Raw genomic sequence first — 72,089 nt, 5'->3', positions numbered from 1 at the left:
CAAAGGGTGGAGGTGCACATGAAATGAGTGTTCTGTGATCCAGTCATAGCATACAATGTCACTTATATTCCAACATTTCCAAATTTTACATGATTACTTTAAGGAGGCTTTCTTCAGACAACAAGTCCAAGTACCTCTCATCTAAGAGCTTAAAAATGCTGACATATTCTCTGAATTACTGTTGTTGATTTTCAGGTTTTGATCATCAGAGGAGCTTAAGAACCTGGCAGGAAAAATTATGCTGATATATAAGGGAGATAAAAACCTACAAAAGCTGCTCTAGTTACTTAAGTGATGTGACCTAGTGAATTCTGTATTGTGTGCATTGACCCTCTGCAATTTTATATTAAAATTCATAACTAAGAAGAATATAGAAAAGAGTTACATAACTAATGATATACAGGTTGTATGAAGCAAAAACTGAAGAAGACTAATTACACATATGGAGGGAGCAGATGAGACAGCTGTACACCCAGAGGACTCTAGCCAGTTGGGAAATTGAATGCAGTCAAGAAAAGATTCCTTTTTCTGAGAAGAATATGTGAAATTTTATGCATGTATAGGAAGAATAAAGGAAATTTTTAGTTAAAAGGAGGCCTCTACATTGGCAACATTACATATTTTGAGTAATGTTTACTGATTATTTAAATATAAATCATCAGTGTGAAGTTGTTGCTGAAAAAGGGATATTTGATACACACAGGGAAAATAATGAGTAGAGACAGAGAACTTCTGCTCCCTTTATTACTTCTGAACAATAATTAGTACTGCAAAATTGTTTTTGAAACAGAAAATATCTCTGAGGAAGGAGAAGAATGTTTATAGGTTGAGGAAACCCGCCTTGTAGAGAAAGACACAGAAACATACTAAGTGAAGAAGAAAAACATATGGAAGCCTAAATCTCAGTAAATGGAACACAGATTTGACGGTGTGACACTGCAGCCTAGCACGGACAAAAGCCATGTGGGTGGATGCTTGTCAAGTTCAGATTTTAATTTCTTTTTTTTTCCAGAAATCTAATGACCGAGGACAGCAACCTACTGTGGTCTGTTCTGTGTCACCCATCAGTCAACATTTAAAATAAATATTAGGCTTTTTTTCTAAAATATATGCCATGGCTAAAAAATAAATTAAAGCTGTAATGATGCAATCATTTGCATCAAGCTATCTAATCCAATGTATCCTGTTATTTTGCAGTGAGAATGTATTTCTGCAACATTTTTATCATTGTCACCTGAATATATCTACAGAAAATGCATCCACTGCAGCCAGAGGGACATATACAAGGATCTTCACATAACATATTTCTGCATCTTAACAAGGCTTTGTTCCAAATGACCCCAAATGCTCGGAACAAAGCTAAGGTTTAGGCTAATGAGGAGAAACTGGTCTTGTGTCAGGAAGGGTCTGTAGTGCCACTCACTTTACTGAACAGAAACTATCCTACAAGATAGTTGTAGGATTCATCCACCTTGGTGAATGAAGGTAGATTTCTGAACCTATATGATTAACACCTGTCATTTCCATCACTGACATCAAAGTACTTGTTGATGAAATATCTTCCTACTAGATTATAGGATCACTCAACAAATGTAGATAGATTATGGCAGAACCATGGACAGCATATCTCAAGAGTTTAGTGAACATGAAGGTTTTGCCTCTGAAATGTCTTGCTGTCTGCATTTTAAAACTTTTGTGCCATTCTCTCAGCTTGATTGAAAACTGAATGGTTTCTATAGCATGACCCTTTCTGATTAATCACTCAATCCCATTTTCCTCTTCTGAATTGCAGTAGCTTGTCAGAGAGATTCATTTTAGCTTCCTTTCCAGCTTGAGGACTAGCTGTCATTAGTTTTGAAGTGTTTTTTTCCTGAAGTTGCTTGGTTTTCTCTTTTTTGTTGTTTTTTGGTTTTTTGTTTTTTTAATTATCAACTCATTTACCTCAAAAGCAATCAAATGAACATTCACAATATTAATTGGACTATAGAGGCATTCAGGCATTGTTTATTCCTGGTAGTAATATTTTCCCATTTTATTTTACCCATTTAAACAAAAGTGGCATCCTGCAGTACAATTATTGAGAGCTAGAATTCTACAGAAGCACCATTTCATGCTTTTTTGTTTGCATACTGGAGAACAATGCCTTTGATCATGTTGAAGAATCACAGAATGACTGAGGTTGGAAGGGACCTCAGACGTCACCTAGTCCCAGTACCCCTGATCAACCGGGGTCTCTGAGACCCAATTGCAAAGGACCATGACTTGATGGCTTTTTAATATCTCAAGGGAGGGACACTCAAACACCTCTCTCAGCAACCTGTGACAGTTTTTGGTTACCCTCAGAATGAAAAAGTGTTTCTTGATGTTCAGATGGAACCTCCTATGTTTCAGTTCATTATTGCCTCTGGGGAACCACTGGAAAGGGCCCAGCTCTCCTTTGCACCCTCCATTCATGTATCTATAGTCATTGATGAGATCCCCTAGAGCCTTCTCTTCTCCAGGCTGAGCAGTCCCAGTTCTCTCAGCCTTTCCTTATCCAAAAGATGCTCCTGTCCCTTTATCCCCTTCATGACACTTCACTAGACTCTCTCCAGCATGTCCAGGTCTCTCTTGTACTTCTTGTACTCTCTTGACTCTCTTGTGCTCCTGTACCTCAGAACAGGTCATAACACTCCAGGTGTGGCCTCATCCAAGTAGAGGGGAAGGATTACTTCCCTAAACCTGCTGGAAATACTTTGCTTAATGCAGCCCAGGATACCAGCAGTCTTCATTGTGGCAAGGGCACATTTCTTGCATATGGTCAACTTGGTCTTTGCAAGGCCTCCCAGGCCCTGTTCTGCCACACTCCTTTCCAGGTGGATGGGTCCTAGTGCTTGGAGTAGTTGCTTTCATATAGCAGTACTTTACACTTCTCCTTGTTGAATTTCTTGAGGTTTTTGTCAGACCATTTCTGTAGCACACTGAGGTCATTCCAAATGGCAGCATGACCCTCTGGTGTATCAGCCACCCCTCCAAGTTGTGTGTTAGCAGCAAAATCCCTGGCTTACTTTCGTCACCTATGTACTTAGAGAAGCCCTTTTTGTTGTCTTCGATGTATCTCACCAGATTAAGTCCCAGTAGGGATTTAGCTTTGCTAATCATATCTCTGCATGCTTGTATAGTGTCTCTGTATTCCTTCTAAGTTACCTGTCCCACTTTTACCCTTTGTATGCTTCCATTTTTGTGTTTAAGTTTGGCCAGGATCTTCTTGTTCATCCACATAGACTTCCCACTATTTGCACCTGACCTTCTACTCACTAGGATGGACTTCTCTGTAAGTTTGGAGAAGGTGATCCCTTGGGCCATTTTTCTCTCCAGTGCATCATCCCATGAGACTCTTCTAAGCAGACATTTGAAGAGGTCAAAATCTGCTCTCCTGAAGTCTAGCACTGTGCCTTTGCTTTCTGCCCTATTCCCTGCCTACAGAATCCTGAACTTCACTATTTCATAGTTTCAAGTTTCTTATCATCCTGAACAAAATCCTCCTTGTTATTGAGTATAAGGTCAGGCAACACCCTCTCCTCATTGGCTCCTCTTTCACATGAGCCACCTCTCATCAGTCCTTTCCAAGACCAAACACTTCTGGCCTTCTGTGCTCTCCCCTCAACAGATATTGGTGTGTTTTAAATCCCCTCTAAGAAGAGAATGGAAAGCTGCATCTGGTTCTCTGTTGGAGACTTCTTTCTGATGTCTTAGGTTATAATATAAAAATGTATTCTATTCACATCCTCAAGACCCGCTGAAGAAACCAGGAGGGGCATCTTTTTTTTCCTTATCTCCTGTTAACGAGCCTGTCAACGTCTTGCCTCCTGACTCAGAGATAACTCCCTCCAGGAGCCATTTCTGTTTAACAGGTAATCAAGGACCCACAGCATGACTCAGAACAATTTCAGCCCATTGTGAGATGCTCCACCCAGGGGGGAGGAGCTAAGCATCCCCAGATGGATATAATCTGGGTTTTGGGACACCACAAGCAGTCTTTCTGCTGGATTCCCAGAGGAATAGCCACCCTTATCCACTTGTTTCCAGAGGACAAGAGTTACCAGATCATTTCTACAGGACCACCACTTCAACAAGAGCATTTCATCTGGATTGCTACCACCAACCTGACTAGCAGGATGTCAGGTTGTATTCTGGCTGTCAGTGGTTTTTCTTTTGTATTATTGCATGTATTTGGGTTTTTTTCTCTTTTCCTAATATCTTGTATTTCTGACTTGGAGTCCCTCACTGGTTTTGCTTTCAAACCAGAACACTTGGTCAGGCAGCTCATAGCAGACATCCACTACATCACGTCCACTGGTCTGCTCCTTCTCCCTTTCTCATATGCTCTCAGGTGGGTCATCACCTATTGCCAGGCAGAGCTCTGTGTGCTCCAGTTTCTCTCTCACATAAAGGCAAATTTGCATCCCTCACTTTCTCAGGCTGTCTTTCTAAATAGTCTGCATTGCCCCCATGCAGGCATGTGACAGCAGGAAGGAAGCGCTGAGCTATTCTCTGCTCCCAAGAGAGCTATAAACTGGGTATCTCAGAGGTAATGACACCTCTTGGCAAGACTGGGGAAAGCTGCAGAGCAGATGCTGGCTCTCAGGCATCTGTATCAAACCTCTTTTCTCTGAGGCTGGATGATTGATTTCAATAATCAGAGCTACCCAGAGACAGCAATCTCTGAAAAAGTAATGTTTACACTCACTGCAAAACCTAATTTTGCTCCTTCAGTAACTTAAGCCATCCTGACCTTAATGGTGATAACACTCAGCTTTGCCAGCTGAAGCTTTACCAGTCAGAACCTTGAATCAAATCTATAACTGACTGAAGCCTCATGTCTCTGACCACATTATTCACTGTATCATTTGTGTTCTTTTGTTCTCCTAATCCACTGATTGAAAAAAAACTTTTTTGAACAAGCTATAAAAATGCTATTGAAGGTGCCCTTATGCCTGATACCATAACTGTCATTAGAGAAGGCTGGAAGCTATCTCCTAAAGCAAGTCAAAAAGAAAACTAAGACAAAGCAATCAAAGCAAGCTGGTACAGTACAGCATGGAATTCAGTAGAGAAAAAAAGAAAAGGCTCACACAAAAGTGGCAGGACAGGAGACGTAAAGTGTACAGTAGGGAAACTACTTTTATTTGGTAAGAGTTGAATAATCTCTACCAGTAATGCAATGAAAAAAAAAATCTGTTATTCTACATAAAAACATTAATTAGGAATATTACAGTTTTGCTAAATAAGTTTTCTCTGTTTTGACATTACCTCAGAAGAAAACATTTCTGAAAAACACCAGCTTTAGTCATGAGTAAAACCAGTGAATGCAAGACATAAATTGCTGCAGCCGTATGTGTGGTAAGAGCTTCCAAATGCTGTGCTTCCTTTTGGAACTGAAGGTTTCAAGAACCATGGAGAGATGTGGACTATTGGGTGTGATTGGATATACTCAAGTAGGCAGCAAAATTAGGTTTTGTTTAGTTTAATTAGAGTTAATTAGAATACACGACTGATGTGTATGTTGGCTTGCTCTTCCAGAACAGAAGGAGTGTAAGAAATGTCTATCAACATTATATTGCTGCTATCACCAGGGTTCCAAAGTCTCCATCAAGACAATAGTTTTCTAAGGTATTGAATATATTCACAACTGAGTAACTGAGGTCTAAAAGATTTATTCCAAATTGTCCAGGTATTTGTGGTGCAGCAGACATGTTTCTAACAGTCCAGGTTACTGTAACAACTACTAATGTTTTCCTTCTTTTCTGTAATTGCATATTCCATTATTGTTACTCAGATCAGTTCTCCAATCATCAACCTTTCATTTTGATACGGTCAGAGGAAACGTGCATGATAGAATACTGCTGGGCCTTTCTGAATTATGGAAATTCCATCCAAATACACCTAATAATAGCTAAAATGCTTCTTTTCACTTACAATAAAAAGACCTGTTGCTCACAACTGAAAGAGAAGCAGAAAAAAACAGTAGTCCTATTCCAGAGGCATTACAAGCAGATGTAAATTTTTCTACTCTCCTCCCCTCCACAAATTGATTTTAGAGATTGTCTAGAAAGGAAGCAGCTCTTGGATAAATTTCTTTTCCAACATCTTTTCATACAATTGCATAAATATACACAATACAAACAAGCTTATCATCTGCTATTTTTACGTGATAATTTTAAGGAAAGTTTGTCACATGAAAGCAGAATTTAAAGATTCTTTCTATAACTTCAAGTGCTTTTTCCTTATGATCTCTCTTACTTAAGTTTTTCTGCTTTATGACCACTCTGGCCATGCTGTACTCTCCTGATGAAACCTGATCCACCCTCAAGCCTGTAGGGTTTGTGAAATTATTAGGTACTATGCAGAGTTATACTTTTTTGGACATGTAGCAGGTCTGATTACATGCCTACTGGTCTGCAGTGGAACTAACATACAGATAATTCATGCAGATCATTCTTTCATTTCTAACCCACCTAATAAGTCAGCCTTTGTGGATACATATGCAAACAGTAAGAAAATATACCACACCCTTTTAAGGGATCCCTTTTGGGAAACAAAAGTTTTCTCTGCTCAAGACAACCCTTTTAATATGACTAGGTTCACACAATCCTACTGGAAATGTCTAAGAAAACCGGCCAGTTAGTTCAGGAAATGTTAAAACTGAAACCAGCAGTATTGACCCTGTCTTCAATCTTTCCTCATTTTGATTTAAAGAAGGGAGTTGCAAGTGCAATGCTTTAATTCCCAGAAGTTTCTAGGGAGCCAGGCAAATGAAAAGGGAAGTACACACAATAGAGTATTTTTTTGCTGTTAAAGTCTTGCTTTGTCAGGCACATCTCAAGAAGAAACAAAAAAACCTAATATGATTTCCAGTTCACCTTGTTTTGCCTGTTACTTTTTTTTTTTGTCCATTCATATATGAATAACACTCTTTATACAGGATTAATAGCATTTTTTGATCTACATTCTAATCATTAAAAAGTTAATGCTGTTCTATGCAGTTACCACAGAAGCAGTTCTCAGTGTCTCATTTGGAAAGATTTTGCAGAACTCTGGTAAGTCATACACTTATCTCAGGAGTCTTACACGCCTCCCCAAGGTGCCTGGAATCAGTCTACTGCAAATACCTTTTACAGTAATTTTCATTGGACAGGATGCTGGGCCATTTTGTCTAGACCATGCTTTTGCGAACAAAGGTTGGACCTGACGATCCTTGACATCCTCCTCCAATCTGGTATTCTATGAAATATGGTACAAAAATTAGTTCAATCACATGAATTTGGCAGCTACAAATGTCATCCAATATTTAAATCCTCCAGAGTGTGATACAGAGCCACTTCCTCCCAAAGCCTGTGACTACTATTAATGGCTCATCCTCACTTCTTGAGGAAAGAAATAAAATTTTAGTCGTTGATGGCATGTAACACAGGGATTTTACACTCTTCTTTGCAAAGTAAATTGGTAGTGTCAGCTGAGATGTCTTCACAAAGTCAGAGGTATCTTACCACCTTTTCAGAACAAGGACTGATAACTATGGTGGGACTTTGTCTTGCCCATGGGTAACATGCCTTTCTAAAGGCATACCTCTCTGTGTGTGTGTGTAAAGAGTTTCAGGCTCCATGCACAGAAATGTGTTCAGTAAACATAGAGCTGGACGTATTCCTGGAACATAGAAGAAAGTGGGGAATGTTGTTGCTTCTTACACAGGCTAGAAGGGAGGTACCAAAGGAACCTGTCAACTGGAGGCTAAAGAAAGGAAGACCTGAGGACCTGTGGGAAGAACACAAAGTGAGGAACTTTGAGAAGGGACATAGAGAAAGTGATCTGACAGCTTGGGAAAGAAGAAAAGTGAAAACCTAACAGCAATGCTCCCACCCTCCCTCATATCTTGCCTTTCCAAACCACACAATTTTGCATAGCATAGCTTTCTTGTTCCCTCTCTTTCTATCCACTCCTTGCAGTTTTACCCCCAGTGCTTCCCATATATCTTTTCATTCTAGCCCTCTTTAACATTGCTTACCTGCTTCACACCTTTTAATTTGCTTCCCGCAAATATTCATCCTTTCAGATTTACCAATGACTCTGCAGAACCGGAGGACTGTGAATTGACCTTGATTTGGGTAGCCTCACACCCTCTGGAGTAGTCTGCCTGCAAGCAAGAGTAACCTTCCATGTGTCTGTCCTTGTTTTGATTGAGGTAGTGTTAATTTTGTTCTTAGTAGCTGCTACAGGGCTGTGCTTTGGATTCAATGCAAGACTGATGTTGATAACACACGGATGGCTCAGTTCTTGCTTAGCAGTGTTTACCCTGAACCAAGGACATTTCAGGTCCCTGTGCTCTGCCAGTGAGGAGCTGCACAAGAACCTGGTAAGGGAGCATGGCCAGGATATTCCAGATCACAGAACATTATATACAGTAATTAAACTGGGGGAGTTGGCTGAGTGGGGCTGATTACTACTGCAGGACAAGCTGAGTATCAGTCAGTGTGTGGTGAGCAGCTTGATTGTACATCACTTATTTCTCTAGGGTTTTATTTCTCTTTTTCTCTCCTTTTCATTATTATTATTATTATTATTATTATTATTATTATTATTATTATTGCCATTAGTATTATTAGTGCTATTATTATGTTTTATTTTGTTTCAATTATTTAACTGTTCTTAGCTCAGTGCATGAGGTGTAGCCTTTTTCCCTTCAATTTTCCTCCCTGCCAGGGCGGGGAGTGAGCATGCTTCTGCATAGTACTTAATTGTCAGCTGGAGTGAAAAAATGACTGAGCCTTATGCAGTGAACCATAGGCTTTTCTGCCCTGGCTTTCCCAAGTCATTCCCACAGGTTCACTTACAAACATTTCTTAACTCATGGTTTCTATTTCCCCAGTTCCCTAGTTCCTTTCTTCCTCCTTTCAGAGAGTTTTTTGTCAAATTTACTCCAAAAAAGTATGTTAAGACCTTTAATCCTGGATGTATTTGTACTGCCAGTGTTTCCTTATTGGTCCTGCAGCTGAAAATCTGGACTTGCAAGCACACATGCTGCTTAGGTCTTATTATACACAAACCTCAGTGAGGCTGGTCCCACCATACTGACCCTGCAAGGAGCTTTCTGTCACCCCTATAAAACATGTGCATTGCATTCAAAGTCTGACTGTGTGATTGTTTGTCCGCTACAAACAGGAGGTACTGTCTCCTTTCTAAATTAAAAAGGCTTTTCTTTGAAAGCATCTTACCTAAAGGGATTTCACCAGCTTTAAAAGAGCCATTTTTAAAAGAAATGTTTTTATGTGACAACAGCCCATTCTGTGCCTTATAAAAGCATTTGCAGGGTTGCAGACCCCACGTTTTAAACTACCACATGGAAAACCTTAGAAGATGTGATTTTAAAATAGAGTTTAGCTGACATTCTGTAGTTACATTCTCATTTGCCTGAATTTTTACTCATAGGCTAGAGTAAGACCAGAAAGGCTTTTTCTGTGGAACAGCAGCACCAGTTAGAAACAGTTAGTTTTTTAATTTCTAGAGACTATTAGGTTCTCTTACATTCATATAAGATTGGTAGATCTTTAAGTTAGGTGTATTAAAAATAACAAAAACTGGAAATTCTATCCTTTTGCTGGGCATGTTTTGCCTCTCTCCTCTTTTATGTGAAGAACCCAATAAACTAAGAGGTGACTTCCACCACACTAGGGAAGACATTCTCTTGGGTATTTTTAATCAGCTTGAATGCACAAGGAATCCCCTCCCACCTTGAAGACCACAGTCTTACTCTGTCGCTCCTTCCTCTAGTTCTCATGAAAACAACCCCAGAGCCTTCTTAAAATTTATTTGTTCTCAATTCTACTCCTTTCTTCTTTTTACCCCTGTCAGACCTACACTTCACAAAGGAAGACCAGAACTTCTTGTTTTCAGCCAATTCTTTTTACACAGTCATTTAAAAATAGCACCTCAAATGTGCTAATATGAACTTTTAGAAACCAGAAGTCCTGAAATAATACTATAATTCTGAAAGCCCTTAACTATGGGGTACCATTTTGGAATTCTCATATGACAAAACAATCAACAGCAATGTCATCACACATACGAGCTAATCATCAACATATGAGCTAATTTCAAACAAAAACTTCTGCTTAGGAATTCATTTTCATTTTGGAGCAAGAAAAATATGTCAAGAAAAGTTTCCAGAAGAAAAATCCTTCATATGGCTAGCAATACTTGAATCATTCTATTCTCATTTTTCCTTATTTTACATGATGTTGTAATCTGTAAAAGTGTGAAAGTAATTTCAGTACAAAAAGAAAAAATTATTTTGATATAGCTGAAAGGTGGGCTTTTTCCCTAAATATAATGTTGTCACGTTGATATGGAAAATTTATTTTAGAGGAGCAGTAGAATAATTTGTAGAAAAACTGTCCGTCAGAAATATTTTGACTGCTGCAGAACTCCACCAAACAAGCGCACCCTTGCCAGAGTCTCTGGGAATGGTGAGTTAGGTACTGTATTGTCTGGCTCATTTGGAACACAGGATGGAAACACCCATACTTCAACTAACAATGAAAAACTGCTAATGAGCAGAAAAGCACCATGTTTCTCCTTACAGAAACTGCACAGAACTGAGGTAATTTTTCAAATTAAAAAAAGCAGGAAGCAAATAATTGAATACAATAAAGGTGCCCAGTACATGGAAGTTTGTCAAGGACGGAAGCCTACAGAAAAGAAATTACTTAAAGAAAAGTATTTGCACATTTGTTCTGTTATTTGCAAAAACATGTCCACCTGGACTACAAAAGTCCTTAGTGAATTCCACCCCCAAGCTTTCAGATAAGTGTGTTCCTAATTTTTCATGGAAATGCAGATTTTCCAGGATATAATTCAAATAAATTTATTTGACCACTTATTTCATTGTTTAGAGGACTAAAGCCCAAGTTTGTGATTTTTTGTGAACCCAAGGGATTTGTTAGCTCAAACCCTATTTATGGCTTTGTTATCTTTTAAAAAGTTCATCCTAAGTATATACTTAAATTAAAACTCAAGTTCTTTTTGAACCTGAGTTCTAAGTAGGAAGTGTGAGAGGCTGAGGCGTTCCCATACTTTGTTGAAACCTCAAAATCAGACAGCTAAACTCTGTTTCCAGAAATAATGGAAGAATCAGTCTTCCCGTGAGAGCTTTTCACTTGGGAACAGAACCAGGAAATGCCAAAGTGGAGGTTGGGAACGACTCAGAAGTGATGCCTGATTTGATCCCATACTCTCTCCAAAAGCATCATGTATTTGGTCACTTCATCTGGGTTTATTATCTGCCATCACACCTAAATGCACTTCCTTCATATGCAGGACAGTATTCCCTCTATGTATGTATCCATGCCATTTAAAACATTTTCTTGATACAAACAATTACAAAAATCAGAGGACTTGCTAATCTGATTCTACAGTTTGCCAAATATCTACTCAGCTGCCTACTGTGGCTTTTCTCCAAAATTTTGCAAAACCAAACCAAAGAAACCATCCCCAATAACAAAAAACCTCCACCAGAAACAAGAAACCCCACGTACCAAAAAAACCCAACAAAAAGCCACAAACAAACAAAAATCCCCCACCACATCAGAGTAATCCTTAATTGCTTTCATTATCGTAACTTTCCTGGCCACAGCCTCTGGTGTCTCCTGCAATGGGTTTTTGCTGTAGTTCCAGAGGACATAATAGGTCTCAGCTGAAACCTTGAACAAGCTATGTCCAGCCACCTGCAACAGCATATATATATTTGAATAAATATTTTGCTCTGACAGAAAAACATTTTCATTAATGAGCCCCCACTGGAATTTCCCCTCTGTCACTTCACTGTTGTGATAAAACAAAATTAATTTTACAAAGCATCCCATCTGGCAACCACACCATTTTAAATTATTTTATTACTATAACACTGAACACTTTAATACCTTCAAACTTTGCTTGTGAAAAGTTTAATATAACACACAGTATCTGGAAGATAAATAGGGAGGCTGCCAGGAGGTAGCAGCTCCTGTGTGCCAACAGCCAGGTCTGCCAAGGGTACTCAGCCAGCACTTCAGGATGCTAAGACAACATCTGTGCTGTTGTTTGGAGTTATGTGGGAAAAAAGGTGTTTGATTAAGCAAGCTTTTATCTACACATACCAGAGATGAGGAGTAATACAGAAATATTTATTTAATTTATTTCTGTCCTGAGTTGAAGCCAGTCTTAAAGAACTGCTGAGGTAAATGACACTTTAATTGCATTTGCCCAGTTCTAACTGGGAAGAATCTAGAAGCAGCCAGAAAACTGAAGAAATGCATGAACTTTTCAGTCAGCTACAGCTATAAAGCTATTTCCTGATGCATTTTAAGTGTGAGCACAGAAGCTGATAGAGATATCAAGTGACGTTTCTGATTGATTTTGTATATGGAGAAAATCAAAGAAATTGTCCTGGAACTGTGTAGTTAGGGAGGCAATTTGCAGTTTGTGTCAACAGTACAGTATAGAAAGTAATAAACAGTGGGAATAGAAAACCCATGGGAAGGGATGGGAAGAAGGGAAGAAACACACCTGACAACATTTGAAAGGGTGTGTCCAAAATGGAATTCCTACAGGGGCCAACCTGCCAGCCAGAACTTTTTCACATCAAGTGGTTTTATAAAGTCTTCTGTATGCCTGGGTCTAAGCTGCCAGGCTGAACAGCATTAGAGGGATAGGGGCTTGATTTCTGCAACTAAGTGAGAGTGTTGTTCAACAGAAATCATTATCTGCTTGCAATACCCATACCTCAAGGAAACTTTCAATTTTATCTGACTCAGTGTTAGTTCTGGTCTTCTGTCTACACCTAAATTCCCTTTACTAACTTCTTCAAAGAACAAGTTATCATTTTTTCCAGACTATGAGAAATAACAGGCTTAATGGTTAAGTCTGAAAGGCCAACATTCTTTGACAAAGTAACCCCTTAAATCTACAACATGCTTGTTAAGTGAAGCAGCTACTGATATTCCTGATAGAGCTAGCTAGAAAATATCTTTTTGCTGGATATTCATTACATACTTCCATCTGCTTTTGCTTTTCTGCCAAAATACTTCTAAAATAGGCTGGGATGGAGAGTTAAGCAATCAATTTTCCATTCAGATATACTCAAGTTTCTATCTTTTTAGAGGAAAAAAGGCCAGATAGTTCTCCCATTTGTCCCACTGGATAGTGCTGCTCAGTCATTGCCACCCAGGTATGATGGTTCATGCACCTCCTCTGGGAGGTCATGGCCCAAGATGACTCAAATGTGCTAGGCCTTTGCTGTTTCTATTCAAATGCATCATTACTGAGGCTCTGTAGTTGATTGACAAAACCTGCCCTGCTATTAGGCAGGGAACCAAGTTTGCTAGGGAACTCAGGAACCACAAATCAGTTTATAACAGCCTTACAGCAGTTTTAGATCTCTTTTTTCAGGTCCATATGTTCCAGTGTTTAATTTTACATACTTCAGTTGGGTTTGTCACACACACACACCCACACATCCCCCACAAAAAAAAAAAAAAAAAACCAACAAAAACTATTGGAGGAAAAAGAGGCTTTGTTTCCTTAATTTCATGGGAAACCCCACAGCTTCCAGTTCCCAAAATACAGTGTAGGCACAACATTGCCTTTATTGTGTGTTAGTATTCTTACTGGAGTGTAAATCCCAAGGGAGTGAATTCCCCTATTGCAGGGGAACCTGGAAAAGCAGCAGAAATTTCAGGTTTTTTCTCACTTCTTTCACAAGTCTGTCCATACTTTGATGTTGTAGTAAAAATGATGAAGCCCCTTTTGTCAGTATTAAGTACCCTCCCTTATGATGAGGGGGCAATAAGACACCATTGTTTACAACATCAAAAGGTAAATCAGTGTTCTCAAAGCTGTAGCTTTGTATTCTTATGCCTGTATCCACAGAAACAAAACAAGTAGCTCATGAGACTGGCTTCCAAGCAACAAATATTTGAGGGAATTTGTTTCCCATTGTGACTGGTCCATACAAGATGGCAACATTCAACTTGAGTTGTCAGATCTGGGGAGAGGCTTTCTTAGTTTAAGGACCTGGCTTTTCTGTTCATAGTCTTTGTTGTAACTTTTCTTGATGACTTAGATGATGTCCATTTTTTGGTGAAACCTGCACGCAATTTTAAGGGACACATGTAAGGATCACTTGGCTGTAATTTGCTCACTTGCATATCAAAAAGTTTGTAAGTGACTTGGCTGTACTTTTAAGCAACATTGAGTTTAAAGAAGACAGAGTTTCATTATTAAGAATCTAAAAAGGTCATAATACTCAATCTGTAGAAGCAGCAATCAAATAATATCATCAATGGGCTACATCAATAAACCACTTAGTTTAGATTAAGTTCTCTTCCCCAAATTCGACATTTAAAAAGACCAAAACAATCTCATTCTTAAGGCTTATGCTAAATGTTTGATTTTCAGGTAATTGAACTAATCATTCATTGGTTTAGAAAACTATTTTTCAGCCTGGGAATAATGATTTTCTAAACCAGAACACTAACATGATTAGCCAAACAACTTCTGTGTAAAAACACAGCAAGTTTACTCTTCCCAATAAGCACATACACTGAGATTATATTTATACATTTTGAAATAGTTCTATTCAAGCCAGCAGAGTGGTAGCAACATAAAACTAATGCAATTCAAAGCACTCAGACCTTAGCTGCGTTCTAAAAATTGATGTGGATTTCTCCCTATCCTCACCCTGCTCCTGCAACCTTTTCTTTGGATAGGTACAGTGTTGGTCACAGGGGAGGCTACTGAGAACCTCACTCCCTGACTGACTGACTGACACCATCTCAATGGTAACTTTAGCTACACTTCTAGTGCTGGGGCACCTGTGTGTTAAGAACATTGGATGTTTTCTATCAGCTTTAACACATCTAGAAAAACTCCTCATCTTCTTAAGTTAAAATCAAAGAAAGAATTTATTTGCACCACTCATCTTCTAAGTATTTTTAATAAAAATCTGTTTGGGACATTCCATTACTTCATTTGGAAACCACAAAAGCTTTGCTGGTCTTTAATTTCCAGGTACTTCTGTGTAGATGCTGAGATGAAACTAATTCTAGTTCTCTGAAAATTCCCCAACATATCAAGTCATCGGAGGGAAAGGTACAATTTAGGTCCTTCATGAGGAACTTCATTGATATTTAGATCTGTCCATATACTTCCTGCACACATGGCATCAGTCAAAGAGGTATAGGGATACGTACAATTCACTCACCTAGGGCAATGAGATGCTTCTCTCCCAGAAAGGCTCTCAAGAGGGAACCTACACTTTATGCAGATCTTCTGCTCAGATATAAACCTCCAGCTACACCAATAAGGATGAAATGTGACTTTCCTGACACTACTTTGGAATTCTATGTCTCAGAGGAAGTGTCACATAACTGCTTCGTTCTACCCACAAAAGGGACCATTATTGATTGCTTGCAGTGCAATAGCCTAGATAGCACCTACCTGTGTCAGCTTCAGAAAAAAGGTGGTATCTGGCTAGAACAGCTTTGCAAATATACTCATATATTTTAAAGTAGAAAGAGAAAAGTCAGATATGTATAAGAAAAATGGTAAGAGGGATAAAATGACTTCATATGAGGAGAGACTAAAGGCTCTAATAGAGACTAGGGTTTTAGGATGAGATAAATAAGAACAGACAGAGCATATATAGTAGCTAGTATTGGGATGGTAAAGTATTTACTGAGGACTACTCTCTCATATGCAGTTCAGAGCCAAGACACTTACAGTAGAAGTCAACATGTAAGGAGAAGGCACTGCACTCTACATGTTAATTAAGTGAAATTTATTGCCTCAAAATATCACTGCATCTACATTTTGGGAAAGCTTATAAAAAAAGATTAACATTTGGGTAAGTCTTGTTTAGGTAAATGATGTCAGCATTTGTATTTAGATTTATGTATTTATGTATTTAGATATGTGTTATTAAAAAGACAATAAATCTTTCTTTTCAAAGTCATAAATTAAGCTAACTTCTTCTGTGCTGGTTTTTCCCTAACACTGCATATTTCCCTCCAACTAATGTGATGTGTAAACATAATTTACTTCTAAACTCTATACACAGGAAAGCACTTCCATGTTCCCAGAATTCAAACTGGTCAAACTATTTAAAAAAAACATTTATTTGAAGGTGCAATCAGTTCTTGTTCCAATCCATTTTCAAGTAAAATTCTGTAATTGGCTGTACAATCACAAACCTTAGACATTTAAGAAGTCTTGTTTTACAGCTCAGTTTCATATGGCTTTCTGTGGTTATTCAGAGAGATATGCTAAGTTCTAACTAAATTGAATGTTAATACCCAAAACTTACCTAACATCAAATTTAGATTTGTTTCCTAGTTCTAAGTGTCTGCCTTTGATCAATCATGAAGAGAGTCCTAGGGTTTTTTTCCAGCTGTCTTGTATATAAGTAGTTTCAAACAGTTGAAAACAGGTTTCTGCCTGGTTTTAGCACACCTTGTTCAAAGCTTCCCAAAGCAATTAATTACTAGTCTTTGATATTTAAAAAGTTCCTCATACAGGATGTGTCATACCTCGCCTCCATAATGTGCTTTCATCCAGGATATGTGATGGATTTTACAATGTCTGAATCTTCATGCCAGAAGCTGGAAACTATTTTTATCCTCCTTTTCCTCATATTTCATCTAGTTTTGACCAACATTTTACTAGAAATGCAAAAGGAAATTTGGCAGACATTTTTCTTTTATCAATCTGAGACATATAAATGGAATACATCTAAAGAATATGGATGCAAAAGAATAAAGGTATTGAAGGCAGAAAATTATACAATTAGTAGTGCTACTTAGGCTACTTGTGAAGCTGGGATTTCTAAGTGCAAGTTTCTTTTAATTTGACTAGCACTGAGCCACAGAAGATGAAATATTTTTTTTAAAGTTCTTACACAGGATCCACCAAACAAATGCAGTACTCAGTGATACCACCTACTTCTGAAAATCCTAGGTGTTAATTGCTGCAGTGTTGATGTGGTGATTTCAGTTTGTTCCCATGTCAGCTTTGAATATGCTTTTTTCATAACAAGAGTCTTATTTTTGAATGCCACATGTTTATTTGCTGGGGGATGGAGGACAATTTTCAGCGTTCACGCTTCAAATCTATGCAAGGTCTATGGATGGAACATCAAGATTATTACAAACTGTGGTTATCATTAACTTATTCTCAGTTGAGAATATGGAATAGAAACCAAAAGTTCAGAAATTAATGGCCAATATTTGCCATCTGAGAACAAGTAATTCTGTGAACTAAGTATCTGATATCCGAAGTAGGAAAACACCATGACTAATGAATGTACCTGATGAAGCTATGTTTAAAGTTATAAACATACCATATGTTTATAGCATAGCATATATAATATGCCACAAATTGGGACTGTCACACTAAGACGACATTAGTCCACATTGAACTGTTGATTCTTCCACTCTAATCCTCTTCTGATTCTAAAAGACATGCAGATGAAAAAGATGGAAGAAAACGAGTTCTTGCTGAAATTCATATGAAGGGCTACACAGAATCCACTAGTGTAGGAGGCAGGTAGGAGATAAGACAAACTGGGAGTGAGGGTCCGTAGTGACACAGGGTCCGTAGTGACACAGAGTCCCCAGGCAGGTGCAAAGGAGAGCTCCTTTATTGCAAAAACCAGGCTTTTGAAGCACTCAGGCCTTTATCGGTTACATAGCTTTAAATCATAACAAACATAATTCAACCAACCACCATACACTACGCTGTGAACATGCAATGGTTATAGAACTTGTTGATCTATCTCTAATTCAGCTGCCTCGCCTTCCCATAGTCCTTTTCTACTGAGACAAAGTAACGGGACTCAGCCGTGGTTTTACAAGGCCTTCCTTTTGTAAGGTATTACCCATATGCAACAGCAAACAATGAACTAAACCATCATAAATAGTAGATTGTTTTATAAAGGAGAAGCTGTGGAGCAGAATAACTGACACAAAACTGCTCAATGTATGAAAAAAATTAATTATCTCTTGGCATTGAGGAATATATCATCAGCAAGGTTTTATTCTTCCCCACAAGAAAAACACAGGAAAACTCTTTTGTAATCATCAGCTACTCATGTATGTGGCATAGCTATAATTTTTCAGGATTTATAATGTCTTAATTTAGTCATTAACCATTTAATAACTTTACTGTTGGTACTTACCAAAAAAAATAGTCATCAGATTTTTATCCTACGGAATTAAAAAACAACCTAATCCCACACTGAACCTATGCTGGCAATCAATAACCATGGTTATCAGCAAGTCTAAATTGCAGAAGTCTTTACCTAGTTACATAAATTTAAAAAATTAAATATAAATTAAATACAAATGCAAGTGTATTAATAACTTGTTCATGCCAAATGCCAACCCTCTCCATCCACTAAAAAAGTAACACAAATATTAGGAAAACTACATATCTGAAGGTTACAAAGTGTCAAAGAGCAGAAGAAATGTACCAAATATTGAAGTCCCGAAACGCAGATTGTACAGACCAGTGTATCACCAATAAATAGTTGTGCATGTAAACAGAGAATGCTATGAGAAAATGTTAATGAGAAAATACTAATGGTAACAAAGAAAGGATACAATGTATATATGCTGGTTTTGTCAGTTGCTCTACAGGCTTGAAGAAAATGAAACTTAAAGAAATGACCAAAGGGGTAGAAGATTATGTTTCAAGAAATTTGTTACAAAACTGCAACAGCCACAACTTAATTTACTTATAAGAGTTCTGGCACATTTTAGGGGCCACTTACATGAGTGTCGCATGAAAGTAATTTCAAAAACATGGAGCACATTCATCCACAGACAAGATGGCATATGGATTGTATCTTAGAAAAATCTGAAGCCCAGATAGAGGAGCCATGGAATCACAGAATGATTTGGGTTGGAAGGGGCTTAAAGATCATCTCATTCCAACCTCCCTGCCATGGGCAGGGATACCAGGCACTAGACAAGGCTGCTCAGAGTCCCATCCAGCCTGGCCTGGGATGGGTCACCCACAACTTCTCTGGGCAACCTGTGCCTCACCATCCTCCCACTTACAGTTTTTTCCTAATATCTGATCTCAACCTACTCTCTTTTAGCTTCAAGCCATACCTTTTTGTCCTGTCTACTACATAGTCTTGTAGTCTTTCTACATCTTTCTTGTTGGCTCCCTTTGGGTACTGGAAACTCACAGATTGTTTATCACTTCTGTCCTTTCTTTTCTAAAAGTACTAAATGTCAGAGGTTACCTAGTAGCTCAGTGAATCAGAGAGCAGCACAGAGTACAAACTGTTCTGAAGAGTTACATAATGGATATATTTGGTCTCCGTGTATTCACTTCAGTGATTAAAATATTATGTACCGCAGACAAGAAGAAAAAAAACTATGAGAAATTATAACTCCTGGTAAAGGGATGAACTGATGTACTTTGCATAGGTAATAAAGAGGTACATGCAAATACACTAGCTAAGTCGCCAGCTGTGGAACTTGTTCCTTTCTGTAAGCCTCTAGCAACTTGATTTTATCAGATACGGAAAGTCTCATCACATTGCAAGTCTGGATCAGAGGATCTAGTTTTTCAAATTCTGTTCAGTGGAAAAGGGACAGAGAGAGAGATCATTTCCCTCTTTTGCTATTTCAAAGTCAGTTTACTATATGCATAACTTTGAGTCAATATCATGTAAACACAGTCAGCTGAACAAAGAGAATCCTTCAAATTCCAAGCAGGCAACAAAATGGAAACAGATGAAATAGGAAAGGTGTAACATTGGAAAGGTACAAGACACTTGAGACCCACCAACACCCTCAATCCCTCATCATTAGCAAATTACTCCTTATGAACTTTGCAAACATTCCTGAGACTACATTACAGAGAAGAAAGAAGAGCTCCCATATATGTAAGCAACAGACAGCACAAAACCCCCAGGTTATTAATTTGTTAATCAGTTCAGCACTGATACTGTAATGCAGTGCTATTTCCTTAGCATATTTTCGATACATCCATTATTCACTTTTTAAGTATATAAGGTCCCATGTTAAACTGCTATTCTTTTTATAATAAGAATAATGAACAGTGAAAACTTTTTTGGAAAGGGTGTCCGACATTGATGAGGGAAAGTCTTACTTCTTAACTAACAGATATATAATGTTTCCTCCTCAGCGTGCTCCAAAACAATTCTGAAAAAGGCATCTCTACAAGGAGCAGTAGATATGAGGTAAAACATCATGCTTTGCTTTGGGATTTGCTAGGCTTCATATTTTTGAGCTTTTATTTTTATTGTTGTCTGAGAATTGCTTGGAAGGAAGCATGGATTGCAAGTGTTTTGAGTTACATAAAACCAAATATGTAAATACACAATTCTAATATAGCCTGAAGATTACGAAGATGTTCTCCAGTTTGGTCTCTCTTGTTATGACTGCAATCTCTTATACACCTAATTAACAAAAATTTTGTAAGAATATTTTTTAGCTTTTTATCTATCAAGGTAAAAAAATCTAAGACTTTCAGTGTTAGGTGGAAAAGCCACTATAATCTACTGTAGGCAATTCAGCACGCTCAGACAAAGCACTAGCCAAAACAAGGGGTGTTCAAAAGTCAGCATCACGATTTGGGACAGGTCATCAGCAGCTGTAAATCCTTGTAAATAATTTTAATCAGCTAAGATCTGCATTGGAAACATTGTCAGTTCATGCTTAAAACATTTCCCTCTGTCTTTGAGTTATGAAGCAAAGCACAAACTAAGCAGCAAAGCAAAATTATGATCAGCAAAGTACCTGTTCTTCACTTTATCAGCTACTGATATCAATGGCTTCCATTGGTTTTCATCCAGAAATAAAGCTCAGGATGTGTTCATATAAAACATATCCTCTCATTTGTCAGTCACAATTCCAATGCTCAGGACTACTAGGAATGAAAGGTACACAAGGTACACAGTCTATGGGCAGAAAACTGAGAATTTGCAAACAAGATGCATGTTGAAATTTTCATTTGGACATAGTTGTAGACTTAGAAATAAATTGCACTTTCTGAAAAAAGATTCTCTTCATAAGTTGCTTAATGTCTGTAGAACAATATGAGGTGATAAGACTGCAATTTTTGCAAAAAAATAAAAGCTCTTTCTATTTTCATCATTACTATGAACTTTCCTTCTGAGGCTATTTGTGTCCTTTAACTGTCTTTGTCTCTCACTGGTTTTGCCTACTTAAGATTGTAACATCTTCAAGACAGGAACCAGTACTTAACATTCTGCAGCATCATAGCTTAATACTCTGTGGTCCTAACAGCTACCTAGAATCTCAAAGGTTACAGATATTCTATGATGTCAAGATTAATTCTCCTAGTTTCTGTTTAAAATAGATGCAAACATTATTTTTCAGCTAATATAAAATACTTGCTGGTCTCAATCACAGATACAGAAACAAAATATTTTGCATTAATCTGTAATTGTAAAACAAATTTTATCTGATGAGTATAACTTACATTTGTCTCAGGGCTCATATTCAGGTAAATTGCTATTAAGTACAGCTAGAGAGACAGGTAACTTCTATATATGGTGGGGAAAATCGCAGTGTGGCTCTTCTGCTCATTTTGCCATTTACAAATCTCCAAAAGAATGTGCATATTTAAGAGAACAGGTACTTTGGACTTAAGTGCTTCCTACTCCAAGACAAGTGGTTACTTCTCCGCACCAAATTTTTCTCCCCATAGTAGTGAGAACATTGCATTCAGCTCTTCAGGACATTTGGACAGGTTTCGATTTCAGCTCTGGCCTTTCCCTTATGTGTATCACAGCACCCATGTCCCAGTCTCATAGTAATCCAACAGTCTTTGCTCTGAAATATTTGTCTTTGCTAGCACTGCAGACAAATTTTGGCCAGCCTTGCAACTCCTTAGTTTTCTTCCACTGCAGGGACTATGAGGTGCCTTTGAAATAGGTCTCCCCATCTTGAGGACTTGTTGACCATGACTGAACATGATTTTATGAGGACTCTAACTGTGAATACCTCCTGAAAGCATTAAAATTGAAATAATCTTTCCCTTTCATGTTTTGAAGTTTTACCTTTTGGCAGTTTAAGTATTTGAACCAAGCCAGATGTTAAATATTCTCAAAGGGAAATAACCACATTACCTTTGCATCTGGATTTTCTGAGAGAAAACATTTTACTGGACCAAGAGCATAAAGAGGGAGTTAAAGCTGAACTTCAAACATGAAATATGCAGTACAGATGCAAATGGTCCTCTAATTCTCAGACAGACTTTGTAACTGTATTAATGATTCAGCTGCATTCTTCTAACAAGACTGGTTCTGGGTTTGCAAGGCATATTTCACTCAATTCTAACACTTCCTAGATAAGAGAAAATTACAGAAATTCTGGTCTTTATTAAATTGTTCCTTGAATAACTTACATAGATGTGACTGAGGAGGAAGATATTAGTGAAAGGTCTTCTTACTAGAGGAAAGAAGGTAATTTCTACAAAGTAACAGAAGAGTCAAGCATCTGAAAAAAATTCTCAGATGTACAACATACCTATTTTAGAGGTAGGTAAAGGTATAATGTGACCGCACTACGCATGAACTAGTTTCATAGGTATTCTATACCAACACAAATTTCTTCAATTATATTTAAGAAGTTTAAGTTTTCTTTTCCTAAATAATCCTTCCTTCGTACATTGTTGATGATTTTTCTTTTTTGTAGCTCTATAAACAAAGCCTGAAGAAAGATAAAATTAACCAATTTATTTAATTCCAGATTTTTCCTAAAAAAATCCAATTAGGAGATAGCCACACCATTTTCATATATCTGAATTTAAGTGAAAGCTTACACTTAAAATGAGTAGAAGCAAAAAATCATCACCATGGTTGGAAGGTACCTCTGGATACTCTCTGGTCCAAACTTTTGGTTCAAAACTTGATCAACCTGTTACTGAGGACCAAGTACATAATCAGATTGTTTGATAACTGTTTAGTTGTAGTTACTTGAAAGTCTTGGTTAACAACAGAACAGAATTTACAGCTATAAAGCTGAGCTTTTTTAAAAAGTAAAATCCTGAAATTAAAACATGGACACTGAAAATAGGAATTTGTTTTACTTTTAATAGTCACCATAGCTCTTAAATGGAATACATGAATGTTCAAGAAGTACTAACTGGAAAGCACAAAGTAAATAGTCGAGATTCCTTGCATTTTAAAATTGCATTTCCATATTAAAAACAGCTTTTAATGTGGCTATGATTTTGTTTTACCAAACACATGAGCCAAGCTTCAAGCTGCAAACAGGAGAGAATCTGTATTTATTTTCATTGCCGGATTAGACTCATGCCCGTATATTTGCTGACAATCACAGTAACAGGTAATTCTCACCAGAGAGAATTAAGGCTAAATTAAGGCTAAATTAAGGCATCCATAGGCTAAATCAATCTATTAATTCACAACATATTGCTCTTTAATTGGATCCCATTTATACACATTTTCTATGTCAAAAGAAATGTCAAAAAATGTGTCATTAATACACATTTTCTATGTCAAAAAGAAAAAAACACATTTTATTGTGTTTTGTAACACATATACCCAGGCTATGACAATAGCAGGAGTGCTGTACTTGTGCACAGAGCTTCCAATAAGCACTCTTAATGCACTACTGAAAGAGTAAGCATTACTTACAGCAGCAGTTCAATACAGCCATGGAGGAGCAAGAAGACTGTTTCTAATTTTAAAGACGAAATTTGGAGCTATAAACAATAAATGCAACAAATCTAGCCAACTCCTTGATTAGGAGAGACTATGTAATTTAGACAGAACACACACTTGGATCAGTTGCTACTCAGGAAAAGAGGAGTCATCCTATTCCAATTTATTTCTGTACTAATCTTAAGTAATAACAGCCATCTAAGATCAGGATATATAATCTTCCATTCTCTCCAGTGAACAATGTATGTAGATTCTAAATAATAAGGCCTCAAAATAGCCTTGTTTTGAATGTGCTATATGTTTTGATACAAGGACCTGACACCATATACTGCTAAAAGAAGGCTAATCTGATTTCCAGCACAGCACAAAAGTTCTATCAGGTTGGAGCCACTACAGACTCTAATGATATTCTGGAACCTCCACATTTCCTGTAAAATCTGTTTTCACCTACAGCAAAATAATTTTATGCTGTCACAATTCTATTTGAAAAAGGAAAAAAACCATAAAGGACTGCAAGCGCAGCCATATTAAATCATGCTACTTAGGAAGAAACAGGATGGAAACCTCTAGAGATGTAGCTGGATGTGTAGGAGTTTGTACTGTAAGAAAGTGAATTGAATCTTCTTATACAGCCTGCTCTTCACCTAACTCAGAATAAGTCAGCTTGTTATGAGGGTCTGGACCAAATTATCAAAATGAAATTTGGTCTTTTGTATACTGTTCTTTGATGATCACCTCCTATATATAAAGTGATCAGCACTTTTCCTTCAGTAAAAAGAAAACACCCTCTTGCCTACAAGTATTTTCTTTCACTAGTTCTCCCATTCACATTTCACCTCCTGTTTTGCAAGGAGATTGTGTATTTAGAGAAAAAGAGAGACACATAATACATATGTGTGTGGCATTGCTTTGCTTCCAGCAGTAAAAGCAATAACCATAATTCTCTGTAACACATTACAACAGGAGTGTAGTCATTACATCATTACATTATTCCATATCCAGTGGTGTCTGATAAAGAATGATTTTATACAGTCTATGATTTAAATATTGATTTAGTTCAGAAGAATTTGTTCTTGTTTGCATGCTTGTTTAAACAGAAAAACAGCATGACAATTGTTTATCTTTGCAACATTTGTTCAGAAGAACAATGGTCTTGGAGGTACTGCACCCTCTATCTAACTTGGTTATACTGGAGGGACCACTAAAAAAGAAAGTAGTTGTTTGAGTCTGATGAAGGAGATAACATATTGATATAAAGTTTCTTTTGCTTCCTTACTTCCCTGCTAATTCAATTAGAATGTAAACCTTCCCTAGTAATAAACTAGCATTGGCTCCAGTGCCAACAGCAAGTCTGGCTTTTTGAAGATAGCCGGTTATCAGACATACAGAGGAACTGAGTATTTCAAACAGGGATTCAATCAAACAGGGTGTTGCTATCCTGATCTGTAAAACTAAAGATTCAATTTTGCTGAAGGTTTAATCCCTTTGGAATTAGTTTCATACTGAGATAGGGACCCTATTTCTTTTCTAACTTAGTGCTAAAAGAAAACACATAAGTTTGTTACTCGCCTAAGAAATATTGATTTTCTTCTCTTTTTTGAAAGGTTTCCTTACAACCATAAAGCTGTCCTTTCCATTTTAATAAAACCCATTGGAAATGTTATTGTTGCAATGCTGTTGTACCACTAAACATAAAAATTTTCCTGTGCTAGTGTTCTGCACCTCTGGGATTAATAGGTCAGTTATAAACATTTGTTGTTCAACCCCCACAGTCCCTAAAGTGGCTAAATAACTATAGGATACTGTCTGTTCGTATGCTGGAGCGCAGTGTATTCAGAAAGTCTGGAAGGTTGACAACGGACAAATGTATGAGCATGTCTCCTTTTGGGAACAAAACTAAACAACTCAAATAGACTCAGGTTCAGAGGGATCAGAGATCAACACTCTGTATTTACATAACCGGATCAACATCTTTATTATGCAGTAAATATAAAGTATTTTCATACAATCAAGTTCTTCAGTTATTTAAAAACACTTTTGTCCCTTAGATAAGGGAAATTTAAAGTAGAAACTGTCCTATTCGGGATTATTGTGAGACTTTTGTATAATCTGCCTGCAACCTACTGAGCCAATTCTAATTTTATTGACATTGTAAGCTTCTGTAAATTGCAATACTTCACCTTTCTTCTTTACTATATTGTTCCATTGTTTTTACATTGTTGCCATATGGTCTTATACTTCATAATGTGATGGCATGTACTGTGTCCTTTACTACCTCTATAATCCAATGGGTTTTATTTTGGTTTCTGTAGCTGTTTTTAACTTGGGCTGTTTCCACTGCTCTTCTTATATGGCAGTATTCTTTGAATGTGTATTAACTATGATGATTTCATCACTTATACCTATACATTTGCAATGCAACCAAACATTACCCATTCCTTTTATGTTGCTGAATTGTTTGATTTTGATTAGAAAAATTTATTCTAAAGCAGAGAGACAGGAATTCATGATATGTACATATAGGTACGTATGTCTGTGGCCTCTTCATCTGTTCTGTGGTTCAGGGAACCACAGAGGTAATCAGTTCTAGACTGACCTGCTGAAAGATTAATAGTCATGTAGTAATACAATGAGAAAGGAAAAAGACATTATTCTAGAACACCTAAGTATCACTCAAGTAAAAAAACTCAATTATTTTTATTGACTGATCCAGTCAGATGCATTTTAATCCTGCAATTGCTTGATACTAATGCTTTAGATCTTTTTCCCAACTTTATCCTGTAAAATGCTGTGCTTTAGTAGATGCCAGGTAGTAGAATGTTTTTCTAAAGTCAGATGAAGTTGAGATAACTCATTAGTTTACAGATCTAATCTTTAAGCCAGATCTTACCCTAAATTTATGATTCCTATATTCCACCTTTGACTGTGAATTTTAAAAAATGAAATATTTTCCTGTTTCTGGAAAACCAGGATGTGATTCATAAACAACGAAAGTGCAACATTTCCACTCCCCATGTGATGGCTAAGAGCTGCACTTGGGCTCTCCAGTTTCACATAAAATGAACAGAACCCAAACCCAAACATCATGCTTGGATCCATATACTCAGCAAGCCACTGAAAACCTTTCCAGAATGTAATGTTGTTGCTTGCAGACTCTATGACAAAATTAAAGTTGATCTATATAGCAGTTTTGCTATCCCCATGCAGCAGTTTAAGTACAGGATTTAAAGCTTATTTTACAGCTACTCCTGGCCAGCTATGAACTGAAAAAATAAAACCGCTGTTTTGTAGCATTTTCTAAAAGAGAATGGTTTCCAAAGCAAAGATACTGTAAACTCCCTGAGAACAGTGTGATATAGCCAAATTATATTTGGATCCAGCTTTTCCATTACAAATCCCATAAGAAACTATAGTTTGCAGATGGAAACTAAATGTTTCAATGAGATGTGATCTAAGTGGTCCAGAGAGGGTTTTTTTTATGAAAAGAACAAGTAAAAAAATAACAAAGTTATTATTGATTTTCTCTTCATTCCTGTTTCTCTCTTACACTCATTCAAAATCTTACTCTAATTCACAAAGCAGTCATTACTTTCCAGGGATGTTTTTATTACTATTTTACAAAAGAAATACAGTATTTTTTAATTAATGTGATATCCTTCAGACATACCAAATAATATGTTTCATTTAATAAACCAAAATCCAGATGTGGGATGAATCTTTTTCAAAGATTGCTGTACTGTTGACTTCACAGATTCAGAAAAATTCTATTTTGTTGTTGGAGAATTCATTGCACCAGTTACAGTAGTCAGCCAGGTCATGTGCTAAAATCCCAATTACGTTGTCAAGCACTTACATCAAAAATATATCAGGATTATTGTAAGCAGAAGACCTCAGATCTCTGCAAAGATCTGCTTTATTCAAAGTCCTTTAAATGCTTTTGCTCATGAATATCCAAACTTACTTCAGTTTGGTACCACCAGAGACAAGAGTGGCAATAACAGCTTCACTTTTCTTCACTATTCTCTTCAACTTCATAATTTCTCAAACCATAAGCTCACCTTCAATAAGAAATTGTTGTGATATATCTCCAAAGTTTCCAAACAAGGGCTCTTCTCTGCTAAATCAACATTTCAAGAAATGTATATATCACTGCCCTGTCTTTGTTCGTCACTTAGCTTTTCTTGATTATTGAAGCAATTTCTTGCAGACTAACTATGCACAGGAGAGTTACTGGTTTATTTACTTTGGGGGGCACAGAGCAAGTGCATGTTTTCCCATGCAATTACCCATGGTTATAATTCAAGCACCATCCTAGGTATGTAACAAAGATATTCATGAGCTTTCCAAGGGGAAAAAAAAAGATCAGGCAGATACAGATAAAGAATTAATCTCAGAAAGTGTTAGACATGACATGTCCTTATTATAGGAAGTCTGCTGCCTTGCTTTGGTGCAAGAGGAGGTAAAAACAAGCAATTCTGTAACACGGAGTAACCCATCAGTACACATAATACTATAGTCTCGGTCCCATACCCAGGGTTTATCTGATGCAAGAAAAAGTCACAGTTTGCATCAAGCCAAATAGATTTTTCCAAAGTCCAAATAAATTTTGGATTATATGTCTTTAGTGATGTAGAAGTTGATGATGTCTGTGTCCTTGTTAGGAAAAGGTTTGCAACCCAAAACTCTCCTCCCAGGGAAGACAAAATTCAGTTCTGCTGCAGACTGCAAACTGTGAATATCAGGATTATGCACCAAACACAAGTATAAAATGCCAAAGTATGGGTTTCTCAACAGGTAACTAAAATACTGGAAAGAATTGGAACATGAACAAACTTATAAAAATCTTCAGCATGCAACAGAAGGGGGCATATTGTAGCGTAAAGATTAATACAAGAACAGGATGTATATCCTGTAAGATTTACATTTTTAATTTTTGACACAAGACACTAATATTTTTCTTTGTACAGTTTGCAACGTGAATGTGGATGTTATCAGTTCTATGTATAGCAATGGAAAATATCCATTGAATTGTCCATCCAAGTCATCATAACTGTTGTTATCTGTACACACCACTTGTCATTAATTATCTGGCACTATTAGCTTGTCTTAAGTCAGAAGACTACATTGGTGAGGTAAGACATATTACAGGGTTCTTCCTCATATATGCCTATGGCAAAGAAGACAATGTTTTGTTAAAACCATGAACACATTACTTTTTTTTTTTCTTTTAAAAATGTAGCACTGTTTGTTAATAGTCCGAGGGAATTTTTATGTTCCTTACATAACTAAACCCATACAGCTGACTAGTAAAGTACAGCTGTCCTCATTTGGGGGACCACCTCAGTAGAGAGGACTACAAAATGACAGCGTGCTCTTTGGGTAAGCAAAGCAGAAGCCAAAAGAGTGTTTCAGTTATTAGACACATAAAGTCAGCAAGAGTCAATTGTACTAAGTTTATTTGCAAAATAAAATTAGTTTTCCAATTCAAAACTAATTCACAAGAGGAAGCTGAATTAGAACATAAAAAATGCCTGCATCCAAGAGGGAATGAAAGCATTGGAAGTAGTACAACAGGGTAAAAATTTGCAGAGTTGAAAAATTAATTAGCATACACAATGAACAGCCAAGGGGAGATGCTCCAGGGGACAGGGCACTAAAACTAAGTTCAGAGGCTTTAGTCTACCATTAGCCTTAAAGGACACTGGTTTTAGGAAGTACTGAGTGTCCAGACTCTGAGAGGTTGGCCAGTTTAAGGTAGTAGTAAATCACAAACCACATCAGTTGATTCTGGAAGTTTCCTCTTTGCTTATGAGAACAAAGTATACCCAAGATATAGTTCTGAATTTATTAAAGTATAATACCTTCCCTAGCTCTGCTCCATGCACCTCTTTCCCAAGGGATCCTGAAAGATGCAGGAACATCAACAGCAGTACTGCAAAGCAAATCATTAACTGAACCATTCAACCCAACCCTCTACACTCTAATGCTTTTCTTTTAACTGCTGCCAGGTTTGCACCTTCTACATTCACAGAAAGCATGTTTCTCCACATAACAACTCTGTGAAGAGCAAATTTATTTACTATATAATTTTTATATTCAGAAAATTTTTTAAAAACCCAAACATAATTCATCACCACTAATCTTTATGTTGGAGTCGCTCAGTCAAATCAGTGGATTTACTGCATAATAAAACTGGCATATTGTGATGATGAATCAAACTCTTAGCCTTTGATAATTTCGGGTTATTTGTGGCCAGTGAAATGGCAACTGCTTACAAAATCACTGTAGCAATCAATTTTTGACCTTGATTTTCCCTATAATTTGCATCATGATTTAGAAGAAGAATCACAAGGAAATTTAGGCAGGTATTAATCTAATGGGAAATGAGGATCATGTAGATTAGGCTACGTAAGCAAGCCTGTGACCAGACAGCAAAGAAATAATCCTCACAATTCATGACCAAAAAAAAATCAGTTGCCTTACTGAAAAGTTTTGAAAATAGTAAATAAAAAGCTTAAAAGTAAAGTCAATACCTGATCCACAGTCCTACAGGGTTCGCACTCAAAAGTCCTAAGTATGTTACTTTTGTAAACATTGTTTCACATAACAGAGTATCAGCATAAATATCTAGGGGAATTTGGGAGTCTGTTTAAACCATTGCAGTCCAGGAACATAAATACAAAATCATCAAACTACTTGATTCACAAAAAAAAAAACAAAAAAAAAAAAAACAAAAAAAAAAACAAAAAAAAAACAAAAACACAAAAAAAACAAAAAACAAAAAAATTAAGCCTGAAAAGACATAGAAACATAGAATCACAGGATGGTTTGGGTTGGAAGGGGTCATCAAAGATCATCTAGTCTCATTCCCCTGCCAGGTGAAGGACTATCTCATATCAAATCCAGTTGCTATCAGCCCCATCCAACTAGACATTGAAAACTTCCAATGATGGGGCATGCACACAATTCCTCTGGGCAACCTGTTCCAGGATTCCACCACCCTCACACAAAAAAATCTCTTCCTTATATTCAATCTAAACCAACTTGCCTTACATATAATTTCAAGTCCTCTCAAAGACCAAAACACATTTTGTTTGCAGAGAATGAAGGACATTGCTTAATGCAGAAAGTATTTCACATTTACAGATCTAGCTGAGCAGTAGCTCCTGGACACCAGAGCCATCCCATTCCCATTCTAAGATTGCTGGCACATCACATACACTGCAAACATGTAAAATGTTTCTTGAAATTAGCTCACTTGTAGCCTGCTTGTTCTGTAAAAATAAGCATTAAATGTCTGGCAAAGCAGAGTTACCCTAAAATACCTCAGCAAGCTACTTCACAGTCACAAGCCAGACAAGGCTTGGAGTGTCCAGATTTTTTTTTTTTTTTTTAACTGTCAGTAGCTTTTCTTTTGGAAAAGCAGGGGAATGTTTTAGGATCTATTTGTTAAGAACTCTTTTCCCCTTCCCTAATCCTTCCTTTCACCCTCACAGAAATCTGCTATGGCCAATGAGCTAAAAGAGCCCCTTTAGGGAAAATTTCACATCAGTTTCAGATACTTTTCTCTAGACTTAATGACAGTTTATTACTCTCTTCTCTGAGGTCACACTCAGGAAAGCTAGTACTTCTCCTTCTTAAATACCACCTCAATCTCCAGCAGTCAATATATTTATTTGACTAGGTAAAAGAACCTAAATATATTGTGTATTAAAGAGACCAAATGAAAGTTGAAATTTATACATGAATTACAAGAAGCATTCACACATTTGCTTTGACTTCAAAGTCACTCTCTGCATTATATATTTTTTTTTTTCAATTTTGAGGCAGAAACCTACTTGGACTTCAAAATTGCCAATATCTCCTGTATGCTTTGGTAACATTAATATTCCTGATTTCCATACAGTCAGACAATTTGGTTTTTGCCGCTGCTATCTATCTCGACAAGTTCCTGGGCCAATAAGTTCCACAGTTTAATCATATTTTGTGTGAAGAAGCCCACTGGATTTGAATTTTGTACCTATAAAACCTATTTAATATTTGCAGAGCCTATGTTACGTACCAGGGAAAAGGTGGTTAATCGAAAAAGCTAATTGGAAAACTGAAGACTCCTTGCAGCATCTACTGCATTTCATTCAAAATCTATGCTGTATTCTTTGACACCACTCTGTCATCAGTGGTTTAAAAAAACTTGGGCAGGAACATGAATAGAGATTTTTTTTCTACCAACAATATGAATATACTTCCTTCTAACTGAAAATAACTTCATTTTGAACAAAATCAAGCAAATTATGTGACTAAGTACTGCCAAATCTACTGTGTGCTTTTGATCCATTCAGCTAAGCTTACTGATCTGTGACATCCTCATAACTCATAAAGGCTAATTACCAAAGACTATGACTGTGTAATTCTCATCTTTTGATCAGCAATTAATATTCTATAGGAAAAAACAAAACAAAACAAAACAAAACAAACAAACAAACAAACAAACAACTCCTCAAAAACAAAAGAAAAAAAAATTTTCTGTGTCTTTGTACTGTACCATGTCTGGTAATATTGCTTATGTATTTGGTAAGTTGCAAGTTACTTCTGTAGACTTTTATTTCAAAATAATTATCATAGGCACACAAATAATTAATTTATTATTTTAGGAGGTTTTGATGCATATTTTCATCCCCTCAGAGCTGTGTTTCATTATTGGATTTTCTTAGTTCATCTCAAAATTCTCCAGTATTCATAACTATGAGATTGTTGCACACACACACATATAGCACAGCAGGACTCTACTACTCTAATTTTTGGCCATGGTATGCAGCTAAATAATAGTAGTTCATGCTTTGCAGTAGCCATGCCAGTTTATACACATGACGTGAAAGCAGGTAAGCATGATTAATGTTCTGTGGCCACTTTTCTTTCCCTTATGTAAGTAATAATTTTGGAAGAGTATATAACCAGAGATACATAAAGTTTATATATATAACTGGTTATATATACAGTATATAACCAGTTATCTTCCCAGAGCATCCAAGAGAAATCTGTGTGGCTCTAATAAGATATGTACAGATGCAGGACTCCCACTGCCCAGACCTATATAAAGCCAATAGAAAAAGGTAGGCTCCTCTACTCTAATCATTTGCAATGGGTTTATAACCTGTGTGCCACCCCTCATGTCCTTGATACTGACTGCATTGACAGAGATCCAAAGCATGGTACCTTACAGAGAAAGGATCAAATCACTCCCCTGAACTCAATAGTTATATTACACACCTTAAAGGAAAATGGTTTTCAGGCACCACAGTGAATATAGGGTCAAGCATATCCACCAAGTTAATCTTCTGTCCGAGTCCACATGGACAAACTGATGCATGGGAAATCTGGAGAGTGCCTGGTTTGCACTCAAATATCATTGCAAAGAATCCACACCAAGGAAAGACACATTAAGTATTAGTGGAGTCTCTTATGCATGATATGGTCAGAGTGAACTTGCCTGGGATTCTTCTTCTTCTTTGGAACCTCCCCCAAAATACAAGCCAATTGAAATAAAATTTTCAATTTTCTTCTGAATTACATTATAAGCCAGCTGCAGTAAAAGTGACCCTATGCCATCATGTAAGCTTCTTATGAACTGCATTTTCCTTGTTAAATGCTTGACATCTTGTCAATCTAACCCCAGTCTCAAAGAAGGACTATAAATAGAGAGCAGTTACTGCACACTTCCAATCCACTGCAGCAGCCAGGAACCCTGCAGTTTCTTAAGAGAGAAACACAAAACACAAAGCTATAAATATTTCTATTTTCTTTTTTTCTCAGGCACTCTTTTCACCCCAGAGAATGGAAATAAAATTGAGGAAGCTGATCATATTACCCTGGGAGAACTGAAATGATTGCTCTGATATGAACAGCCTTTGGTAGGATCCTAAGGAACAGTATGCACTGGTGACATTATCAGCAGTCATTAACTTTTTGTCTTGATCATCAGTCCCAGGAAATCTGTGGCTTGCAACATACCTCATATTTACTGCTGCTGGTCTAATATATGGTTTACCATGACAAGCAATCTTCAGTTCTGGGAGGCCTGTGGTTGTCTCAGAAACATCATGTTTAGTGGGAGAATTTAACAAGAACTTGTATTCAGTTTTCAAAAAAATGGGAAACGTTTGACACAGATTTCTGTGATTTCAGGTGTATTTTCTGTAACATTCTGTAAAGCTGTAAGACAAGATATTGTAAGGGACAATACAGTTTCAGTTAATTTTTTCAGCCCTTTTTTTACTAATACTTTTAAATCTCATGTATTTTTTTCCTTTAAAACCAAAACTTTTTAACAGACTAATGTCTACATAATGACTACCAACACACAAACTAATAATTTCCACAGCAAATGATGACTAATGCAAGAAGAAGATATCTGGTTGAAAGTTCTTCTGTAGCTGGAAATGTTCCCTTGCTTTTTAATTCCCTTCAGTCACCAAAAAGGGCAAAATTTCCTCACAATATTTGGGGCTGAATTTGTGATGGCACTCAAAAGACCAAGTTGGGGTTATTTTGAATCAAAAATTCAACATCAGCCGAAGTCAAACCTTATTTTGTCAATACTCTTTCTCTTCCATCAGTTTCAGAGCTGGATCCAAATTTTGCTCTATACATGTCATAGTTCTGGCATGATCCAGCCAAAGGCAGGTCAGCAGACCAACTCAACAGACTTCACTGGTGCATGAGTAGATTCTGAAGTCATTTAAGACCAAGTCAGGAAAAAACCATGGAAATGTACAAGCTTACAATCAACTGAATCCATCAAAGACACTAAAATTTGAGCAAAAATAAACAGCTTCCCAGATCAGGGATTATAGTCCACCCTAGGAGTACTGACTGGTGGATTGCATGTAATAGATTGCTCTTTCATGCAAGTTTGCCTTCTGGCTTCTGTTCAATTAAAACACTCCCAGGTTAACCAGGCAATTTAGGTCTACTACTCTTATTACCATTAACTTATAAACATTGTGACATTTGCCCTGGAGACTGCTCTTATGTTACATGCTGCGAATGCATTCTTTCACGCAGATTTGTAGGGGTTTATTTCATGGAATGGAAGGGGACAGAAGCATCTCACTGTTGTTGGTAATCACAAGCTTGTGAGAACGATGTCATGTCCTTTTGGGGCATGAAAGTGTGTACAATAAGTTAATCAGTGTTTCCCTGATGTCCAGATGTCAGGGAGCAAGGGCAAGGCAGTGCACCCTCATCCCTGTGGCACATAACGGGACGTGATGGCAGGGATTCACCAGGCTGCAGGGACATGCCTGGAATGTGACCTGGCTGGCAAACTATGGTGTCAGGGAAAATCTTCTAGAGAAAACTTTGCTCTTAATGTCATACTTGGTTTTTATCAAGGATATATATATTCTCTAGCCTGGCTATCACAGTGAAATGTGATACTTCCCAGAAGTCATACTTTATAAAACGACTTGGAAAACCTAGTGCATGAGTTACAAATGATAACCATCTACCCTAAGAAGCAGATTCATTCTCCATAAAGTGCATTGCACAAGAGCAAAACAGAGCCAACTTTTGTTGGTTGCTCATCACATTGTATTGTCTGGCCATTTTCAAATTCCACCAGACAGGCATCAATTCCCTTGCCTATATCCTTGAACACTGAAATAATGCTTCAAAACAGACACCACGAACTGTATTTTTCTTTTCTTTATTCCAAGACTTTTACTTTGGATAGTACTTTACACAAGGGTAATAAATGGTGCATTCCATTTATAACAAACATTAGGAAGAACAACAGCCACATTTTTCCTTTCAACTATGTATTCCCATGAGCAAGAATAGCATATATTCAAAACAGAGAATGATGCTCTATTTTTGTCTATGAGCTGGGTGGTCCAATTGGTTACTGCATTAGCCTTTCTTCTATGAACACTTTGATTTTAATAATAGCTTTGGGCACAACAGAATATGAGTATGACAAATTCATCCTACGTGTCCTGACTTGTTACAAAACCTCTGTACAATATACAATGTACTTTAATATACTAGAGAAATTTAGAAACAAGGGAAAACTGTCTGTAACTTCTGCATAAATTAATTTTACAAATACAATAAAAATTTAAATGAATAATTACATTGATTACATGATTTTTGACACCACACTTGTTACAGGAACTGTAAAATATATGTCAAGTTTTACATAATCTGGAAACTTTGTCATTTTTCACTCAAGACAATATGTCTGTTTCCTTTTACTTCTCCTTCTATACATCTTTCTAACCTACCTAGAAGCCAAGATAAAGGGGAATAGGTAATATTTTCCATTTGATAACATTTATAAATATCAGCAAGATTTTAAAGGAATCTTCAATGCTGCTTGGTGTATTTCTGAAGGGCAAAAAATTTAAAGACTCTGGAGACTGCACTAAGAATGAAAGAGAATTAAGACATGCAGTGGTAGAGATAATGCTTGACTGACATTTGTTTAAAGCCATTGAATTAAAATGAAGGTTGACCTTATTAAAGGAGACTGTTAAGACAGGCACATGCTGTGGTCCAAAAGGAAAGTTCTTGTTCTTTGAATTCTCTTATCTTCAAAAGAATTTGAGCCTAACAGAAAGGATGCACTGCTGTACTTCTTACCACACTTCTCCCTGAAACTTCTCATCATGGCAATTGGAGTGATGCTAATTGCACAAAAAAGGACATCTACTGTCTCCAAACAGAGAGCTGACCCTTTTTGTTACTCCTCTGAGAGCAAGGGAATCTAACTCTGATTTACCATAAAGTACATTGGCAGAAAATTAGCATGTTCACAACACTCTATAAATACCATACAATTAGAGAATGTAAAATAGAGTTTGGACCCATAAAATTAACCCATCTCTAAGCAAGTGAAATCAATACTTTTATATTTGCAAGCCTAAAGCGATGAAAAAACTGATGAGCAATGTGGGTTTTTCAAGGTAGAATTGAATGCATTATGGTCTCTGGAATACACACATTACTTAAGTTGCACTGTTTTTTAAATTTTACTTGATTAGCTTTGTTTCTTCTCTTAATGTTCTTAAAACTTCTGGAACCCAGAACAACTAAGCATAGCAATCCATAGCAAAAACATCTGACAGACTCAAATCAAACACTGTTTAAATTTGGGAAACTTTAGTAGCTGACGCAGATCTAGGTCTTTGCTTTTCCAAGCATTCATCTAACTGTATTCCTGCTCATTACTAGGGTTTGGGTTTCATTTTTTAATGAAAGCCTCAACTAACATCATAAACTATTGTATTGGACCCTTCATGTAAGCAAATACTATAATGTTGATTTTTCCTCAGCAAAATCCTCCTGCTTAATTAGTACACTTCTGCAGTATTAGAAATATTTGTGACCTATTGCTGCCCTTGATTTGTATTTCTAAACGGTTGCCCTAGAGTATACATTGACAATACTGCATATTACACAAAACAGCATTTCTTTCAGTCTTATAATCTACCAAAGTATGCAGACAGAGTCAGAAGCATTTTCCTTCACGTTTAAATAAAATCATCTCATAATTATTTCAGATTATATATAGCATGCAGATGGAGAGGATCCAGTGATCAATTACCACATCATAAGTCCTGAAATTATGCTTAATGGTTTCTTTTCTTGAAAGGAACATAAGAAAATCAAAGTGTATGTAGTAGATTTATGAGAGTATTTTGTATTGAGTATTAAGGCTTTAGTTATTAGAAAGGACTACTAGTTCTGCTACTCTGCTAAAGAAAGTACTCCTAAATCATGTTATTTTTGCTAGCAAAACCAAATCATTGAAAGACAGAAAAAAAACCAGGTAGCCTGCAGATATTCTGCCAATGTGATTGTCAAATACTGGTGTTTCTCCAAATGTTTTAAAAAGTAGTTTTAATGCCTAGATTAATTCCTAAAAAGGGTAAAATTTACTGGCAGAGCTCTTCACTTTAAAATAAACTGGGACAAATTAGGCATCCAAGAGAACTGGGATTCACTCCCTGCTGGCAGGAAAATTCATTGCAACCACCTCATAAATGTTATACTCTAAGCAAATATCTCTCCTTAGAGACTGAAACTCATGGGAATGCACTTATTCAAAATCCCAGCATGGGGATCCCAGTGCACAGGTCTCTAAGATGCTGATCCTATAAAGTATCCATAAACTCTAACCTCAATTACTAATAGTTGTCCTTAAAAATTATTCCCTTTATCAAAAGACAGCAAACTCAAGTCTTTCCAAGTGGGGCTTTTCAGTCTGCAGAGTGTCTCCAGATAGCCCCAAGGAGCACTCTACTACAGTGCCCCACTAGGGTTAAGAAGGTTTCCTTTATAATCTGACTTGGCTATTTTCCTTTAGGTCTGCTGGATAAGATGTGACCCTGACAGTATTTTCATCAAAAATAAAACAGAAAGAAAGGCAACAGTTGTCTGTATTAATACCTCAATGTCTTTGAAAAAGTATCCATGCTGACCTTGAAGAAAGTAATGCACTTTTATACAAAGTCAAAATTGCAAACTAAACCAGAGCAATAAAAACAAATAATTTATTTAAATAAATTAGCAAAATTCTTTATACCTCATAAAAATTTTTGGTTATTTTTTTAACTTACTCTTCTCTCTTCATTCAGGTTAAAATTAATGCAAAGGACAGAGACCAACTTAAAAATCAAAGTGCAACTTTGCATGCATTTTATCTATAAGTGAATATTTAGTTTAATTAGCTAAACATTAAGGCTCACTCAAATCCAAGCTTCATTACAGTAATTTGAAATAAGAATGACTGAATGTGCAATTGCTTTCAAATTTAGTTCCTATCCAAGTTCCTAACAAAACAACCTGCTTGTTCAATTCTCATAAAATATGCATCTTTGCTTTTACAACAATTGGCCACTATTGTCTATCAAAATCTGAATATTTTGGTGTTACAGGAATCTGATCAGACACAGGTATGCTCCAAGGCTTATATCAGTTAGTCTCCCCAAGTGTCTTGGTTCTAATGAAGCTTGGCACTGTGCTTATATCTGCCTCCAACGGTTTCTCACGAACATAAACCAGTGGGATCTCCTCTTTACAAGACAGCACCGATATAACATTTTCTGGTTTATAGAGAACTTCTTTATGCATCAAATGTTGAGCAGATACACAACTCACAGTCTCCATAATGTCAACAATATGGTGATTGATCACTGGATCCTCTCCATCTGCATGCTGTGTATAAATATAGCTGGAAAATAGGAGCACATTTCCCTTGCAGTTATGTTACAGTCCTGTTGAAGAGTATGGAGAAATAAGGTACATATTTACATATATAATTAGGTTTTCCCCAGTTGTTTTTGAATTACAAACTAAGGTCGTTTTTATGAGGTGAGCAATAAAATGTATCATAATTTCCTAGGATTTAAAGTGATTTTTGTTAGTGGAATTATCTGTGCTCCCACTCACTCTCTCTGCACCTATGCAGCTCCCTGGTGGGCTCTCCAAGAATAGTTCAGCTAGTTTCCAAGTCACTCAACATATTTCTCTTTTAAGCAGATATGTGCTAAAAAGCTTCCACTGTTGTCATTCTGAATCTTTAATGGTATTGAAACTGTCAGGCAAAAATTGCATTCTCCTGCTGTTCTGAGCAGCAGGAGAATGAAGATGACAGAAGAGCCATGTTAATGTTAATCAGAGATGAGAAATAAAATGGCATTTTTCAGGAACTTAGGGCTCTGCTTTAACAGGCACAGGCTCCTTATTTCCCCCTTCTAGCCCATTAATTTTAAAAAAGAAAAACTACAAATAAAAAATTATAACCAAGAAAAACAATTAGCCAAATTGACTCAATCACGAAAATTCTCCCTGCCTGTATTTCCTAATGGTTTTCTAATTGCTGTCATTTTGAATCATTAGATTGTTGTAAGTAGGTTCTACAACTCAATAATCTTTGAGCAACTTGTGATCATTCACCGTCTTATGCTCATAGCATCCTTCAGAAATTATTCCCTACTCAGATGGGGCACTGAAGAACAGAGGTCTAAGGTACCTGGGAGCATGATTAACATCCTCTATAATTTAGATGTCTACCACATTATAGCTGAAGCTACAGTGAAACTGTCACTAGGATCCATTTAATGGTTCATTGAGAGCATTTCTGACCATTAATCTCATGAAAACCAAGAGTCTCCCTTAGAGTATGATGAAAACAAAGTATGAGACCCTGTTGTCATGCAGATATCTACACCCTAGATATAAAAACTAGTAAAGAAAAAATACCCCACCATGAAGGATTTAGACAGAACTCAACTTATATCAGAATGCCAAACCTTATGGAATAATTCCAACTATGCTGCTGCCATCCCTGCAAGTTCCAAAAAAAATCCTAGTACCCTGGAAATCTTGTCTGTATATGCACACTTCCAGGAAACTCTATGAAGGCACATCTTCTATAAACTCATTTGAAGCTGTCTCCACTCCAGCAGCCAGGCCATCACATTAGGGATGGTTTCTGCATAAGGCAAAGAAGGCACATCCCTCAAAGCCGAGTACGGCACTGCGTTCATGTGTCTCCAGACAATTCCAAGCAGAGTCGGTTCCCACAGCCAGCTATAAGCAGGGCAGCATCTCTGTACTGTCTGTGACCACCTGGCTCTGCCTCCACTGCCTGAGTGCTTTGGCACAGTTGGTGTTGACAGATTATGCCCATTGTTCACTATTATTATTTGTATCCTTTCAAAATGTTCTGCTGAGAGTTCAAAGACAAGGTACTAGCCTCAATGCTCCCCAGATTTCCCACTGTGCAGAAAATTTCCTTTTCTTATCAAATCCACAGAGCTATTTGAGGATCTCAGTTTCTTATTTCAAAATTCTATTAGAATAGCAGAAACACAGACTCTTTAACTAAAATTCAATAGCTTTGTCTATGTCCACTTCTAAGTATTAAGACACCACTGCATGTATTTCTGTCAAAGCACATAGAGAGCTCCATAATTCTTGTATTCAGAAGCAATGACAGTCACTAATTGTCCTTATCCTTCCAAACCACCCATGAGTTAAAAAAAATACAAAGTTTTCTTTTCCTCCTATGGAACTCAGACTTTGGAAATACAGCTCAGGACCTTTCATTTTCTGAAATACCCTCATACTTTTGATGATCAAGGCTTAAGCAAAATAATGTCCAGCACTGCTGCATTACATCTTGCTGCCTTGCTAAATTCATACTTTGCTTCAGCTTCCAAAAGAGCCAATGTATTGGAACAGGTGGACATCAGCTGCCAGGATGCACAAATGACATTTAGGCATGAAGAGATACCACCTACACCAGTCAATAAAGGGGCACACCTGCTGAGCATTCCTGTAAATTCATGTGGAAGCCCAGTCCCTGTAGAAGGGAATTTACAACATATACATTCATTTAATTGTGGGGATGCCAGAAATGAGAGGCTGTTGATTCCCTCCGCATGAACACTGGACAGATGCAGACAGCATGCAGGATTTCCTCACCATTCCATACCAATGCCCCAAGAGACATTTGCTACTAACCTGCATATGGTGAGGTCATATCCTGGAAGAAAATACCACATTTTTTTGTGTACTTGAGCATTTTTGTCCTTGCCCTGAAGGAACTCTGTTCCTCCTTTGGCCTCCTGCTATTTTTCTTGAAAGAGATGACAGCCCTCTCTGCCTTTGCCTTGGTCCTGCTAGTCATCATCTTCTTCTGTTAACTCTTTGCTGAAGCTCTTATACCCCATGGAAATACACACTTCCACAGCTGCTACTAAATGCAAAAAATCCCATAACTCACAGCAATTAGCAATGTCAGCTAGCTGGCACTTCTCTTTTGGCCTAATATTGCCAACCACAGTTCCAGTTCTAGGAAGGATTCTGAACGAGTTATTTCTTTTTAAATATTATTATTCCTGAGACTCTGTTGTGATATCAAATTAATTTGCAATTAATAAATGAGCCATATTCTTGGTACCAGATGTGATTTTCTTGCCAATGGAAATAGGCTTGGGGAAGACATAAAAAGGTCCTAAAATGCACTAACTCTCATCAACACATAGTACAACCTATGTCAAAAGATTCAACAATTATCATTCTGGGTCTCTATTAATGTACACAACTGTTAAGAACTAACTACTGCAGCTGCATTTTTCTTAAAAACGCTATAAACATTTCTCAGATTTAAAACACTGAGACTACACTGAATAATTGCTGTTGTTTCCCATGCACTGTTTCAACTTCCCTGCCCTTCTGCAGCCATATAAAAAGTAATAGAAGATCACACTTGGATAAGGAAGACATACAACAATGATTAAATTTTCACCTCCAAAGCACAGACTAGTGTCAGCATCCTCCACCCCTACTCTACAGCACATGAATTAAAATCTACTATTTCTGTTCCTTTGAATCTTATATTTTAAAAGACTCTTTGAACTAGAGATTTTAAACATGGCATTCTTTTAAAGACCACAGTACACATCTGGTGGTATGAATTCATCGTGCTTTCTTCCTCACTTAGTACCCAGGCCAATCCATTTTATAATTAGGCTTATGAATTAAGCTGACTGATATCTCTCAGCCGACCTGTTCATTAGGTGAACATGATTTTAAATGAGTCAGAAACTGTCCAGAATTTGCCCCAAACATGACAATTAGGTTGAAATTAATGTGGTTTTTTAAAAGTCAAAATTTTTGCTATGTGGTTTCCAAAGCCAAGTTTTGAAACTTGCCTTGAAGCTTGCTGAAGTTTAAGTAAATGTGAATTAAAATGAAACTCCATGCAGAATATAAAATTGCTTGGTTTGGCCACACAAAATGCTAAACCAAACAATATTTTGGATAAAATTAATGGGTTGGGTGTCTTAACTGACCACTAGTTTTGGTGGTCCAATGCATTTTAATACAGAAAATAAAAGCTCAACAGAAAATAAAACAGAATTGCTCAATACATTATTTCATTCTTCTATTTTACAAAGAGCAACTTCTGCTAGCATCTAGAGAATGATGAAGAGTCTTTGGAAAAACACACAGGAAACACTTTCAAAATTGAATCATTCCAATATCAGAGTAATGAATAAACAAGTTGGTGCCTTCAACCCTTGTGAACAGATGTGAAAACAAACCAGTACAGCTTATAAGGGTTATTTATTTATCTGTACACAATGTATGTAGATAAATAATCTAGTAAATTGAGCACTTCTAATTTGATTCAAGCATGGAAATGCTTTTCATAATCACAGACCTAAGTCTCAAACATGGACCCAGAACCTTAAGGAGAAAATCTAACTATAAAATATATAAAACACAATTACTCGGCCATTCAACTGTATTTTATTTGTGTGCATAAGGTATGGAAAAATGAAAAGTCACTTGTCACAGACATTGCACAGTCATAGAAGAGCATTGAACTGAAAGGCATGTTGTGAAAAGAAGGTTTGCAACACAGAGAAGTTCTTTTGTTTTGAGCACATCATCTTTATTTCAACTATTACAAAACTTTATAGAATAAGATTTCTGAGTTGAATTTTTCTCTTTTCTCCTACTACTATTCCAAGTTTTGATGTTCATACTTTAGTTCCCACACTCTTCAGAGGACAAAGAATTATTTACGTACAATACTCTGAAAGGCACCTCAATCAACATGCCATCCTTATATTTATTTGTAGTATAACACTTGCACAAATTGGAGTGAGAGTGGGGACTATACAGTGAACACAAGTCATCAAGAATAATAATTATAAAAGAGGAAAAATAAAATGTCTGGTGTATGAAAAGTCTGGTGTTTCTTCATTACTCCTTACTGTATTTATAATCAACCAATTTCCTTTCACATTTTCCGGCTCTGTAAAGTAGGACTGACATATCCTCCCAAAGCTTGTTTGTAAGACATACGATTCCAAGCAGCCATGCTTAAAGGAATTTTCTGAACTATTTGATAACGTGGCAGGATAATTTCCCTGTGCAGATAGTCACTGGACACAGAAGTTATTTCTTTGCCAGAACAATACTTCCCAGTTTTGATAATGATGATTATGACTAGCTTCTATGAAAAGCTGCCACCTTGTTATATCCAGAATCAGTTCCTGTGCCAGGGATCTCTCCAAGCTACAGGTTCACAGATGAAAACCTTGAGTGTTCTGCACGAAACTTCAAGAGATATCACTTCCCCCGCAGTAAGTATTACACACACACAGCTTTGCAAAATTTTACCAGCCACCTTTGCCCACAGGAAAGTAATTTTACTCCTTTTGCAGACAAGGGGTCCATTTGCCTGGAAACCCTGCTGTTTCTGGGAGCTGCCTGTGAATTCCATGCTGATGAGGCTTGATGGAAGTAGAGCTTTCCACCAGCAAATATTCATGGTCAAGACAGAAGCAGTGATGCAGCAGCAGGCAGCTCTTCATTCACAGGAGCATCTCAGTATCTCACTGGTTCTGTTTCAGCAGATCTGAAATCTTTATGCCATGTTCCTCTCTCCGTCCTCCTTTCTTAGTGTTTAGGGAAGAAAGAAATGAAGAAAAAGAAAGCCCAGATGAAGAACTTACACTAAGATATCACTTCTTTTGCTGCACCATACTACCAGTGTTATCATGGCACATGTCAACAAGACCGGGATCAAGATCAATGTTATGAGAATTTCATCCGGTGGATCTTCCCAGTGAACCTTTTCTGACGTACAATTTGAAAAGAATTGTTTATGAATTCCAGTGATAAAGCCTTCTGCAAGGGGGTTTGGCCAAAAGCAACTTGCATTGTTGGCTTCACGTTCTGTGCACTGGGTAAAGTTGTCATAATACCTGGGAGTAGAAGAAAAATAAGAGAAATTGAAATAGAATGTATATGCATATTACACTTCGAGAAAGCTACAGAGGGCAGCATAAGAAATCTCTAAGAGTGTGTCTATCATGTAGATTTTCTGCTGAAGGACCTCCAATGGAAGCTGTACCACTGCGAGGCAGAAGGAGAACTGACTCACATGTACTAATGCAACTGAGAGATTTCATGTGAAGTTCTGAGATCCCAGATGGACAATAATCAAACCCCGACTGCAGCCAGGACCACTTAAGTACAAATAGAACTCCCTCACTAGAGATATCTACAGATTCTTTAAAAAACATGCACACAAATGTGCCAAGAATAGGACATGTTGAACAAAGTATGGATATTTCATGCCTCAACTGCCACTAGACATGATGTTGTCATGAAAATTATGATGTGGTACTAGGACTGAACCACAACATGCAGTGGTGTAAAAATTTTGGTTCTGTTGCACGCTGATGTAAGAAAATAATAGGAAAATAAACACACAAAGTTAGCTTTTGACAAAATTCCTCTTCTTTTCAACTCCAGCAAATGCCCAGCAGGGAATAAATAAAGAAATAAATTCTAATTACATGTTTGCTTAAGAAAGGCTGGGAATTCCTTGTAATACCTAACATGTGATTTCAACGCTGCATGTGCTAAAATTTACCAGTCCAGGAATAACTTATATTTATGAGAATTGGCTACCCCTCAGGAAAAAAAAGGCAAAAATAAGCCTAAATGAGTTTTGTGGTGTTATTATAGGCCAAAGAAATTCAGGAAGTGAATGGATATGGGGGAGGAGATCGGAAATTATGAACAGTGTCTGGTCAGTGCATGAATAGGGCAAGAAATAAGGAAGCTGAATTATTGTCTGTTGCATTTATTTTAGTCCTGTGTGACTCAATAAACTAATTTCAAAGGGGAAGTAGAAATAGAAAGGAGAGAGCAAAAACCCACATGACACCTCCAGGGACAGCATCCTATTATAGCATCTGAAGACCCTACTCTCCCTTATCGTCCATATAAATATGGACTCCTGATGATTGACTTGTTCTGACATTAAGTCCTATAGGAGACTCATGTTGACTCAATGCTTTGCTGTAAACTAAAGGAGAAGAGACATTCAGCGTTTGGGCCAAGACTGAAGTCTACTGTCTACTGTATGTCTGTCAGAGGAAATGTCTGCCTGCTGTGCTACAGCCACACAGGTAGGGAACACAGTCTGCTGAACATCTAAATTCTCAGGGCTGTGTTCACAGAAGAGGAAAAAGCATCACAGAAAGAGCCTTCTGCAACTTCCTTGTAGTTCTCATTCTCATGGAGATTGAGCCAATATTGCTTCAATCATAAGCAATGATTGAACACTGGACAATCTAACACCAAGCTCCGGCATGAAGATGCATATATGCACAATGTACGTGTATTTTAAGCAAAGTGACTAGAAAGGAAGCTTTTGTGACATCACCAACCACAGGAAAACAACAGGAAATAAGCTAAAAATAAAATACAAATATCAGCTGTTTGCTATTTTAATAGTGTCATTTTTCTGTGTGACCTGGCAGCATCCATTCTTTACATCCTTGGACTAAATTAGGAGCTGGAGATGTCTAGTTGAATGTGGGAGATGCAGTCCCAGAGGACCTGAAGAGCAACAGGTCTGAAGGCAAGGCTACAAGGTTCGGCAGGGTACAATGCAGAGATGGAGGAGCATCCATCTGCCCAGACAGGTCAGTGCTCCACCTGGCACGGACACTCCAGAATGCTGGATTCTGCTCCAGCCTGCTCTGGGCCATGCTCTCATGGGCACCTTTGTGCCATCAATGGCTGCTGTTACAGCCACCTCAATAAGAAAATCAACAATAAATCCAGGTGACTTCAGCATAGAAGTACCCTAAGCTCAAAGATGTGTTGATGTAATTTTTTTTCCTCCATGTGTAAAATCCTATAGAAAATTCAGTGTTCTACAAAGAATTCTGTAGATTTTTTTCTTAAATGTTAGATGGTGTAAACAAAAATAGTTCCACTGATTTTTGATTGTAAATACAACATAGCTAGAAAAAGTTGGTTAAGTGTTGCCAAAAGGCCAGATAAAAATAACTTGGGAGATAAATTGTATTCAAAATACTGAATCCCTAAAGGCCAAGGTAGAATAAAATGTTATTGTAATAGTTGGAATACCTTACAATTTTTCCTTAAAACCTTCTCTCATGAATAAAAAAGGGGGGAAAAAAAACTACCTGCACTATAACTCTTAGTTCACACAACTATGAGAATGTAGATAAAGGAAAATCTCAGCTACTGGGAAATTGCCTGTCTGCCAGTAAAGCTGAAATCACTTAAATATTTATGTAGTTTTGTAATTTAGAGTTTATGCACTGCAACAGAAAGTTCATACAAAACAAAAAAAATATCCTCTCTGCATAGCTCTGCATAGCACTGTGGAACAGCTGCCTCAGAAGGGAGCACCTGCATCCTCATTACTACAGCATGGATGTTTTCATAGTTGATCAATTGGTTTGCAAGTTGGGATTTTTTAAGAGGGAGATGGGGGTTAATAGATATTTAATTTCAGTTCAACTCTCCTATGCCTAATCCTTTCATGTCTTACGTAATTCTCTGCATTCAAATTGTAAAGGCTGGAATAGGAAACCTTTCCATTCTGTAAAATAAAATGGCTATGACAAAACATGTCCTGGCCTCTGGAGATACTTCAAGGAGAAGTACATTAAAGTTCCACAACTTGTGAAAGGAAGGAACAAGAAATTATAGTTTCTACTTATTCCCCAAAGAAATAACTGGAGAGCATACTGGAGCTCAAGCTCCTTCACTTTTCAGATTATAAGAGGGTGTGGGAACATTCTTTGTGCTGAGACACATTTTCATCTCTTTCAGGCTAGCTACAAGGGACCTAGGTAGTACTCAGGAAAGGGATATTCACAGGGAGCCAGGTCACAAGTTTTGTGACAAATGAGCCAAAAAATTATATGACTTTCAACTCAGCTAAGTAGTCCAATACAAAAACCCCAAAATCTAAGCACAGTCTGAGCAGCAAAATTCACATAAAGATGTGCTTTGCCCTCATATGCTCAGGACAACTGTAGGTTCTGTTGAGGAACCAACTCCTTCGTCAATCTGCACATTATTGAAAATACTTTCAGAGAACACAAAAAATAATTCCTTTCAGAGCAATCTCTGAACTATAACACATTTGTCATGAAAGATAATTTTCAATATTCTAAAACAATACCTCATTTCAGAGCACAGAAACTTTTTCTCCTGTTCCTTAGGTTTTCACTAAACCAGATACTAACAACCGTGTCACTGAGGTTTTTTTGTTTAAACTGTGCAGTACTTTATTTTGTACTTTATCCATGAGAAAATATATTTTTACATATTACCTATAACTAAGAACCTGGACAGGAGGAAGTTATTATGAGGAATGGTAGTGGACACATTTACCTTAATGGGACAGTGTTTCATGGAGTGTTCACTGAAACTATTTAAACAGAGAGCTAGGTTTATTACATCTCATCAATCTTAGGGTACACAGTTGCCTCTCACTTAGGGCACTTCTCAGTCTAAGTGGGGCTTGCCTCTCATCTGTAGTTTCCCTCATTTCCAGGGAGGAACGTGGTAAATTCTTGCTCTTTCTTCCTCAATACCCCTGCACAGGAAAACTGCAGAGATGAATGGTTTACAAAAACACAAGTCCCACAATCCCCTCCACATTTTTGTGAGACTAAGAAAACAGATTGTTTAACTAAGAGTTTTAACAAATAAGCATTTTCCAATGGAAAACTGTTATTTCAAAGAATCACAAACAATTATCAAAAAGCTGAATGCAATATATATATTACTTAAGACAAACATTTGAGGGCATTTTCTGGCTGCAGCCAGTAGACCCACTGTCAGTTCCAATAGAAGAATCTTTCTACCTCTCCAGCATTTATGGACAGACCACCACAGAGACACTCAGCACAGTTGCTTAATGAGGAGGGTCAAGGATTAAAAAGCAAAACACCACACTTCCACTACCCCATTTTAAATAACTTCATTTCATCCTTCCTGATATGATTATAGAAGGGTAGTACAAGATATATATAATACATTGTGAGTAATTTTTTGTTATTTTGAGTCCACTAAGTACTCAGAATACAGTGAAAAATCTCTCAGCCATAACTGAGTCTTGATGCAAACCAGGTAACAGATACACCAGGGACACTCACTCCTGCTACTCTACAATCCCAGACAGCAATCTAGAGGCACTGTTCCACAACATTACAAGTTGTGTGGTGCATTTTAATAAAGATGCTTTAAAACTATTTGTGCTCTCCTAGATTATTCAGCCAAAAACTTCTTTATACACAATCACATATTAAATTGAATTATCATCCTTGCAACCTCCACCCAGACTGGAATACAAAATCTGAAATGTAAAAATATTAACAAGAAATATCATGTGATGAGAAAGGCTTTTCTTGCAGCATTTCCAGACGAAGGGGAGGTAGGAAGTAGCAAAAAACCTCATGAAAATAAAAAGTCTATTCTTCTGTGAGACGCAGCCAGACTGTACAGAACTTCAGGGCAGAGCAGCCTGGATGAACTTCAATTAAGGGTCCAAACCTTAAGATGATTATTTCCTGAGGTTTCACCACCATGTTAGAAGGACATCTTTAATTTTATAGAGAGTTTGGAACCTGTAAATATGGTGGAATATTTCCAAGATTTTCTCAATCAACATCTCTCCAAACAATTTGTGTCTGTGTCTCACCATTCCTTTAATCATGTATCTTCTGCCAAGATGAGTATCCCCACAGTCACATTTTTACCTCCCTAATCAGATCAGAGCTACTGTTGTGCAGTTCCAATACAGAATTCAGCCTCAAGAAAATGATGTGCTACAAAAACACAAGGAAGGAAATTAATGGGGGTGGGAAAAAACTGGTTTAATGAAAAAATTATAAAGTACAGTTTACTCTTATGCCACTAAATAATGGGCATTGTGACAGATTTACTCACTTGGGTTGAAAATAATAAACATATTCTGGTATTCTTTGAAGTAATTACAGATCTCCACCCTTAGTTTCACATCAACAGCTGTCTGGAAAATTCAAAATAAACCAAACTAAAACCCCAGAAATGCACAACTATTACTGAATTGTTGTTAATTCCCTAAAGATAAAGCCAGAAAATGTAAAGAGCAACTACAGATGCAAGCAGCTACTTTATACACCTAAAAGCCATTTCTAATGAGCAGCAGTGTCCTGGTTCAGGGCAAATTTTGGAGAGAACCCTCAAAGAGGCTCCTCTAGGAAAACAGATTCAATCAGCCCCTCCCCCTGACCAGTCCAGAAAATATCTCCTTGGAGAAAAGTGGAAAAAAGCTGTTTATTAAACAATAAAACCTAAACAGTATTAAACAATAAAACCCCTTGCTGCTCCAAAAGAGATGACAAACTCAGAAAGTCCCCTCCCTGGGTTGCAGCTGAGCTCACTCAGTCTCTGATCAGTCCGTCCAGCGCTGGAAATGCTGCAGGCCAGGCCTGGCCCGGTGGGCCACAGGTGTGAGCTGCTGGTGCTCCTCTGGTGTTCAGTCCAGAGCAGGTTTCAAGAGGTCCAAAGAAAAAGAAAAACACCACAGTACACGGAACTTCTTTGCCTCAGATAGCTAAAACTAACTAAAAGTAAAAGAGAGGTCTGTCCGCAGACAACACAGTCCTGGAGGAGGAATGCGGGGGAGTACGTGCAATGTCTGAGCGAAGAAAAAAAAAAGAACTGTGCGATTCTTCTCTCCTCCCTTTCACTCTCTGGAACATGTCTTAAAAGTGCAAAACTTATTCTTCAATATAAACAGAACAAGACGATTGAGGATAAAAGCATCATATAGTCAACCTAGGACAAGCAGAAACTACTATATTAAGCAAATGTAGAACAAGGAGGTAAATGTGGCCTGATATATGGTACTGCATTATTCAGATCAAATATTTAGTAGCACCAGAATTTTACCAAGCCAAAAACTTCAACTGGCAAGCAGGCTTTACTTTCCACCACTCCTGACTAGATTTTAATGATTACTTAATTGTACACTCAGTCCATTTTTGGAGAACACCCAGTAAGAGGAGAAGTAGTCTCTGAAGCCATCACTTTATCATGTCTTCAGAAGCCAATCCCATAACTCCCTTGAGTTAGACAAAAATCAAAAGAGTAAGTGAAGGGAAATCCTAGTCTCACAAACACTCAAACATACATATCCAACTTCTTATAAGCACAGTATCTCATAAGTAGGCATCATTGGTGATATGTGGAAGATGTCCTTAATAGCATGAATATAATCATTACATATCTACTCCTTACAGTCAAACACATCAGGCTTGTGATTCTGTCAGGGAAATGCAAATTTTAAAACCTCTTATTTATGGATCAAGTTTCAAAGTTTTTGTTAAGTTGGTCAACTAGTGAAAGCCTTCATTTTTTGGGGGCTTCTCACCAAAGGAGACAGCATGTTTCTGGGGGCAAGCACTGTTTTGTGTACATCAATATTTACAGTTAAAATTTTAAACCTTGTACTAGAACATGTGAATGGAAGCAGAAAGCATTCCAAAGTTCAGATCCAAATTATAAAACCATCTTCTGATCTCCAGTAAACACTCCTCAGCACTGAAAATGGCAGATGCACAATCTCTGCTACCTCATCTGCTTTCTTTCTATTATAGTCCGTTTTTTCTCTATTTAATTCAAATTACTTCACAATGACAGGGCAAAGGCAATACCTGACTAAGATCGGGATTTTTTCTTTCCTATCAACTATGCATCTCCCCTCAGTGTCATTAGGAAAACCATTAGCATTTTCTGGCACATATCCTCATTCAAAGGCCAAGCATGACAGAGATGAGAGCCCTGAAAAGCCAATAACACAATTTGAAGGCACATTCCATATTGTATATGTACAATAGTAGGAATGTCATGTACAATTTCAAATCAAACTTCTGCATACTTCAAAACTATGTTGCCTTTACAGTCGGTCAAAGACTGGAATAATTGTAGGGCATGATGCACAATACAGCTTCTTTGAAGCTTCCCCTGCCAAGGAAGGGAGCCCAGGACAACTAGTACTTTGGACAGATGAGTCCCACACCTGTTGTGTCTAGCAAAAAAAAAGCCTCACTAAAAATAAAAAGCATCTACTAGAGAATTACACTCAAATCTGCCACTGTAGTGATGGAGAGACATGCAAGCAGCGTGCTATCTTTGTATCCATCTTGCTCAACTCCTTCCCAAAAGCATTTCCACCTGAGTCACCACAGATTGGCACAATCCTCATTCCAGTCAGCGTGAATGCAAGTGCTCCCGGTGCAAGCAGGTGTTTGGGTCAGCCGCTGACACAGCCACATCCTGAGGTGCTTCTGCTTTCTCCCAAATACATCAGTCACTTTGTTCATTCACGTTGGAAAGTTTGCTGCAATTAACAACTTATTTGTCTCCACTCTTCTCAGAATGTTCCAACTGCATGATAAAACCATCATTCCAGCACTGCTTCCAAAATTATATGCTCAGCCAGCTTCAATGCAATCATCCAACACCTGGGGAGGAGCCAGAGTCAGGAGGGAAGTTGCTAGCCCAAAACCTCTCTGAGCTCATGCCACATTTCAGGAGCTCAAGGCTCTTCTTTCCATCTAGATGAACCAAAGTGACAGTGAGCAGAGAAAATGTGGCTTGAATTCAGACTTGTGCTCCACAGTTGAGCGTCCAGACAGCCACTCAAAACAAGCAACCATGAAGATAATTTTTCTGACCAACAGACAAAAACTCACAGAGAAAGAAATAACAGAAGGGCCCTTCTTTTTCATTCCAGCTTATATCTACAAACAACTGCTTCATATTCCATTTTTATGAGGATATTAAAAAGTATTAAAGTGTCACCTGCTGAGTGGAAGCTGTTATTAGATTCCACTTAGTCCAAAGTAGCACAAGCCTTTTGTAATACCACAGCACTATTTTTTCCAGTGGAAAGAGGGGAGAGAAATATCTGGTAATATGCAGCTGTGAAACAGAAATCATCAGTCAATCAGGCTTACATTTTGAGGAACACCAACTGTACGATCTCCACAGATGAAAATTTTCTTTTTAATTAAAAAAAAAAACCAACAAATAATCTGTTGCTAAGTTGAACTTTTCATCATCATTTTCACAGCCCGCCTCACATAATTTTTATGAGCATGTAAAGAATGTACACTTCTCCTGATTATTTATGGAAAATGGGTTTTATATAAACTTTTAAAAATTCCTGTAATGAAAAAGCCACTTGCTTTGGGAGGAGAGTGACTGTTGTGTTCTGCTCCAAGCAGAGCACAAATAATGGGAGTTAGAAATCAGTCGACTAATTACAGATCTTAAGCTTCAGATTATGTCAGCTACTGGACTAGTTAAAGAATAAATCCTTTTTGCAGTCTTACATAATAAATGAATTATGTGAAATTGCAATCTAGGCATGAACAACTCACAAACGAGACCAAAACTGATGTAAAAGTAACCATAAAATCAGAGGAATGGTAAGAACATTAGAAAGTGATTTAAAATTAAGCATAAAGACTGTTAGGGAAGAAGCCTAATATAGAAAGTTCTGCTTATCTACTATTCAAATACATCATTATGTTTTAGCATGACTTTGACAGCACAGCATGTTCACCATTGAATGTGGGTTTTTTCCATTCTTATGTCCTCCCCTCTTACTTGTGGTGGAAAAGACACTCTCCTTATGTAACTACTTCTTGTGCCTTGTGGCTTCCCAAGACTGTTCCAACATCTCATATACACAACAGAAGCAAATGGTGGACCCAAAGGGCCTTACTCCTTATCCACAACTGGGTATGAAAGATTTGAGTGTTGCAACATTCCCTGGAGCTGCTTAAGGGTAAGCCAGCAACCTCCTAAGCAGCTGCAAAAAACATTATGTCAGAGGATTTTGGACAATGTCCACCCAGACTGTTGGTAGATTAGAAGCAGAGGCGCCCAGCATCTCGAGACTGTCACCTGGGAAAGGTAGCCGTTTTGTAGCTCCTGGATCTGCTAAGTTTATTTAACTTCATCTTGGGCCCAGCTAACTCTACTTCAGTTTGAGGAAGAACAATGTAACATGGCACACATCACCAGTGAAATGTTACAAACCCTTGAGGTAAGAAAGCTGTTATGGGGTCTGAAAATATTTAAGCACTGTGAGCAACCAAGTAGTAGGGTATTTTCTGAGGCTTTATCCAATTCCTCTTAGGCTGATGAAAACAATGACTTATTTTTATAGTGATGGTTAAAAACCAATCTGTTTTCCTGCACAGAAACAGCCAACACCAGAAAGAACCTTTCATTTTTGCACCTACTTTTTATAAGTAGTAATACTAATACCTTACCCCTGCACACTATGAATCAGCCTAGATATATATCAGATATACTCCCCAGTAACAGGAAGCAAAAGTCCATTATAGATTACAGTGCAACATGGTAAGTTATACATAATATAGAACCAACTTAAGATCATTGTGCTTCTTAAGCCATCTTCCTGCAGATAAAAATTGGACTCAGGACCTCACTGATAACTCTCAGTCCCACAAGCAGACATAGAACCCACTTCCAGATGCCAGAACTCTCATTTGAATATTTCTATGTTTATTTTATAATGACACCTTAATATGAAATGGTACATTTTAGCAGTGAAATGTATGAAAGATATTTGTATATTTGAGAGAAATGCAAAACATCAATTTTTTGAGAGCTGCAAAGAGCTGTGCTCATAGTTGTTCATCAATTCACTATTGCCTTGAAAACCTTTGATTTCCACTCCTTCTATACTCAGCACATATCTTAGAGAAAAATTTTAATTTTACAAAGCTGCCATATCTCTATTATTTTTATAAGCACCACAGGCATCTCATACATTGCCTTCAAGTTTGTCAATGCAGCCAGCAACATATGTCTGCCTTTTGTAGATTACACTACAGGCTGAAGAAAGTGACTTAATCTTTTTAAGAGTGCACAAGACTGCACTTCATGTCTTGAAACTACTTTCCAATACATAATTACTACTATTCTGTACAGATAAATAGAAATGCCAGAGTGTTGGCAATTAACCATGTAAAATACATTTTTTAAAGTATTGTTACATAATAAACTTCTGTAACTGAAACAAGACTCTGAATAAAAAACATAGTAGTATAAATTCATTCCTATTGTGTTGTCAACAGTTAACCACATGACTAATACCACATGTAGCCTGGAGCAAGAAAATATATTTCTTTTGTCTCTTTGTCTCTGCTGAGTTAATCTCCATTATTGTATTTTCATCGTTGATGCATTTAGAAAACAAGAATGTTGAAATTGTTTTGTAAATCAGAAGTACCAGAAAAGTTTGCATTAACTTTTCCTTTTCATAATATATTTATATATTCATTTTAACTGCCTCTAAAAATATACTGTCCAATATATTTTCTCTAAAAATATGCTGTGCATAATACAAAATACTCAGTCTATCAAGTTATACCATACTATTTTACCACCAAGCAATTTTACACAGAAATCTTATGCAATGTTTTTTATTAAATACAGCCCTTAATAATAAGCTCCATGAAGACTGGTTTTGATTACTGAATTTACCACAATAAAATTCAAAAGGTCATGAAAGGTATTGAAAGGCATATCAGCTGACAGTCCTGAGATTTAACAGCAGAACTGCTTTCTAACATCACCTCTAAGTTACTTACATTATTTTTTCCAAGTGACTTAGAATTATTATATTCTCATATCTTGAACTATTTATCAGTTGACTTGGAAATATCAGCAGTGACATGCTGATGCCACCTTGTGAGTGTAAGCTACCACCATTAGTACAAGGCATCTGCTGAAATACACATCAATTTGACCCACAGCACCCTTGCTAAAATATTGTTACTGGGGTCTTCAGGTGACATTGACTTCAATGTTGAAAACTCTTTCAGAACTTCAAGAAAATACTGATATTTATATCACTGACCTCTTGGAAAATGCTAGATTTCACTCCCTTGTTGAAAAAAAATACTCAGGACAAATAAATGTAACAGGTGTTAAAACTTGCTGAAAAAAGCTCTTGAAAAACTGAAATCTGACATTAAAAACTGAAAAGTTTTCAGCTCTTGATAATGCTTCCTACTTAGCAGCAGGCTTAGAAGATCCTTCTCTTTTTTCATACCAACAGAACTTCCACAAAGATTTGCAAAATTATTGATAAATTGAAGAACAGAAAGATTTGAGCCCTTAAAAACCTTGAAAATATGGATAATGTGCTGAAAAAGCACATTATTCTGGCATGATACGGTCATTATATGTTTTTTAATGGAAGACCCAATGTCTCCCGTGGTTTAACAAAGAAAGAAACAGTTATCCCTGATGAATAAGAAATTCCAGTTGTTTTCTCTCCTCCCCATTCCATTCCACTGGTATCCTTGAATGGTGGCTTTTGTAGACTGTGATTACAACATGTATTGTGGTATAAATAACAATTATATAGTTTTACTTCATCAAATCTGAGTTCTTGGTATTGAGTGTATTTAATTCAGCAGCCTCCCAAAATATTGGCAAATTTCTCTTTATCCTCTACAATAAACCCATTTACTGGTTTCAAGTGAGCTCTGCAAAGCAAGGTTTTGTTTGCAAAAAGCAAGATTTTTCAGTGTCTAAAATGAAAACCCAAGAAATCTCATCAGATAAAAACTGATAAGGCTTTGCTAGTTTGTAGCATAGCTATGTCTATAACGTGCTGCAGAACAAAATCATGGCTTGGAATTTATAAACAAAGTGGTCTGCAGGTCATCACAGAATTTAGAAATGTCAGTGTTCTTAATATAGCATTAAAATTCAGAAGTCAGAGTAATTCACTAAAACATTCAACATTCATTAATGTTTTTCACCACCCTTCTGCATCATGTAAGACAGACACAGAAAACACAGTGTTAGAAAAGCATTGCTGTAATTCTCCACTAAAGAGAGAAAAAGTATTAGAAATGAGTATTCAAAGCCCTTCCAATACCTTACCTGGAATTATCAAATACAGACTTTATTTTCACAGCCATGTATTATATAAAATGACTGTGCCTCTCCTTTATAGCAAAGGTGAAAACTATAATGCACTAAAGAACCTATTTCAGCCTCTGCATCTATCAGGACGAAAGCAGTTATATGGGAATGACGTATTCCTGTCTCATGTCGAGCCCTGATGTCTGAATTCAAACTAACCACTTTATTTCTATTCATCAGGACATAATCTTATCTATACAATACAAAATAAAGCAAATACATTTCACATGAAAGTATGATCTGAAATCGAGATTCTATGGAAGATATTTTTTTATAGCCCCATTAAGGTACCCAACGTGTCTTTGCATTAACCTCACAGCAGCTAGGATGGCTGATCCCAAAACAGCACATGATTGTACACATTCTCAGCACAGTCCTGTACCTGAGATTTTATAAACTTTAGGTTTCTTTCATTCCTAATGTTTTAAATAATAGATGGCAAGCATTATTATTTCTGCAATGAAAAATTGCTATTGTCAGCTACCAGCATGATGGCAACACAAGTGCTCAAATACGATGTTCTTCTCCATTGTTTTACTTCCTCACACCTAACTGATTTATTAGCTGCTTTGCTTTTGTTTTGAAAAGAAAGGCATGAGTCACAGAAGAAAAATAAGACGTTCTTGGGATAACAATTACCAGCCTGGTTTTGCCATTGCTGCCATGAGTTTTCAGATGGCTTTTTTAGTACAAAACTACTGTAAGTTTTGATAGGTAAAGAGGTGAAAGAAATACACAGGTAAAAAATATTAAATATCAGTATCATCTTCATTTCAGCGAGAGTTTAAAAAAAGCAGCAACTGTATCTGTATGAGAAGCTCAAAGGAAGACAATCCTACTAAAGAAGACCAAATGCTGGCATCCACCACACCAGTCCTTTTCCTATACCCAACTGAACACTAAATACTAAACCAGCTACACTGACATGAGGCCACACAAAGTGCAGGTTTACTCAACCTACCATCACAGAGACGCTGAGATGACAAATTGTATTTTCTTCTACAAATCTGGACTAACAAATCTGGGAGGACTTGCAGCTGGCTAAATAAGGGATTTTGGTCCCCCTTCTCAGTTAGATCTTCAAGGGTAAAGAAAATATTACTCTTCAGATACATACAGAACTTTAGGCAAAAAAATTGCAGGAAATTATCCAGACACCAGGCAATACAATGGCCTTTTGTTGTGCAAGCACATTTGTTATTTGCAGCATTTTCATCATGACTTTGCTCAAGGTAAACCATAACCAATGTACTTGTCTGTCTACAGGCATATGAATCCCAACAAAAATACAGAGCGCCCCCTCCTAACATGACACAAATGAGGAAGTGGGACTTCCTTTAATCAGTACTGTTCTGGATCTAAAATTATATGTGCTAGTCACTCAAACATCCAGTTTCCAGCAGCCCCAGGTTGCCTTTCATGTGAGAAAATCACATGCAAAAATACAGATTCAAGACTTTTCTGATAATATTTAAAAGAATGAACCAAAGGTGTTGGCTTTCTAATTGTGAGACCAATACCACGGGAACATATTGTTCACACGAATCACTGGCTCACCTCAGCTGCAAAACAAACCCAGTGGTTTGTCTGAAATTTTTACTAGGGATTTATACTGAGATTTGATATAAGGGAATATGCCAAGCCTACCTGGAAGGAAATAGAAGAGGAAGTTAGCCAGGAAATGAGAAGGCTGAGGTACTCTAATGACCCTTTTGCCTTGGTCTTCACTGACAAATGCTCCAGTCACTTGCAGAGGGCAAGGCAGGAATTTGGAGAATGAAGAACTACCCACAGTAGGAGAAGATCAGGTTCAAAAATATGTAAGGAACCTGAAGGTCCACAGGACCTGATGAGAGGCATTTGAAGGTCCTGAATGAACTGGCAGAGGAAGCAGCGAAGTCATTATCCATCACATTTGAGAAGTCACAGCAGTTTGGTGAAGTTCCAATTGGAAAAGAGGAAGCAACCCTCATTTTTAAAAAGGAAAATTAAAAGGAACACCTCTCCTCTGAAGACAGGCTAAGATATTTAGGGTTGTTAAGCCTGTAGAAGAGGCTTTGTGAAGACCTTACAGCACCTTGCAGTACCTAGAGGGGACTAAAGAGAGGCGAGAGGGACAGTAGTGACAGAACAAGGGCAATAGCTTTAAACAGAAAGAGAGTAGGTTTGGATTAGATATTAGAAAGAGACTCGTTATTGTCTAAAACAGCTTGCCCAGAAAAGCTGTGGATATTCCTGCTCCTAGACTGTGTTGTCTGCGGATGAACAGACAGTGGGACAGAGCCCTCCTTTGTTTTAGTTAGTCTTAGCTAGCTGAGGCAAAGAAGTTTCCTGGACTGTGGGGTTTTTTTCTGTTTTTTCCCTTTTCTTTGGACCTGTTTAAACCTGCTCTGTGATTACAACATGGGCTGAAAACCCAGAAGAGCACCAGCAGCTCACACCTGTGGCCCTGGGCCACAGCATTTCCAGCACCAGAAGGACTGATAAGAGCCTGAGTGAGCTGAACTGCAACCTGGGGAGGGGACTTTCTGAGTTTGTCATCTCTTTTGGAGCAGCAAGGGGTTTTATTGTTTAACACCGTTTAGGTTTTTTTGGTTAATAAACAGGTTTTTTCCACTTCTCTCTAAGGAGGTATTTTCTCCCGGACTGGTTGTGGGGGGAGGGGCTGATTGAATCTGTTTTCCTAGAGGAGCCTCTTTGAGGGTTCTCTCCAAAATTTCCCCTGAACCAGGACAATACTCCATCTCTGGAAGTGTTCAGGGACAGGTTGGATGAGGCTTTGAGCAATATGGTGTGGTGGAAGATGTCCCTGTCCACAGCTTGGAACCAATGATCTTTAAGGTCCCTTCCAATCCAAACCATTCAGCAATTCTATGGTTTTCACAGTACATTCCTCTTCTGCAGAAGTTTTGTCATTAGCAGCTGGATGCAATTGCTGATTGGTGTCTAGATCAGGCTTCATGCAGCAGTCAGTGGGGAAGATGAAAAAACTTACTTAACCAACCAAGAAAATTACTCAGTTTGGAGGGTTCTTACATACACAGCAGAGGTTCTTAGCTCTGAGCTTTAGGAAGTCTGGGCCTGTCATTTCATTTTGGGCTGCACATGTTTCTTACAGAGTTTGCCTTTCCATTGATCTTAATGTGATCTGGCTTTCTTTCATGTAATATTTTACTAAGTTTCTTTGAAAACCAGGCACTTTTACAGCTAGCTTAGTTGGGCCAAATTGTAACAGGCAAAACTCTCACTGACTTAAAAATTGCGCAACAGAGTTAGTTTTCCAAATTACATCAAATGTAGTCATGCAGATTTTTTTCCTTAATTCTTTTTTCAAATCCTTGGCGTCTGTATAGAACATGGGTCAACTCCCTCATCATCTTCAATGGGACTGAAACTGTTTATAGAATTAACATTCCATGTGAAGTGTTGTGGGAAAACTACACCAAGGCTGTACAGAAAAAGGAATAGTTATTTACAGTAGGCACAGACCTTGGACCATGCACAGAGTAAAGCAGAGAATTTCATCACGTACACACACACCTGCAACAAATCTGCTTCAGACGTACAGTTAAAGAAAAAATCTGCCCTATTCTGCTATGAACTGAAATTTAAAACATCAGAAAAATGAGACTTTTAACGTCTTCCAGGTACTGTAAAGCAATGTCACAGAGCCACTGTCTCACAGCAAATCAGGGACTTCTAGAGCTGTGAAAAGAAATGCAGAGATTGGAGGAAGAAGTTTGTTACAATCCATTCTTTTTCTCAAACAGAACATCCAGATCTGACCTGTGTTACATGCACTACTTTGATAGAACTCTCTTCCAAAACACAAATTGCTATTTCACCCTTCGACTCTAAACCCAATGGCTGGTAAACACAGAATGACTGACTGGGAGCTCCCAAAATAGCAGGTATGCAACCCTAGCAACCTGTGGGATGAGTGCTGCAATAAGAGTATTGGCTTGAAATAAGAGAATGTCTCACTTCTAACAGATGACACAATCTGTTTATAGATGTAACGGACAAATAGTATTCTTTTAAATGAAGAGTTGATGCCTTTCCATAGTATACTCACTCTTACAGGGCTTAGAATACTGATTATTGGGCAGATTGTGCGGCCTGTATTATGCAACAGTGCAGACATGGCCACAGCCATCTCTCTGGCCTCAAAATTACTGAAATGCTGGTAACCACACTCAGAAGTATTTGGAAAATGGTGATGCAGAAGAGAGAAAACTGGTACTTGGGAGCAGGCCAAAAGCTTAACAAGCCGCTGAAAATCTTCTTTAGTACATTTTGGTCTCACATTTCCATAGGGGTTAGGCCTAGGAGACACATACAGATTTGTTTAGAGACTGTTTGTTCTAGGTAAATTGTTTCCAGGATCCAGTCAGAAGCATTTGAAAAACTGTTTCATGAGTTAAGAATAGAAAGTAATCTAAGCAATTACAATAAGGAACATTTTTTCAGGTTCATGTAAGACAGCTCTGGGTACTTCTGTCTTCATCTGGCCACTTGCTTCAGGAATTAGTCATACCTGGCCTCTCAACTGTAGTCCTACACCAGGATTTATCACAGCACACAAAAAAAAGGTATGACTGTTAATAATGAATTTTGGCATGTGGACAGTAGTTGATTTTACATATTCAGCTGTAATTGCTAAATATTAAGAAGACAATAAGGAAATACAATACATACTTATATGTAATGCAGCACTATTGACATAGATGTTACTATAAGTAGGCATAACAGAAATACTACACGTGAAAAATAAAAACCTTCCTTCAATTTCCAGTCTTCTGGCAAATTAAAAGTATATTTGGTTTTGTTAATTCCTTATATAGCTTTCACCCACACTTTAGTCTCTGCTTATTCACCTCCCATAATTTTGAGTCTTTTAAACAACCTTGTTGTATTTTCATCTTCAGAGCTCTCTCTCAGTAATCTAAAGGCCTCAGCAAAACTGCAACTAGGCAAACTCCTTCTCTTCTGTCAATGAACACCTCTGGCTGTGTACTGAAGGTTTTACCTTTTTTGTAAGCTGTTTGTGGTTAGCCTTCATATTCTGATGTCCAAGCTAGAAACACTGAAATCCACCACATCTAAATGACTTAAAATATGTTAAAATCTCACTGTGATCCCTCATCATATTTAAGCTTTCAAATACTTTTGGACAATTTGACCCAGACTACTTGTATCCTAACTAACTGAGAATCCTCACAGAAATACGCAAAAATTAATAGGGAAACTTTCATCTAACAGTGCTTCTGTAAAACTTTACCTGAGAATTTACTGTCTATATGCGATCATCTTACATTTCCAGCAAGATCAATATCAGCTGTGGAGGCTAAAACTCTCATATTGGTTTGCAGTACCAGCTGCCACACACAGAAGCCTCATCTGTTCAAAATCAGTGAAAAGGCTGCTTTTTAAAGAGCACACGTTTGTTAAGAATGTCAGAGATGTCAGAAAATCTTACAGGTTAATTAGGTTACAGCAAATTGGAGTCACTGCAAATTCTCTCACAAATGTTTAGCCAAATGGTGAAGCACTACAGATAATTGCTATTTACAATCCCATAACCAAAGGACAGCCATTTACACTGAAGACCTAAAACTCCTCCACAAAACAAGGAATTTAGAAAATTAGCAGATTTCCATTAACTGTTACATTTTAATATAAGTTACAAAGATTTATTTCAAAGTGAAAAGTGCCATGTAGAAATTACTGCATGAAGAAACAGTTTCTTTTACATAAAACTCACAGTTTTAACCCACTATCTGATCCAGACTGATTGTTACGGCTGGAGGCTAGATATAAAATCAGCACAAACTAATATTACCATGTTTAAATATCTGAATTTTAAGTGCCCATGGATAGACATATAAGTTTTTTATTAATTTGTCAGATTACTCCAAAGAAAGAAGTCCTTCTGTCCCATCTCTCAGGGTTTTTCCAGTGAGCTGGAATAAATTAACTTCTATGTGTCCCTGCTCACAGCAGAGGTGTTGGAACAAGAGGATCTTTACAGTCACTTCAAACCCAGGCCATTCTGTGATCATATATACTTCTTATAGAATGTATGACACCAAACAACAATGTCTATTCTCAAAAGAGTAAAAATCTTAAAGGTAGATGCACATTTCCTGCCTCTTCAGTGCAATGAACCCTTATGATAAGTTAGTAATCAGACTTCTAATGCTTGATTAATGGTTGATTCAAGAGATAAATTTGAAAACAAATTCCTCCTGCTACTCTCTTCTAAAGTAGAACTTGAAACATCTCAAAAAAGGTTTTTTTAGACAATATATATTATGTTAAAAATGTAAAAGATTTTTCTTCTTTAAGAGCCTTAAATTCTTCTGGTACTGCTTTTGAGGAAAAATGAGCAAAGCCTCAGACTGAACAACTTCTTCAGAAAAATTTTCTTGTACAGGGAATGGAAACGACACCAAACAGTGAGCACAACTGGAAAGGATAAAATCAAGGTGAATTCTTAACTCTAATTAAAAGTCAGGAAAACTCAGAGACTTCAGTCACCTCCAAACCTTGAAAAATTCTTGCACATAATATGTAAAATCTTGAATAAATTTTAGCAGAAGTCTCTCAAAAAGCTGCCTGTTTTTTCACCTGCATTAATACAGGTACAGTCTAGTATTTTGGCTCCTATAGGTACTTTTCACTGCTGCAAGTAATCCCATTAGTTGAGGTCACTTATTGATTCAAGTAACGTATCATAAAAGAAATCTTGTTTTTCTAAACAATTATAATGAAGATAAAGTGGAGCAAAATTATAAATAAAAAATAAATATAAGTAAATAAAACATCTTGTATACACACACTTCTCTGTCAGATTTGACTGCAATTTCTGCAAGCTGGTTTAGAAGAGCTAACCTTCTCTTACTCTTCCCCACAGCTGGAGAGAGCTGCATAAGTGCATCTTTCACTCCAGCGCCATAAGATTTAAGAATCTACCTTTTAACAGATTGCAAGATTTTAAAGTCATCAAGGTGTGTGAATAAATGTTCTAAATTGATAATATGATGTCAGATTATGAAACATTATTAACAGGTGGGGCATTTCAACACAGGTGCTGGTGCTAAGGGAGTCATGGGGAACTGATGCAACACAGCACTGCAGTCCAACATTTCATTGTCTGTCCAGTCTGTTGGTGATCAGCTAGTTAAAGTCTGCATCACATGACACGACACTAAACAGGACACAAGACCAATGATCCTACCAGAACACATCTGGGGCTCAATGACACTGTAATAGGTGTGGTGACAGCTGGCTTGGGGCTACTCTGCCTCCACAGTAGACTCCAGAAACAACATCAGCACAGCTTCAAATGCAGGAAGTGTTCTGCTTCAGGCTGGCTCATACCATACCAGGTCTAGTTCACTTGAGGCTTGTTTTCTGAAGTGCTGAACACCTGCAGCTTCTTCTAATTTCAGTTGGTGTAGAGGGTACTCAGCATTTCCAATAACCAGGCATTATGCATGAGTGGACATGGTCTTAAGAAGCAGATGCTCCACAAAGCTAAAAATGCCACCAATTTCACAAACCCTGTGAGCTTTTTCCAGATCAAAATTTGAAGTGTGCATCTTTATAGAGAGATGTTTAAATACCTCCCACAACTATGGAACAGAAAAAAGAGATTAGAGAATAATACTGCCACCCTCACTACTGTCAGTCTTGCAGTATTTTAGACATCCAAACAGAATGGGTGGTGCTTACTCTCTCCATGCTAGCTGGTAGGCAGAGAAGTATATGATAGCAGGTTCAATAGGACAAATCACTTTAAATTTGGATAATTTCACATGAGGTGAATTACTGAAACAATGTCATCTTACTGAAGAAAAGTAAATCAGAAGAGGAACTGCATTCCTGTCAAGAAACAGCATGATTCTAAAAGCATTATTGCTTTAGTGGTTTCACAGAAAAGAGATTAGTTACAGAACATTTGCTTAAAAGGCACAGAAACATAGATTAAATGTAAACACAACTGTCTGAGGTAATGCAATAGCAGCTAGTATTAAATAGCCCATTGGTTAGTTTTGATTAAAGTAGACTATTTTGCACACTGTTTAAGAGCCATGTGTGCACACTGTTTGAGTTAAGAGCCATGTGTGCACATGGCCTCACTGAAGGGTTTAAAGAGTGACAGCTTAGCCCGCTGCAAGGGGCAACAAAATACAGAAGGTTTTCTATATTCTGGAACATAAATATTTTATATGCATTAGGGGAGAAACATTAAAACCAAAACTAACTCTTACATGATAAATTCTGTAAGGTTGCACCACTTTTTTGAGTCCACTTTCTTCATCATCTCTTCAAAGGATTTTCCACAGGCAGGCAACTTTTCTAACATGAGAGATTCATTGCAGAGCTCACTCTGTTGACGTGCACCTAGGAAACACCAGATGCACCTTTAATCACAAACACTGAAATAGAAGCACAAGCACATCACTCAAATTTGTTCACACAGTCCAATATGCCACTTACATTCTCATAGGCTTAACATTTAATTTTCTAAGCACTTTTAGAAAATAAATAAAGCACGTATTTACATAAATATGTTAAAAACATAACTTTGTACAAAAAACTAAAGGTTACCATATATAGTACTGCCTTTTAAATCTAGCATAGAGGAACCTACCTAATCACTTTTCTAATCTTACTTAGCTACTACTCATATTAACTCATTACCATCCATTTGCATTTTTAGTTAAAAGCTAACTGGATCTCCCAATCCCACATTTCAGTGTAGAAAGCACTTTTCAAGCTTACACATATGCATCACATTCAACTACCTATATTACTGTGAAATTACTTTAACATTGGAAATATTTGTATGTCTTACCAGCAAAAGGGCGTGAATTTCCACAATCAAAGCTTTTTCTTTAGTATAGACACTAAAGGAATTGTCTAGAGATCAAGTCCTGTGAAGAGCAGCTGGGGGATCTTGGGATTGTTAAGTGTGGAGAAAAGGAGGCTCAGGGCAGACCTGATTGCTCTCTACAGCTTCTGGAAAGGAGGCTGTAGCCAGGCAGGGTTTGGTCTCTTCTGCCAAGTAACAAGCATTAGATCAGCTCAAAGTGCCAATGGAGGTTTAGATTAGATATTAGGAAAAATTTCTTCACCAAAAGGGGTGGAACAGGCTACCCAGGGAGGTGGTTGAGCCACCACCCGTGGAGGTATTTAAAGGATGTGTAGATGCAGAACTTAGGGACAAATTTTAGTGGTGGAGTTGGCAGTGTTGGAGTAACAGCTGGACTCAATGACCATAGAGGCCTTTTCCAACATAAACAATTCTATAATTCTAAGAATAATCTGCAATTATCAAATGCTAAAATTGCAGCATATAGCTACTTGCAAAGAAAGAGTTAACCTTGACTTGAGCAAGCCTGTAACTTTTTCAACCTATAATGGCAACTCCAGTATATTTAATCAGTCAAATGTTTTTCTCACCCAGCACATGCCTGCACTGGAGTACAAAGATAAAATTTTAATATTTGTTATAAAATTGAAATTTTGAAAAAATTATCTTCAGACTAATGTGTTAAATTTTGATAAGGCTGAAACATTTTGTTTTGATCAAGCCATTAAACGTCTTGCTTTACTTCTAGAGATGCCACCATTTTGACCGTGTATAAAAAAATGCATTAACATTGAAAATTACCTGTAAATATATGTATATTGACATCTTTAATACAAATGCCTAAATTAAATTAGTCAGAAATTTTTTTTTTCCCTTCACAGCAGCTCCAATTCAAGAAATGTGTTTACCTGAACAAAACTGCAACCCTAAAACAAACTGGTATATCAGGGAATCGTCCTGAGAATTCTGGAGGAACAGCTTTTTTTAAGAATACAGCCAAGGAGAACAGACCATTTACTCCTAAAAAAAAATTCACTGACAACATGTTTACACCAGGGAGAAGAGGTATTTCTTTTGCTTCTATTAGTTACTTTGAAAGCAGGATCCTATCATTGCTGAAAAGAGCTGGTGGTTCTAATTTTGTGTGGTAACAGCCAAACACATTGCCTGAAGCCAACTGAGGTCAAAATCAGGCAGGACTTTGCTTGGTAAGAACAGAAGTCCTCATGGACCCATTCATTACCATCTAGTAAAGAAAACCTCAACCTCTAAGGCAAGATGACTGGTCTCAAGCTTCACATCACAACCCAGCCATCAGATACTCAGAAGCTTGAGTATCTCCATTAGAGTGAAACAGGCTTGAGTGAACATCATTTCACACAGGAAGGAGCTGGCTACTTTGGAACCTGGGCAGGAGCACCTTGCAATTTCACTCCAGGTATCACAGTTGACTCCTTAGGTAGTGGTCACTCTCTCTGTGATGCTGTATGACAAACCTCATCTGGCCAAATAAACATCTTGCTTTCACATACTTGCCAAGAGCAGCTGGCCCATAACAGGACAGCTTGCGCTGCACCTGAAACCATAAGTCTACAACTTCCTACAGACCGCACACCTCTCCAGGTGTACGGCTCACTCATTGGGACCTAATCCTTGCTCCTTCATCATATCTGTCAGTGCTCTTAAAGCTGCCATGAAGCCTTTATCCATGTTGGCAAAAAGTCAGAACTACAATTACTCACCAGTGATAAAAATGGTGAAAATTACCACACAAGGGCAGCATAATTTTATCCATGAGAAGTTAACATGGTAACATGGATCATGCCTACTTAAGCGCTCACGTCGATTCATCGGGCAGCTGCAGCAGTTACCTGTTACACTTTCCACAGACAGACTTGCAGATGAATGCTAAAGCTGTGCAGAATTCAAAACCACATAGGAAAATTGCACAGCTCACAACTTAAATCCTGCACTGATGCTTTGACAAACATTACGCAAAGCTGCTTTTTCTGGCAGGGTATTCTAAACAGCCAGCTATCATATGATTTATAACCAAATCCAACACAGCACAATTTTTTCTTCCACTATGTCACGTGTGCTGACAATTTACTCCAGCCCCTTCCCAGAAGGATGTTTAAATGGATTTTCTATGCCATTGGTATTTCTGCTTGTCTGTATTTAAAATTTCAATATTTTGCAGGGTCATAGAAAAAAAACCACTCCATCAGTCATTTGAGCCCAATCTGATGACACAAGAGCTTCTGTCTCAATCCATGACCAAAAGAGGTCAAAATCATGGATAATTCTGCAAATTAATCATCACTGTAAGGCTGCACCTTAAAACAAACACGTTTTAAGAACAATTCTGAAAATATTGTGTAAATATATTGAGAATGACCTTTACAAAACACTACAACACCCTCTTGCATACAGCCAATGAATAAGACCAGTTGTAAAAAAATGCATGACAATTGACTAATTGAGATGAGATAGGATGGAAGTGTTTCTCAAAGGTCAACCATTAGCAAAACAGAAACAAAAGCTTGAATTTTTGAGGTAAGACTCACCTGCGAATCCGAGAGTCATTAGACCATTAACTAGGAAGGGGAAAAAAAAAGAGATGAGTTACATACCTCCACACTCTTCTATAAAAGGATTGGTGCAATTAAAGCCAAGTAGAGGATAACTACATTATAATAACAGAATATTCAAAATGCCTATTCAAACGTTAGTTTGTTTTCTTAAAGAATATGTCTGAAAGAAATAATCAACCTTTAGAGAACATTATGTTTTTAAATTCCTTTTATCTATCCTTTAAATGGCTGAGTCAGACTTGTTATGGGTCTCTGTATACCACTCCTTCCTCTAGTTTCTAATATTAAGGATTAGGGACAGGGCAGTTTTTACTTCAACCTTCTTAAGAAGCTTGGGTGAAAAAGTTCAAGAAGATAACACACGCACTCAAAATATAGGTGTACTGCACATTCTAACATGTAGAGAAAAACAAATCCTTTCATTGTTGAGCAAACATAACCATAATTGTGTACTCTCCTCCTTAAAAGCATGTTGATGTGTTTAAGTCTCCAGCTTTTGCACAGTGAAGTCACACATTTTGAAAAACATTACAATCAAAACCTATAAGCTTCTTATGCAGAAGTTAGACTAAAACAGGTATATTGGAAGAGAAACCAAATGGAAAGAGACTATACCAACAGAAGAAGCATTCTGATTAGTGATTTTCAGTATATCCAGATAGATTAAATTAACAGAAGGCCGCTGTGTTTGCACAGCTCCAGCACACCCAGGATTTTGTAATAGCTAAGAGGAACATGGCTTTAATTATTTTTGATGTCCCACTGAAAAATAAAATTGCTGACAAATCTTTATAGTGTTAACCTCACATCAGAAATTAAATTAATGATTTCACACAGATGGGTGCCTCCCTGTTTATACAACACATGGCACCCCAGTAAAACAAATCAAGATATACGTAAGCAGAGTATCAGTACCAATCATTAATCTGGACCATGGTCACTGGGATGTGCCAAGTTGTCAACTGAGTTAACTGAAAATTATTTTGTACATGCATTAGAGAAGAATTTAGATCCTTCTAAGGAACATATTTTTCTTCCAGAAAAGCATTAATCTCTGTCTTAGTTACTAATGAGCCAGAATGTACTGTGAAGAGCAGGAATCCACACATCGGAAAATTGTCATGCGTCCAAACACACAGGGATGAAACTCCATAATACACCCTGATGACTGTATCTCTTTCACAAATAGAACAATTTCTTTCCAGGGTATTAGCAGATGGACTAATAAATAGACTTGATTCCCTGTTTTTCTTGAATCTTGATTTGAAAATGTGCCTTACTGACCGCAGAAGAGTGAAGATCACATTAAAAGTACATGCTTTACAATTAATCTGAACCCACCCATTCTAGGTAAACAGTGTAGGGCGCTCATAGATACCTCAGGTACTCCCCTGGCAGATCACAGACTGCACCCCCAATTCTTATTCTATCAATTTGTATCACTGTGCTCTAGATCTTTTATGATTATGGCTGCAGTAATCCTTACAAGACCACAGCAATACAAGAGAGGGTTTACAACTAGAAAGAACCAGACTGCCCCAAGCATCAGTCAGGAAAGCTGTGAAAAACCAAATACTGAATAAAGACTTACAGTTCAGTGCTCACAAATCCTCCTGCCCCCCAAAAAATGTGCTTTTTGCATTTTTTGATCTGGTCGTAACAAAGTAACACAGGATGTTTTTCACCTATTCTCAACCAAAAGAGTCCAGATACCTTCAGAGAAGGGTAAAACAGCCATTCAGATTACCACACACCACTCCTCTATTTTCTTTGCTCTGAGATATTCAACAAAGATTTAATCAGGAGACTACGGCATGCTGGCCTTGATAGTTTGCACAGAAACTTTCCAGTAGCTCTTTTAAGATGGGGCAAGCTCAGCTTTTTTCTTGAAAGGCTGATGGCATGACGTCTCTCATTAGAAGATTCATAGAAGGAGCAAAATGGGTCAGTGTTGAAAGGTGTTACCAAGACCCCAAAATAAAACAGTTGGCATACACTCCCACCAAAACTAACATTTAGGAAGATAAAAGGAGGTTCAGTTTAACTGTAGTAGCTGCCTGAAGCCGTGCTTACTTTTTTTCTCCGTACGTGGTAGCAGCATTTGTGATCATCCCTAGCATCAGCTGAATCAGATGAGAAGGCAACAACCAGGTTAGAGCCAGAGCAAAAGGTGAAGCAAGTATAATCAAATGAAGGATGAGGAAAAGTAGGTTTGAAAGGCTTTTGGAAAGAACATGAGAAGATAAACAAAGTAGGAGAGACTAATGGAAAATAAGAAAACTGAGGAAAAAACCCCAATTTTTTAAAAACACAACTTTCTTCAAGATATTATATATGAAAAATCTCATCCTAGACCTTCACTAGAACCTCTTATTATCTACTCTACTCTCTTTTTACAGCTCTCCTTTTTGTAAAATGAGAGTAGAGAGCAGATAATAAGAGGTTCTAGTGAAGACCTAGGATGAGATTTTTCTCCTTTTTTGTCATTCTGAAGGTAAAAAAGGGGTTCAAATTAGATTTATAGCCATACATAAATTCACAACATGAATAGGGATACATGAGAGGGTAACTGTCCTGTAATTTTGTCAAGTATATAAGCTTTTTCTGTGAAATGGAAAAATATTGCTCAATGTTTATTTTTCTTTTATACTGTTACTATTCATTGGTGTTTTTCCCAGAGGCTTAGAAGAAGCACTGAATGTCTGTCTTGCAACTACTTCAATAAATCTGAAGCAGCATATGAATTGCTATGCGTTCGCCCTACTCCACCTTTCTCCAAACATGTTTCAAGAACAATTCTGAAAATCTTGTGTAAATATATGAGTGAAATGTTACAATATTCCCGTGTCTGAATGTTTCTTCAAGATGCTGTTACTGACAGCATATAGTAAGATATTTTGAGTGGCTCCCATACTTTCTCAGAATAATTCTTATTTTAACAGACAAAACTACTCTATGTGCCTTTTAACCAGCAATTACAACAGTGTAATATTGTGCATATTTTTCAAAATTTGTGATGTTTATTCAAAACCTCATTTTTCTCAATCATAATTTTCATAAGCAAAAAAAAATGTATAAGGACTTCAAGTCCTTATTATACATTATTATTATTTTTATATTATTATTATACATTATACCTCATGTCAAGAGCTTACCTCTGTATCTCTTTTTAAAGACAATCCTGCCAATTACCACCATCTAATATTTATCTACATCAGGATAGATCGCCATTGGAAGTTATGTACTAACCAAACAGCTGCCTCCCTGCAGAACTTGAAGTTTCACTGATAGCAGCACATAACTGTGTAAGAACTGCCCTGACATACAGGTCACAAAAGCAAGTAAAACCAGAGTTTGAGATAGGAATTGTTGCTCTGCAATCACACACATATGATCTGTTGGAAACATAAGTGAGAGATGATTACTCTAGTATTAATATAATATATATATCTTTATATATATTTCTCACACTGATAAAATCTCAATTTGTCATACTGATAAAATCTCAATACTCACATTTTCTTATAAACCTGATTTGAAATAATGAATAAGCCAATCTTACAGCAGCCTAATGTTTCTCCAGGTGTTTTAACATTGAATAAAGCTACCTGTTGCACAGGTATGACCAAAGATCATGTTAAATTCAAGCAAAAGAAATTAACAATGGAAATTACTTCTCCTGCGCTCTCACATAATGTCAAGAGGCATTCTACTACATTAAAAAAAATCGGTTACAATTGGCATAGGTTTTCTTTATTATCTGTTTCCTGGATATTCATAATTTTAAGAGATTCATTTCACTAGGGTCTGTCTGAATGAAGAAGGATAAGATGAGCTAACACAAGCATCACATGGTAGCTTTCCAAAGCCTTTTCTAAAACTCGTCTATTGGGGTCAAGTCAAATGGATATGGCCAAAACACGACACACTCTGCAAAGGCTAAGAAATCCTACAATTTGATGGG

General features: G+C 37.3%; 1 protein-coding gene across 1 annotated transcript; it reads right to left on the bottom strand.

The window, feature by feature from the left end:
• Nucleotides 1-43,065: 43,065 nt before the first annotated feature.
• Nucleotides 43,066-68,124, bottom strand: RAMP3 (receptor activity modifying protein 3). The gene is made up of 3 exons (XM_005427260.2): nt 68,099-68,124; nt 64,927-65,059; nt 43,066-44,547 (listed from the first exon to the last, which is right to left on the bottom strand). Exons 1-3 carry the CDS (start codon nt 68,115-68,117, stop codon nt 44,292-44,294), a joined length of 408 nt encoding a protein of 135 aa, XP_005427317.1. The 5' UTR covers nt 68,118-68,124; the 3' UTR covers nt 43,066-44,291.
• Nucleotides 68,125-72,089: the final 3,965 nt, after the last annotated feature.

Source organism: Geospiza fortis, unplaced genomic scaffold (assembly GCF_000277835.1).
Source record: "Geospiza fortis unplaced genomic scaffold, GeoFor_1.0 scaffold108, whole genome shotgun sequence".
NCBI lineage: Eukaryota > Metazoa > Chordata > Aves > Passeriformes > Thraupidae > Geospiza > Geospiza fortis.
Note: the sequence above shows the minus strand (reverse complement) of the source record. Positions and strands in the feature narration are given on the sequence as shown.

Excerpts from the sequence above, each read along its gene's own strand:
- RAMP3 (XM_005427260.2), bottom strand. Across the intron at positions 44,548-64,926 it reads AACCTTACAGAATTTATCAT|GTATTATGACAACTTTACCC; the intron begins GTAAGAGTTAGT and ends TTCTACTCCCAG.